This window comes from Apus apus, chromosome 4 (genome assembly GCF_020740795.1).
Source record: "Apus apus isolate bApuApu2 chromosome 4, bApuApu2.pri.cur, whole genome shotgun sequence".
Classification (NCBI taxonomy): domain Eukaryota; kingdom Metazoa; phylum Chordata; class Aves; order Apodiformes; family Apodidae; genus Apus; species Apus apus.
In genome coordinates, this window is record NC_067285.1 from 91383724 (window position 1) to 91438654 (window position 54931).

The 54931-nt window shown below is 40.5% G+C and overlaps 1 protein-coding gene across 1 annotated transcript; it reads left to right on the forward strand.

The window, feature by feature from the left end:
• Positions 1-7411: 7411 nt before the first annotated feature.
• Positions 7412-52549, forward strand: SMIM14 (small integral membrane protein 14). Its single transcript, XM_051618755.1, has 5 exons — positions 7412-7621; positions 22382-22492; positions 41100-41148; positions 48662-48810; positions 49411-52549. The coding sequence occupies exons 2-5, from the start codon at positions 22418-22420 to the stop codon at positions 49441-49443; spliced, it is 306 nt and encodes a 101-aa protein (XP_051474715.1). The 5' UTR covers positions 7412-7621; positions 22382-22417; the 3' UTR covers positions 49444-52549.
• The last annotated feature ends 2382 nt before the right edge of the window (positions 52550-54931 follow it).

Below are 54931 nucleotides of genomic sequence, written 5' to 3' on the forward strand. Positions count from 1 at the left end.
TTTAGACTGTATTTTTCTTTCCCCAGTTAGAGGTTAGTCATGCTGGGAGATATTCGGTCATACTGTATGATTTCTCATGGGATTTTACAGATCCTAACTCTTAGTCATAGGAATGTTTTGACGTTACACTGTTGGTCCCTTCCCCAAACATACAGCACACATAAAAGATACTAACACCAAATATTGTGTATATGTAATGTCTTCCTGCACAGATACTTCTAGATGTCTTACTGTCCCTCTATTTTAATATCGCCCATCCCAAATAATTTTACTCACTCTGAAATTGTGGTGACAGTGCTCTGCAGATGAACCTCCTCCTGAGTTCCCTCTTGAGTGGCACAGTATCACAGCAGGGTTGAGGTTGGAAGGGACCTCTCAAGATTATCTAGTCCATCCCCCCTGTTAAAGCTGGGTCAGCCAGAGCAGGTTGTACAGAAGGACAGTATCCATTTGGGTTTTTAATATCTCCAAGGATGGAAACACCACCGCCTTTCTGGGCAACATATGCCAGTGTTCAACCGCCATCAGAATAAATAAATGTTTTCTCGTGTTCAGCTGGAATGTCATGCATCTCAGTTCGTGCCCAGTGTTTATGCCCTGTCACTAGCACCACTGAGAAGAAGCTGGCTCCCTCAGTAGTTTCTCTGCATATGAGTTGGACTTCTGCTATAATATGATGCTGGCTTAAAATCTTTCCATCTTTTTTCAATAATTACCTCTAGTTTAGAGACAACACCTATGTCCAATTTTTACTTTAATAGTTTAACACAAAGTAACCACAAGAACCCTTTTAAACACAGAGTAAATTCACACTCTTGAACAATGAAATGTTTTCTCTTAATCTGTGCAGTGTTTTTGCAAAATTTTTAAACTCTGCAGTGTGAGCTGAATCCTACAGAATTCTCTTCTCCCCTCCCCACCTGACAGCATTATCAAGTTCTGTACATCCAAATTTTCTTTCATATACCAAACCACTAGTAGGGTTTACAGCTCTAGTTCAACAGGTTTGACATATTGCAGTAGCCATCCAGCTGCATCATACCACATTCTCATACAGCAAATGCACACAAGCTAAACCCCTTACATTATGTTCACACAGATCTTGGCCAGCTAAGAAAGCAGTCATTTCTAGTTCATTTGTCAATACTCATGTTGTAAGATCCAAAATGAAAAGCATGGTTGAATGTGCTACAGAAACCAAAGTAACACTTACTAAGGTAACAGATATTCTCCAACAATTTGATTTAGTTGTCTGTAGTCCATACAGAAATGCTGCTGCGTTTTATGTGATAGAATACCGATGTCCAAGGACTGACTGGCAGAGTTACGCCTTTTGAGAAACCTCCTCAGTCATGCATGAAATGTTTTCTCTCTTTGTTCTCTCTTTACTCTTGGCAAGTAATGCCTTGGCTTTTTAATGGATGGTTACTCTTACATTTCAGTCATATACGCAGTGCTTGATACCAACTGCAAAACTCCATTTCAGACCAGACTAATTCCCAGTTCCTGACCAGAAAAGTTTGAATCTTTGCTGTGACTTAGATGTAGTGAAGTGTTCCAAAAAAATCCTTTGGGTTCTTATTTTCATTTCCTTCTCTCTCATTTTCTTCTGCACTAACATTCATCAAATCTACTGGCTTGCATTTTGTGTCTGTGGTTTGTCTATTAAATATGGCTTCTTCTATTAGATGTTCACTTGGAAAATGAGCAGGGATTCATTTATATTTTAAGTCTGTGAGAACTGTAACAGTTGAGGGCTCTGACTTATGTTCAGAGGCAGTTTCAGACTGCATGCTGAAGTGGCTCTGAACATAGAGAGAAGGTGACGTGTTTTTCCCGAGTGGCAGCAATTTTCAGATGAATATAGCAATGTTAGCTGCTGGTAAGTTTATGGCTGCAGATAGCTTATGGCTGTGATCTACAGTTGCTTAAGAAGCACTTCACACTGTTTCTCATCTTTTCTTTGCAGGAAAGCCACCACAATTGTGCAGTTGCTATTATGGTTTCTGCCCCAGAGGAAAAAACAATTTGTTGGTTCACTTAGACTGCATTTTTAGGGAGGGTTTCCCAAAGTATTTGCAAAATATGTTCCCAACACTGATTATGTAATTATCAATCAATCACAATGAAATTTAGTGGATCTTTGTCTCATTAACTTGTGTGGTTATTGAGAGCTTACTGTTCTAATTCTACAGATCCATTTCAACCTAGATCAGATGGTATATCTTTACCAGTCAGTGCTATCATTAACAATTTGGTGGTACAGATCTTATTCCTCCATTTGTAAGTGTTTTTTGCAAGGTTGATCTTGTAAGTGCCCCAGCTGGCCTTCTTGCATTTCATAGTTACAGTAAGTTACTAGTTGATATTCTAGTTAAGTGTAAAATAATGTGTGTCATCCCCTCAACTTCGTATTTACTTCCTTCATTTCCTAGTTTGGAAAACTGCATTGGGCAACAGTGATCTGGCAGCATTGCAGGAATCCTTGATGATAATTTCTCCTGGACTGTGGCTAAGTTATCTAAAAGTCTGTGTTGGTGCATTTGTGCTTCAGGAGCACAAAAGCCCTCCATAGATCCTCTGACAATTTCAGTGGAGTTTCTGCTTTCTTCTTTCCACCAAGCCACTTTTTTTTTTCTGAGTTCTGATGGCTTAGGTTATGGTTGGATGATCATTAAGCTTGTATCTGTGCATTGAGAGAAAATCTGGCAGTATAAACTTTGTCCAATGGTAATCACAAGACTAAATTTCTGTTAAATTAATTTAAGTACACAGTACAGTCTTTGTGCCAGCTAATTCACAGGCTTGCTGCCTAGTATCCCAAAGTACTTCAATTCTCCAGTGCTTTGTGAGATGCCAGCCCAGCTGAATTCTAGGAATGTTTGTGAACAACTTCTCTAAGGCTTTGGCTTCTTCCAAAATTAGAGCCCTCTTTCCAAAATCCCAACATTGCTGCCAAAAGGCCACTCCTACCTTGCTACTGCTAGGGTACTTTATCATCCTTTCCTTTCCACTTCCTGGATGCCATTTTCAGACCATGCTGCAGATGTCTTCCAATTGGCTGTTCAGTAACAAAATTTGCTGTAGAGTTTCATGTAGATTCCTTCTGGGAGTAGCATTATCTACTTATTATGCACTGCATACAAGTAAAGAGGGAGCAGACAGAAAAGGAGTTACATTAAGAGGATTTGCTTCTTGGTCATTTTTCAGATCTGATGAAACTGCATGAATTGCAGATGAAAAATTTTCACTCCGCAAAGTGTTTGGATGTGAGAGATAGAATGCCTAGTGGCATGAGTTATGCAACAAAGACGAGAACAACATCAGCATAAGAGAACTTTGTAACAGGAAAAGTAGTGTTCTTGGATATCTATTAAAAAGCTCATCCATTATTTGGCAGGTCAGATCATCAACATGACTCCTGCCTTTCCATTGCCTATCAGGGCAGAAAAGTTGAAACCTAGCACTAGGATATGGAATGTTACATCTGCCTGTTTCTTTACAAAGTCCCCAGTCAGCACTACTTTGAGATGACAGATGTAGAAAACGTTATGGTAAGTTCTGCTTAACTTCCCACCCTCCTCCATTGTATGGGGTTATTGGTGGAACATTATTATCTTCTGCCCTTCAAGCAGAATTGCTTTCATATTTTTAGCTTGGCAGTGGGCAGCACAATTCTTTTTAATGTGCCAAAATCCATTAATTTACTATTCTGTTCTTGTTACTAGAGGATCTTTAAGCATCCCATGCCGTTGTTCATAAAGTAGCCTAAGTCATCACTGTTTTCATCATAGTTTGTCAGAAAGGAGACTTCATAGACTGAGTCTGAAAACAACCTCCATATCAGGATCTCATTTTACTGCTGTATCATACGCTAAATTTGTGAGTGTAAGGGTAGCAGATGGCTGAAGCCTAGGAGTAGGAAGCTGAGATAGCATCAGTGCCTGCTATGGCTTGTTCATTTGCCCGTGGGAACCAGGAGGGCCAAATTCTGAGGGATGCTCTGGCAGGATGTTTTATGCAAATTACCTAGCGACTTTCTGCTTAAATATATGTACTTGCTGATCTGAAAGCATTTGTTCCTGGTCTTTACTTCTGCAGTTCCTATTGCCTGTCCCTCTTCCTTGCCTGTTCATACTCTTCAGTTTCATCAATGAGGATCACCCCTTCACTAGGCCCATCATCTTCCCATATTTCCCAGAATGCTAATGGAAACATATATCTTGAACAAAGAAAAATTATCAGAAAAGTAATTGCTATTTTGCTGCCAAAAAGGCAGTACAAATAAAGCAGAATACAATAATGAAAAATGAAACTTGGCTTTTTGCTGAGACCAGTTATGTAAAATGATTTACAGATATGTGAAACTTTGCAGTAATGGGAGGAAGGAACAAGGGTAGGGAGGGGCAGCTATTTGGGGTAAGCGCTTGCATCTCACCCAGAGGGCAGGTTGGCCAGCCAGTGTGGCTTGCAAGCCTCCTCAAGGGACAATTTCAAGAGATTACCAGACACAATGTAAGTTCCTGGGTGGGGTGATGAGATAAATGAGCCAGAAAGATGTGAGTTTTGAGGAGGCTGCATTTGACCCAAAGTAAGAGAGGAAGTTGTCACAGCTTTAGCTGTAAGTGCCATCATTGCATACTCCTTTCTTGTAGACTGCTCAGTCATCATCCCCATAAGCTCCTGCCTCTCCTTTACTCTTTGTAGGTTCTTATTATTTCTGACGAGGCATCTGAGACTGCCTGTCTATCTCACTTAGTCTTGCCCTTCCAATTCTAGGCTTGTACAAATTCAGTTCTCCAAGAAGCAATCACTATGAGGCTCTCTCCCCAACTGCAACAGTTGCCCCTAGTATGCTTGCCACTGCAGGCTGTTTGGCTTTACCCATAGGCAAGAAAATAGAAGTGTTGAATGTTCCTGCCTCTGCTAGACAAGGAAGAACCTTCCTCTCCGTTGTTGTGTGGCTGCCATTGTTCTCCTCTCTTATTTAAGCCAGGACTAGTATGGTAAGCTGTGTCTGGTTTTGGGATTTCAGGATCTCAAATACATTCTCTAGAACAATGATTAACCCTGGGTGCTAGGTGTGGGAGAGAGATAGGCAAGCTGCTTAATGGTGGTGGGAAGCTGTCTCTGCTTGTTTCTAGGATTGCTTATTCCCTGATGAAGGGTTAGGAGGATGGATGAGGGATTGGTGAGAGGAAGAATAAAGACCCCATTGTTTTCAATAACTTTGTGTTTGGCCAGGCAGCCAAAGTACACTTCAAGCCAGGTGTTTCTTTATGCTGTTAATGTTCATGATTCCTGTTGCACTCTATAAACTCCTGAACAAAGTTGCCAATAAATTTGTTCTTCTAGGAAACACTGTAGGGACATAGTTTTGTACCTCCAAATTAAAGATTAATTTTAGCATTCTTAGTGCCTTACCAGAGGTTCTGTTCTCTTGGTTGAGGAAGACAGGATGACCTGAGCTCTGCATCGTTTCACTTTTTTATGTGGTGGCTTGGTTTCGTGTCAGTGCCTTGATTCACTTTTCAGTATTGCCACTGTTTAGTTGGCAACAGAAAGGGCTGAAACATGAGAAAGGAGAGGGAAGAACCACAGCAAGTCAGGTCTGTGTAGCATGGCTGGGCAAAGGTAGCCTGCCTGCTGCCTCTTGGGAAGCAGAACGTTATTTTTAGGGCTAGCCCTAAATAGGGGTGTGCAGAGTTAGCCTACCAGGGAGAGGTGGCTCTGCAGACCAACGATGGCTGGATGTGCAATACTGCCAACTGGCAATTCACCTGAGGCTTTGCCAAGTGACATAGGCTTTACACCCAAGGCTTTTAGAAAAAAAACTGTAGCCATGAAAGGAGGCTTGGAAACCCCACTCACACCTTGAATACCATCTTCAGTTTTGGGCCCCTCACCAGAAGAAAGGCACTAGGGCGCTGGAGCATATCCAAAGAAAGGCAACAAAGCTGGTGAAGGGTCTAGAGCAGAAGTCTTACAAGGAGTGGCTGAGGGAACTGGGGTTGGGTAGCCTGGGGAAATGGAAGCTGAGGAAAGACCTTATTGCTCTCTACAACTAACTAGTTGAAATAAGGTTGCAGCAAGGTGAGTGTCAGTCTCTTCTCCCAAGTAACAAGTGGTAGGACAAGAGGAAATGGCCTCAAGTTGTGCCAAGGGAGGTTTGGATTGGATATTGGGAAAAATTTCTTCACCAAAAGGGTTGTCAAGCATTGTAACAGGCTGCCCAGGGAAGTGGTGGAGTCACCATCCCTGGAGTTATTTAAAATATGTGTAGACGTGGTGCTTAGGGACATGGTTTAATGGTGGACTTGACAGTGCTAGGTTAATGGTTGGACTTAATGATCTTAAGGGTCTTTTCCAGCCTAAACAATCCTACAATTGTACGACAACAGCTAAGAGTCATGGAACAGCCAAGGTTGTTCCCATATGTCACCCATATCAGACTGCCTGAGGCACTTCTACCATGAGGACGTACTGACTTGTGGAACTCACAAATTCCACCCAGCTTTCCCTTCTCACTGTAATTGCAGCATCTTCCTTGTGTTCTGGCTTGGAGGAGGTCAGACACCCTTGGGAATACTAGAGGACAAGATTTTCCTCCCTGTGTAATCCCATTGCACTGTGGCATGGTATCAGTGTCATCAGGGCAGGATGTGGTCCATCTTTTTGCATGACTCCCCAGCTCCTTGGCTAGGCAGAAGTTAACCCAACCGCCTGATGTGAGAAGCCATGCTCTGAAATTTTCCCTAACTTCATTCCACAGCATCTAAATGTATATTTTGAGGGATGTTTTAATTGCAGGGAAGCCTCCTGAGTCATGAGCTCCTAAATTAGCCTTAGGTTTCTAGATGAGAAACTACACAGTGAATTCCCGCACACTGGGGAGGAGGCGGCTGGCGGCCAGAGCGGCTATTTCTGGCGGGGCTGCGGCAGACCCACCCGCACACCGCGCCCCGCAGCACCTGCTTCCCTTGCGCCTTTTCAGCCCTAACTTGCTGAGGTTTTATTTTAAGGCCCAAGTGTTGCTTGAAAATTACACCTCCGGGCTACCGCGGCCGCCCACCCCTCTCTCTTCCCCTAGTCTGCCTCAGCCGGGCAGGGAAGGTCGGGCCGCGGCTGCCCGGCCAGGAGCCCGGCGACGGCTCCACCAGCGCCCGGGATCCGGGGCCGGGCCGGCAGCCCCGCGGCCAGGCTGCCGGCGGGCCGGGCGGCAGCCCCGCTGCCAGGCTCCGGGGCCGGGCGGCAGCCCCGCGGCCAGGCTGCCGGCGGGCCGGGCCGGCAGCCCCGCGGCCAGGCTCCGGGGCGCCGGGCTGGCAGCCCCGCGGCCAGGCTGCCGGCGGGCCGGGCCGCGGCGCGGAGGGGCGTGCTCGGGGGCGGGAGCCGCGCGGCGCCGCCCCGGCCCCGCTGCCGCCGGGCGCCGGCAGATCCGGGTCTCCTGGCGCGGGCTGACGTGTGAGCCGGCCCGAACCAGCGGGCCCGAGCCGCGGGGCCGCCCTGCCAGCCCGGCCGCCCTGCCCTGCCCTGCCCTGCCCTGCCCGGCTCTGCCCCGCACCGGCCCCGCCGCGCAGCCCGCCGCAGCCCCTCCGCGCCCCGCCGCGGCGGACACAGCACGGTGAGCGGGGGCTGCGGGCGGCGCGGCGGGAAGGGCAGGGCAGGGCAGGGCAGGGCGCGGGCCGGCAGCGGGCAGGCAGAGCCGGGCGGGTCGCCGCGGACACCTCCGTCTGTCCGTCTGTCCGCTGGTCGCGGAGCGGCTCGGGGGGCGGCCGGTGGGGGCTGCAGGGGTAACTTCCAGCCTGTGGAAGCGCGGAGAGGTCCCCGCTGCCGGGCGGGCGCCTCGGCGGTGCCCGGGAAGGTAAACAGCGGGAGCGCCGGAGCCGTTCCGCTCGCCTGCAGGCAGAGCTGCTCTTGTTGGAAGCCGTGAAACGTCCACTCGTCTTTACAGCTGGTCTGATTTGGGTTTTCCTGGTAGTTGCGGTTTTTAGCGCCTAGTGGCACTCTTCCGTCGATTTTTTTTTTTTTAATTAAAGGATCTCAATCCGATACTTAGAGCCAAAGGGATTTAGTTTTCTTCCTTTATAGAAGCTGGAAGCGGCATGCTGACACCAGGGTGCGTGCACCCGGGCTGCTCCCAGCTTTTTGGAAAACGTCTGGAACTGAAGTGGGGGAAACACACGGCAGTTTCTTGTGAAAGAGACTCTCAGGAAAAGGACAGCGTCATCCTGCCATTAATTTAGTGAGGATGGGGTTCCTGCTAGAAACTCTTCATGTGGGTGCTCCAGGATTTTATTCGTTGCAGCTTACAGTGGGGCGGGGTATATTGGCCTTGGAGACCACGAAGTATCGTTCATGGTCATTCCTCTGCAGCTGTCAGCGTGCCTGCTTCCCAGATGTCCTGCCCTGCAGCTCATCCACTGCCTTCCTGGCAGTTCTGAGGCCTCGGCTCACCCCCTGCTGCTAGGTGAATGTGGCACATCACCTACATAAAAACTTTTGTTCCCTGGCAAACACCTGTTTGCCTAGTCAGTTTTTAGGGTTGTCTTTTAGATCATAGATTTGTTGTTGTAGGGACTGTTTATGTTGTATATGGACTTTATGTCTGTCTTTCTCTATATACGTAAGTCCTAAAAACCACCTCCAGTTTTTAGAGGTGAGGCCATCTAACCTTTTTGGTCTTAATAGCTTATTATGTTAATATTATTAGTGTGCCTACTGGGGAAGGTACATACCTGTAGTGAGCATTAGTGGGTTAAGTCTTAGAAGTCTTTACATACTCAGCTATTACAGTGCTATCCACCTTTATGAATTACTGTTACTTTTCAAAAGCAGACGTCAGCTCAAAAAAACCCAAACAAAATAAGAAAAAAGAAGAAATCAATCTTACTTTTGGTTTCTTCCCATATAAAGCGAGAGAGAATAAATTCTTCATAATTCTACATAATTGTGACCTGTCAAGATGAAAGAAATAAAGCTGTTCTTGTTAATTAGTGATTTTAAAAAGTGATTCTGTCTCTGACATCGTGGCTTGGAGTGTTAGAAGCAGTTGGCAAAACAAAAGTGATTGTAGTTTGAACCGTACATTAGTGAGTCCAACGCTTTGATTCCTTTTGCCCTACTTTGTAAAATACAAGTTTTAAAATTTTTGTCTAACTCCAGAGTGTTACAGAGTTCCATATTTTAAGTGACTTATGATAATTTTGTTGTTCAGCCTGGAGAAGAGAATGCTCTGGCAGACCTTACAGTGGCCTTCCAGTACCTGAAGGGGGCCTACAGGAAAGCTGTTGGGGGGACTTTTTATAAAAAGGGCATGTAGGGATAGGACAAGGAGTAATGGCTTTAAACTGGAAGAGAGTGGATTTGGGTTAGACATTGGGAAAAAATTATTCGCTGTGAGGGTGGTGCAACGTTAGACCAGGTTGCCGAGGGAAGCTGTGGATGCCCCATCCCTGGAAGTGTTCAAGGCCAGGTTGGATGGGACTTTGAGCAACCTGATCTAGTGGGAGGTATCCCTGCTTGTGCAGGGGGGTTGGAACTAGGTGATCTGTAAAGCCCTCTCCAACCCAAGCCGTTCTATGGTTTTGTATAAGGTGCTAAACAAAGGCAAAGCTGCACTGTATGTGTTATTTGTCATTCCACAAAATATTGTTGCATGTGCTTCCCTGGCAGGCAGGGACATCACTGACCCACTCAGGACCATAAGCCAGGAGGGTCTGCTTTAGAACTGTGATGGTGGCAGCAGCCATTCTGTAGCTCTGGGTGGATTTTATTTTAGCCTAGCTGGATATTATTTTGCCAACTATAGAGGTAAATACAGTGAACAAGTTCTGTTGAAATTTCTTATACTGTGCACATTGTAATGGTTTTGCAGCACCTTACCTAAGACACAGTGGAGTCTGTTAAGTCCAACGTGCATGGCCCAGTTACATGGACAATATTCTCCAGTCCTGGTTCTTCTCTCTTTTTTAAAGGAAATAAAGAAGTAGTCTACATAAAAACAGTTTGTAAATGCATTTTGGTACCTGCTTTTGAAAGGTCGGTATTTGGTTTTAGAGAAAGTTAGCTTCTAACTGACTTCTTCTTTTGTTATTAATTTATCACTTTCTGCTTTCATGTATTTAGACGTCAGAATTACTGATGTGTTAATGTGATTTGCATAACAGATATGGAATAAAACCAAGTCTGTGTTCGTGTTTCAGAATTTTCCCTCCTAGATATTTTAGGTACCTGACATCCATTCTTAAAGACCAAATTTTGTCTCTGCTGAAGCTTGTCATAGCAAAATTTGGCCTAACAACATCATGAGACTTTGCAGGGCTAGTACATTAAAAGTAGCAAGATCCTCTTTCTCTTCTTATAAGTGCATATGAATAGGGAAGGTGTGCAGTAACCTGACAATACCAATTATCAGATTCTTACTCTGTATGTTTTGAACATTTATTAATTACTCATTGCAACTAATACAAAAATGTTTTGGCAGATGCATTTGTACATAGAAATTGATGTCATCTGCCCACATGCTCCTTGGAAAGTACATCAGAGAGCCCATGAACCTGCTTTGCAGGGCTATTACATATATGCTATTATACTTGATGTTAAGCATGCTTTCCATTTTAACTTCCTAGGTTATGGATTCCATTTATTAATATGTTAAGATCTATCTAGTTGTTAATGTGGCACCTAATTTTGCAAGATGCTGAGTCCTCTGTAAGTACAGTGGAAGGTAAGAAAACTTTGTAAGGTTATACCACAGAGATGAATCTTGCAGTCCTTGTTAAAAAAAAAAAGGATTGTTTTCTCTGAGGAGCTCCTTCATCTTGCACACGTTGATGCACCAACAGCTAGCTTCCCCAGTTGCCGAGGAGCCTCATTTGCAGTAAGAGTCCTTAGCTTCTCATTATGAAGAAATATGGCCAGGGATACAAGAAGATTCTGTCTATGTTAGCTGTATTAGTCTTATTTCTGCTGGACTTCAGTAGTAATACAATGGAGAAGTATAGTCTTATACTCCTCTTTTATCCTTCTCTTTCCATCCCACCACCCATTCCATGGTATTGGCTGGGGCAAGAAAAAGGTGATGATTGATACGGCTTTCATGAAAGATTTGAAGATGCTCAGGGAGCAGCCTATGGATTGACTGAGTGGTTGTAGATATGCATGGTTATTAATTGAACAAATATGCTTCAGAGGCTTTAGTCAAAGTGTCTAGCTGGTATTTTTACAGATAATGGAACAAATTAGTCCCATTTGGGTGGGAACAGATGAAATTACACTTGATAAAAGTTTTTCTCATTAAGATTATTTCTGATTCTTCTACAACTTTGCATGCATTAAAACCCAGGGCTTTTTGAAGCTAAATATAATTTTATTCTTACTTTATAAAACTGTGAGACACATGTGAGATCCAAGGCATGAATCTCTCCTAGGAAAGAAAAGACTTATCAGAAAGAACAGACAAGCTGTACAAAAACGTAGCACCAGCCATTTATGTGCTATAAGTAGTTGCAATGCTTTATTTGTCGAATCTTTGTTGAATACAGATCACTAGTATTAGAGCTTTGGTCTTTTTTTTCATACATTCACATGTGTATGTTCATATATTTCCTGTTAGTTAATCATAAAAGCTTTATTTTTAGCAAGACAGTAATTTTAGATAACTTAGTTTGTGTCAGTTTTCATATATTAAAAAATTTAGGGGGAAAAAACAACTGTCTGAATGAAATTATATGAAGATGTCAAGAAAAGCTGGGGGTTAGCTATTAAAATAGTTGGACTAAATCAAGTGTGAAACAAAGCTTCTCGGTGTGAGCAGCCTTAGTTTAACAAGAATTCCCATGCAAGTGAATACAATGTCATTAGGGGCTCATCACTTTCATATCTGGGTGAGACTGATTAGATGGCACCTGTCATTAAGCACCCCTATTTGAAAACACTAGATAAAGCTTTTATTGGAGAGCTCCATGAAATACAGAAATGTTCTCACACGTAGACACTTCTTGAGCCACGGATGTTATCAGATGCTTCAGTTTCAAGTCAGTATGTAGAACAAAAGTGTCTAAAAATTAAAAGACCTTCTTTCCTGTGTGAAAACTGTGGAGCCTAAGGTGAGAAGCATATTGCAAACTAACTCTTGTGAAATAGTACCATAGATTTTCCTTCTGCAAATTAACGTAATAGATTTAAAAATCTGTTGCTAGTGGGTGCAGGGGAAGCTTGTATAATTTGCATAGCACTTTCCTTTTGATAAACTAGTCTGTGAGTCTGCTGAATTAGATGGATGTTATTCTCTGGTAACAACTGGGTCATCTTTTAGCTAAACATATGTAAATAGCCAAGCCCAGAAATCCTGTTACTTGCTACAGCTTCCCTCTGGTATAAGCACTGATTTAAAATATTCTAATTCATAAGCTGCAAATTATTTACTGCAGGTAAGTAGAAAACCTGATTCAACTTCCATTGATATCAAAGTCAGGCACCCGCCAGCTTCAGATAAAATTTGATCTGGCCTAAAGGGGTTAGGAGTAGGGCTGTCAGGGAATAGAGCTGCTTTCATCTGAAAATTGAAAATCCTGCTATCTTTCTCAGCATGCTGCTACCCTGCTAAATCTGTTTGCACAGTGGCAAGTTATTAGAAACATATGTCATCCCTGGAGAAAAAAATAATGAAAACATTCCAAAGAATTTCTGTATAGTTTTGTGTTTGTATGTGATTGGAGTAACATTAAGGAATATTGTATTTTTACAGTTCTAAGGATTTATTAAGGTATTTTGTAATCTAAACAATTGTACTCTTAATAAAGGAGTGTCAATAAACTTACTAGCTTATGGTTTAGGGCTGCACTTGCTGACTCAGTATGGTGGAAAAATTTTCATTTTTATTTATTTTGAAACCACATTTTTGTAAATGAGTGAATAAGAGAATATTTTAATGTTTATTTTTCTGAAGAGTTTAAACGTCTAAAAATCTCTGGATGGTTGACCTTCCAAAATAACTACTTCAAAATAATGAATTGTTGCAGACCACCTGAGCTGCAGGAACTGCCTGGGTGTGCTCATGATTAGCTGAGAGCAGCTCTGAAGTGTCTCAGCTAAACTGTTTTCTCTTGCAGACTAAGCAGTCACATTTGCTCACAGTTCCCCTGGGCTAAGAGCATGTGCGGGGACCATTGCCACAGCTCAGCTGCCATGCAGCGGCTTTGTGACACCACAGTAATTTGCTCCTGAGTTTGAATCCTGAGCCTCACTGAATGAGCTTTAAACTTGGATCTGGTCTCAATTTTCTTTGGTACGTTTTAACATATTAATCATAATCTTGATTCTCTAATCTTGAAACAAGAGCCGAGATGTTTTATGGATAGGTTACATAGTATGTTGTAGGAGCATATTCTTTTTTCATACTTAGTCTTTTAAAGTAAGTATTAGTTTTGTGTTATGAAGCACAAAAGTTAAGTGAAAAACAGGTCATGGGTGGGGTAACCAACAGCAAAGTCAGTTTCCCTGTTCTACTCCCATGGGGAGGCTGGTGCAAGATGCTCACCTCCACCATTTTCTGTCTGTGGGTACAGCTTGTTTCCCATCTTCTCTTTCATGTGTAGCCACTTGTTCAGCATCAGGCTTGCCAAAGCATTGCACAAGCCTGCAGCCCTGGTTGGCATGGCACAGCACAGGTGTCCTCTCCGTGCTGGTGCAGAAGTGCTCTCAGCAGGGGTTTTAGATTCAGGATGTCTTGCTTCTAGCGGTAGTGCATCACTTGTGCAGCTGCAGGGGTGCTCAATTTAGAAGATTGGCAATCATTGCTGTGGGGTGGGAAGAGGAATGTCAACACAAGCAGTGGGACATTCTGTAGTGCCAGAGACACTAACCAAAAGCAGGACAGTAAGCAAATTTGCCTAGGAGCTGGCTCTTCTTCCTACCACTCAAGCATAAAATCCTGTTAAAGTCAATGAGAGTTCCCGCCTTACTGAAGACCACAGGAGAGGGCTCCCAGTTTGCCGTCTAAACTGGTTGAAATGCAATGTGGCAGTTATTGTACCTAGGATTGCCTACCCTTTTGTATTAACATATGTCAAACAAAATTATTAAATAGCCATTAGTCATTCAGTGCAATATGAATAATTTTGTTGTCATAGACCATTGCTACAGTCTCCTAGACTAGAAATAAATGTTGAAGTAGAGCTGAAGCATTTACTTAACAGAAAGAGGGTATTATTACTGGATGATGTTCTGTGTCATTGACATCTTCGCTTAATTAGCTTTTATATTCCAAGTTATTTCTTTCAGAAAAATAACATTTTAACAAAAGAATGACCAAATGCTGACAGCTGGAGTCTGGCAATTACACTCTGTATCAAATACCAGTCAATGAATCTAAAATAGCTGAACTGCTTATTTGGTTTATGACTGGATATGCATAATTAGCTCATTTTCAAGTGTTTTACCCAGATTAAATGTTAAGCCACCTGCATGGGAATAAGTAAATAGCTTTTTTTTAATCTTGGTTGGTCTTTTTAACTCCCTTGGGGAATTCAGTTTTGGTCACTGACATCAGCCTTACAGCTTTAAAGCCTGAAGTCTTTCTCTCTTATGTTGTGGACTGGTCATGAAAAGTAGGGTGGGAGCAGTGTTGGAACCATTGGGGATTTTAATGTGTGGGTTCTTGTCCTCTGGGAGTTGTACTTGACACAGACAAGCCTAAATTAAACTGAAGGAAGCATCTGTGTCCTCTTCTGTAGTTCCCAGATACAGTATTCTGTGAAGAACTGATGCACCTCTGTAACCGTGGTTAGCCTTGTCCTTGTCTGTTTTTAAGGAGTTGTTTTAAATCAGCGTTTGTAAGAAGCACCAGATGGATGACACTAGAAAATTAATTAATCATTTAGTGACACTAGAAAATTAATTAATCATTTACTTACATACCAAATGATTTGTGAGACAGTAGCATAGTTACCCACTATTATTCCTTGAGCAGGACGTGGCTGGGTGAGTTCCCTTGTGGAGCTCCTACTGGTCTTGATGTCTCTTGAAACCAACAAGAACAGCACCAGTTGTATACACCTGTATGCATGGCTAAGCACTGACTTTTCCATGAAGAAAGGAACAGGCTTAGCTTAATCTGCATTGAAAAGTTCATCTTAGATCTTGTTAATTATCCTGAGAAAAGCTGCAGTGCAAAAATACACTTGCCAACTCATTAGACTACAGCTGGAAGTCCAGGGAGACGTGCTGATGCTTTCAAGTACAAAATCAGCTACATTCCTCCCCCCTCCCCTTGGAATTATAAGGAAAGTGTAAAGAGAATTGCTTTATACTCTGGAAGTATTACTATATCTAGGAACCCTCTTTTGCTATTGCACTGGCCATCAAAATCATTGCAGCTCTTTTCCCTAGAAAAGCCAAATGGGTGTTCTGAACTGGGACAATTAGTTGGAGAAAGCTGTAATTAGAGCCACACTTCACTGTGGCAGCATTTCTCCTGGCAGGACCCACATTTATATCCTGCTGGTTTGCTTGTGCTGCCCAGTCACCCAGCTGGTTTTCTTTTGTCCTGAAAACTCAATTAAATGCCCAGGAGGAGGCCTGGTAGAAAGAGATCATCAATAGTCCTCTAGAGATCGGTGACCTTGCAGAGCTACTAGATCCTGGTCTACTGAAGTCAATTGAAATGCTGGTATTTGTTTCAGTAAAAGCAGGATGGAGCTGTAAGCATGGAAGAGATGATGGGAGTGACGTTCTCTTGCATTATTAATAAAAGGGATTAAAAATTACCGTTATAAAACAGCCAAGTATGATGTTGCAGTGTTTCAGCTTAAGTTCTAAGAGGGAATATTTACTTGAACTATCTAAGTTACAATGATAGAGGAGAACAGATCTCTGGAATGTCCTCATTAGTGTAAGTTTGTATACAAGATATATTTTTGTTACAGAACCTATCTTTAGCCTTGTTTGAGCAAAGGAAGTTGCTTTGTAAAGGAAGTTTCCTTAGAAATCTTCAAGCGCCTTTTTTTTTTTTTTTTTTTTTTTCCCCCCAGTTCTATAACCCTCACAATTTAAAACTTGCATAAAAAATACAGACCACCTGCACTGGATACTTATGACAGGCCCTTGGCTTCTGGATTAATCTGGATTTAGTGTGATGTCCTCCTCTATTGCCTAAGGATCATGCATCCATTAACTTCAGGCAGAACAGCATTTATTTATTTTAAAGTACTGCTGATTTTTCTCTTTCTCCCTATTTCTCTAGTTCCTTTTGTGATGTTTCTTCCCTATTCAACTACAAATGCTTTTGTTTTCTTACAGTGCTCTGTAGTTTTATCTTGTGTTTACTTACTCCCTTCCTTTGCTTCTTTAGTGGCTCTGTTAACCTTTTCTGCCTTGTTCCTTCAAGGAACAACTTAATGCAGAAATCAATGGATAATATTCCTTGGCCTATCTTACTACTCACAAAGTTTAGCTATATAACTGAAATAATAGAAAGTTAAATTATAGACTACTGAGTTGGATGTAGGTAGTTCATCAAAAGACTAACAAAACATGCAGGATTCTGTGGGAGGGTGAATGTTCTTGAAGTACAAATATTACAGAAGATGGAAATGATCAGGAAAATATGTTATATAACAAATACAGAAAAGTCTGAGTTTGGCTGGGATTCACTGCGTTTCAGTGTTCAGGCTCCTTTTGGCTGGTTGGTCACTAGTCAGCAATACTGCCCTACTGAAGAAAACTTTATCTATTATTTTGCTGTATACCTGATTGATGTTGAATTGGGCTGTGTGACTAGGCAAGGTTGAGTCCAGTCCCTAGAAGAGGCAGGATTAGAAAAAGATTTTGAAGTAGCCACTTGTACCAAAGGCATTTTGAAATGCCCAGTAATGGGTCAGCTGAGGTGCCAGCAGCCCCTGGATGGTACCCAGGGGGACAAAGTGGCCAAGGAGAAGAAGAAAGAGGTCTGTAAAAGCAATGATCAGGAGCTTTATGAGGAGGTGATCACAGCAGTCTATTCTTGCTTGAACTGAAGCAAATTTCCAGGCCCTGGGCTAGTGGGTACTATGGGTTGGGACAGGACTTGGTGTGCAGGATAGCAAGGGTGTTATGCTATGCAAGGCCCATGTACAGGGTGTTTCAGGTGCTAGAAGAGAATACTTGGAGGTAATTTGGAGATGGATAAGATTATATGGAAGAACCAAACTTGAGGTGTGCTGTGAAGAAAATAATTACAGAAAGGTTCAGATATTGTAAGAAAACATGGATACTAAGATGGCATAAGTGCAGGTAAAAAGGCAAGTGAACAAATCCTGGATCATTTAGGAGATAGTGGAAGAGTGTAGGAGAGAAGGTTTCTGCCTCTGGATAGTAAGATAAAAATGAAGGTTTTATCTTTCGGGCAGTTAATTGTTCATGCTTTGTGTATGGTGTTTGCTGTTTTAGCCCTTTACCATTTTTCAGATTGCCTACAGAGGCATAAAAGTAATTTGCTTTCTTTCTACATTTTTCTTTTAAATTTTATACATATTTTCATTTGTTCTGCCACACTTCTCTCAAACTGAACTTGGAAGAGAAATTTAACTTTATGGCTTGTTGACAATTGTGCTTTGAGTTATTGAAGTTGGCTAAGAAACAGTAACAAGGAGCTGAATAGGATTTTGTTTCTCTTTTAAGTGATATGGAAAGATTCTGTTAGTCGTCTGATGTACTGTAAGGTATTTTGCTCCTAAGGATTTCTTACTTTCAATTTCCAAGAAAACAGCAACACAGCAAAAATAGTTCTAATCAGAGGAAATTTTCACTCATATGTGTTGTGTGTGATACTCTACATTTTAAAAGCGCCTGGATCCAGAAAAAATAAGTGTTAATGGATTTAGAGTTTAGATGTTGAACATCCCAGGTTTAGTTCATGACAAAACCTGCAGTGACTCTGATTTACGTGTCATATAGAGCAGTGTTTCTTTAATACTAGAATTAAAAGTATTTTTACACACTTCTTTATACTAAGGAGTAGAGATCACCAATATGTGTACTTTGACAGTCTTGCTAATTAGCATCATATTGGAGTCACATTGGAGGGCATCCAGCACATGGAAACTGAACAAAGCTGCTTGTTTAGGTTCATGCTAGAAAGGAAGTCAGTTTTGTAGTGATTAGGGTGGAGAGGGACAGAGCATAATGTCTGTCTCCCAGAGCTCACCAGCTGCATGCTATTTACCCAGGAGAGGTGTTGCTGAATTGGGAAATAATGTATCGTAATTATAATAATAATTAAATACAGAAGAGTCTCCAGGTACAAAAAAACAATCAGATTGTCACCATAAAGATTGCTTTTTTGATAGTAGGATATATAAAATATAATACACAGCTGCAGGGCTAGAATTGGGGAAGATAATTACTGTAAATTGTTTCTTCTTTTATTACTATAACTGAGAATGCTATTTTTTTAAATCATGAGAGACTAGAAATATTTTTCAATATGTGTTCATTACCTACAATGTCATATAGATACTCCGGTCAGAAGGTAATGGTGGGCTTTTATTTCTGTCTTAAGTAATCAGAAACTGTCCTCTACTTTGCTCCTGAGTTACAGGAATTCTGGCTCTGACCACAGTATTTTAATTTCAGTAATACTGCTTATGATTGCCTCTGTGGGCCTCTTTACACTGCAAAGGTCATATTGACTCTGATGGCACACTGTATTTGTCCACGTTTACTAATTCTCTCCTTTATTATGCTTTCTATCTGTTTTCTTAGTCGAGAGGCCATAATACATACCTTCCCAGTTGTTAGCAGTGACAGCTTTGGCATATTTACCACATATGTTTTCCAGCTGTTTGTAAACCCTGTGAATTAAATACTGTGCAAGCACTAATATGTCCAAACCAAAATACAATCATTTCAATTAGAGTAAAAATAACTCACTCAGAGTACTTGCAGGTACTTGACATCGTAGCCTTACCAATTGCTGTGGTCTTACCAGTTACTCTAGAAATGCCAAGAAAAACATGGTAGCAATAAACAGGAAAACATAGAGAAAAGTTAGTAAAATAAGACTGTATGCTTTTTTTTCCTCTCTCTCTCCACATCATGAGGAATAGAACAGAGCACATCCTCCCTTTTTCTGTAACAGATTGTGTGTAGAAAACTATTTGCAAAAGGTGGAGAGCTGCTGTGACTCAGAGCCAGGAGGGCAGAGCTGGGCAGAGCAAGTTAGCTGGTGACGTGAGATCAGACAATTGCAAGTACTGGGAGGCAGGCAGGAGGCGTGTTGGGATTCTGGAACAGGATTTTGATATAAACAGGCTGCCTAAGAACACACAGTGGAGCCAAGGAATCCTGCTCCATGATATATAAAATACCAGTCTCTTATTACCAAATCTTACACAGGGTCACAAAACATTAATAAACTTAAGGATATGGTTACAAATCTTAGTCAATATTTAGTACTTTATGCATTTGAAGCATGTTACAGATAATACAATTGTTAAGCCAGTAATGTTTTAATGAGGAATGCTGACATGAGAGTGTCATTTTAAAAGTGAGAATCATCATATAGTATAGAGGGCTCTCTCTTCTTTATGTGTCAGCCACATATATCTGGTTGACATGGTTCTCTTACTTCATATAATCTGTTTCCTCCAGTTCCAGCAAAAAAAGAATTCCATAAAGGGGAATTAGTTACCTGTTTGGTTTTTTTTTGATTCTTTGGTTTGGTTTTTGGTTTTTGTGTTGTTGTTTTTTAAGTAATAATCTGAGTTTAGCATCTTTGTCAGGAGAAAATCTAGTGCTGTTCCCAAAATAGATGGTCCATCTTCAGTCCTTTGTCAATGAAACAGCTTCTTATAGGCTTGGAGGAAGGAAAGGTAAAGGATGATTCCTTTCAGTAACATGTGAACGTGAAAAACCTTGTAAGGGGTCTTTTGTTGAAAGCTTTGATTACATTTTACTTGGTGACGTCTTCTGCTTTATTTTAGCTCATTAAGGTAATTTGTCATGTACACTTTAGATGATTTGGTTAAATTCCTTCTAGCTCACATCCACTTAAATTTGTGTTATATGGCAGATTAATTTTCCCCATTTATTGTCTAATCTTTTTCGGTTGTGTGCTCTACAAAGAATGTTAGGCTGCTTTCATTGGTGATGACTCTTACCTGATATTTTGATTTCTTTTAGTCATATATAAGCACTCCTCTATTAATTGCTGTAACATTACTATGTGTTACTGATTCCTAAATTCTTTCAACTTACAAGTAAATACTGTTGTGCAACTTTGCTGGTTCAAAGACGTGCTTTTGGATGTCAGCATTATGTCCAGAGAAACCATTTTGCACCATTTAGCAATCACTGCTTGTACCTCTTCCTTGTGCTAAAATAGTTTTAGAACTATTTGGTTTGACATGGCATATCATCCAGGGAGCTCATGTGGTTTAAAAATTTCTTCCATTGCTGTCATGCAGTTCTAATGGTTGTGAGATAAGTTCACATAAGTTAGTGTAGTAGCTTTATAATTTACTCTCAAAAAGAAAAAGTAGGTCATCTGCTGTGATCTTCTGTACGTTGGAGAACATTATATCCAAACTTGAGTACTTCTGTACTTTACTCAGTAATCTGTATTTGGCTGAAGCACATCTGAATGCACTGAGAGATGGGAAATCTACCTCATCTTTGGCAGTTTCTTCACTGGTTGGTTACTCTAGTGGTGAATATGTATGCTTTGCTTCTCTTTTGAATTTGGTTGATTACAGCTGCCAGTCTTTGGTTCTTGATCACCTCTTTATTCATGAACTTCCCAATATTCAGGTTTATTTTTCTGTGCAAAGGTACTTGTACACTACATAATCAAGTAATCTCTCAGTCTTCTTATCAGTACATTGCCAGATTACTCTTTCTTAGTGTCTAAGCAAAAAGCTTTTTCTCAGTCCCTTCAATATATATATATTTTTTCCTTTTTTTCAGTTTTCAGCATTCTTTTTTAAAAGTGGAGACTCTAGCAGATTAAGGACACTGATGTTCAGACTCATCAGGAAGATACGGATTTCTCTTACCTTCTTTTACTATCTGTCTCACTTCACCATGACAGAGGATAATACAAAGATTGGTCGACATGGACAGAGGAAAGACTTCTGAAATGCATTTTCTTTTTTCTGTCTTTTTCTTCCCCCAGGAGGGAAGAACTATTGTGGTGATACATTCTGTTCAGTGAAGATACCTTACAGCCATATGGGTTACTCCTCTTTCTCCTAGTGAGGTTAAAACATGGAAATGTTTGTGTGATCAAGGCTGTTGGTTTTTATAGGTGATGACTGCAGAGGACATCTGTTGATTCAGTACACCATTATCAAATAGCTGGCACCTTCATAAATGACTTAGTTTAGGAAATGGAGAGGGTGTATCCGCTCTATGCTGCTGCATTTATTAAGCTTGCCAGTTACCTCACATTAGGGCTCCAGTGCGTGCAACACAAACACAGTCTGAATCCAGCTTTATTGATGCCAAGTTAACAAAAATATTTTTAAAGTACCATTACACAGAACTAATCTAATACATCATAAGAGTCCTCATTCAAGAGAATTCAATCCCTGTTTTGACAATGGATAGAAATGCCTTGCAATCTGGTACCCATTTTGACCATCAATCAAGTCACTGAGAAAGCTATTTGTAAATAGTGAAGAAAGGCTTGCATCCACTTGACATGTCTGATGTAAGTGGTTTTAAAGCAGGTGAATAACCTAGAATTCATTGTCCACCATGTCCACTACAGCTTCTTTGAACTTTGTGTATCGCTAAGTGAATGACCTACTTTCACCTAAATTAGTGTGTGTAACTCCATTTTTAAAGTGTTTCCAAGTATATCCACTTTTGCATCCCTGCTGCTTCCTTTCATTATACAATAAGGATGATTGTTTTTCCCTGTAGCAAAGAAGTTACCAGATTTTAAATTATTTTTCTTTATGTTGATCCAGAGGGAGAATGCCAGCAGTTTGTTAGGGGATTTAGGAGAACAAGTTCCCCTGAGTTTTCAAATTGTATTCATACACTGAAGAGTCCCACTGTGCAGATAAGCATCCCGAATTTAATCTTTATGGTTCCTGTTTGCTAGGATGTGTATCATAGTGGTATGTGGGAGAACCCAGGGGAGACACACAAATTCTTGCAAAAAAAATTATTTGTCTGTCTAAGGAAGCCTGTGTAAGACCCTGCTTTCAGCAACGTGAAAATGTAACTCCACATGCCAGACTCCTTCATTCATGCTGCCAAAGGAATAATAGGATTATCTTGCTTTGCTTTGCTTTTTCACCCTGGCATTAAATGAACTGAAACTTGATGTGTGAGTCTCTGAAAATAAGGTCAGTTGAAAAAGAGTTCATTGTCCTTTTATTCTTGTTCTTCTTAGGTGTTCACAGACAAGTCCAATTTTATCCAGAGAACCATGGCTGAAGGTGGATTTGACCCTTGTGAATGTATTTGCTCACATGAACATGCAATGAGAAGACTGATTAATCTGGTAAGGATACCATGAGGATATTTGGAAGGGTGGTTATTCAGACATTACTTCACTCTTGCAGATTTGCAGTTACTGATGCTTTTGATTCTGCTTATTCAGTTGCATGTACAGTTAGAAACTGTGTATCTGACTTTCTGATGAGCTTTTGAATAGTTAACACAAATGCTTTTTTCCCAAGGCTGCATTTTGACAGCATCGACAGTGTTTCTTTGAAATGTTTATTTGTAACCCTTTTTTAGTCTGCACAAGGCCAAAGATACTACCCTGCAAACTTTGAGTTCAAAGTAGTCACATGTCAAGTTCCACATACTCTTATGGCAAGATAACAATGTCAGAATTTTTAAAAGTAGGCTTTAAGAAATTCTGAAGTTGAGACTGCAGCGATTTTGAGTTCCAAATTCTGTTTCTTGCTATGTCATTGCTATGGTTAAGCAGCCAAGAAAGTGATATTACATTGCTGTAACTATGACCTGTAAAATAAAAATTATTCTTTGCTTCTGTGTGAATCATAGTTTACTGTCAATTGAAGAAAAAACTACAAAGTGCTATTTTTTTTTCCTAATTATGTTTTTTTCTGAAATAACACTAACAGTTGTGAACTGTGAGGAATTATATGAACTTAATTTCAACTCTAAATTTGGTTAAACTGTATTTTAAGATCACATTTGACATCGGCTTCATTTGAGGTACTTCCCCTTGTTGATATGCATACATTTGTTTTTATCCTATTTTCTTTCTTAGGGCCTAAATGAATGTCCTTTCAAGTTACTGAGTACATCAGCTGCTCAAGGCAGTATGTGTAAAGAGCATCCTCTCTAAGATCAGGCCCTTCTTCAAGAGGTTTCTTACCAGTATTTTAGAAAGGTTATCAGGCAAGTATGGCCTCCAGTAGCCTAGGATAAGAGTAGGGCTAATGTGTAATAAAACCACTTCCACATGCATACATCCACAAAAGAACAACCTTGTTTTAAGCAGCACTTTGTGAGAAGTATATGCAGCATGTTCTTGCAAGTGTGTGGTTTGCACTCATAGAATCCTGCTTCACCCTGAACATAAAATCCTGTGTCCACACTTTCTTGGCCTTGGTGTGCATTGTTACACTAGCTCATCTGGCATGGCAGGGGAAGAACCGAAAGCCAGGCAGATGCTGTACGTGTATGTGCTCTCAGGGAGCTTGGATGACCCCATTTTCCAGAATTACTCTGCTCAGAGTAAGCAGGGTTCACCACCCATGTCTGTAATGTGGCACTGCAGAACCTGTGCCATCATGTTCTTACATTGTGCCCCTGGGCCTGTGCACACATAATGCTTCCTCAAAAACACACAGGGAGCAATGGGAGCCAAAATCACAGAATCTTACCCCAGACCAGGCTCTCTTATTGGGTGGGCTACATCAGTGGCTGCAGCAGAAAGCAAAATTGTCCCCCACAAGGACAAGAGGAAATGATGAGCGCTTGTCATGTGTCTCACAAACCACAATACTCTTGGGCTAAGCATCAAAGCTGGAGTTGCCAAACAGCCTAGATCTATGTAGTGGTAAGCTGCACCAAAGTCCAAAATGACACCAGACAAATAAAGCATATTTGCATAGCCAATTCCATGTGCTTTATGGGCCTGATATAGTTTCCCTTTGGTGGTTCCCAAGTGTGGTGCAGCCGGTGCTCTCTTGAGTCTCAGAAATCATGAGATTTTGACTCAAGTTTCTTATTACTGAACAGGCAATAGGCTTGTCTGGGGAAGGGAGGTGCAAGAAGAGAAAGGGATGTGTGCCTATTTGCTGGTGTTATCAGAACTGTTTAGGGTGGGAGGGACTTCAGGACGTCATTAGGCTGACCTCCTGCTCAAAGCAGAGTCAACAGTGAATTCAGATCAGGTCATTCAGGGTTTTTATTCTAGCTGGCTCTTGAAAACAAGGATAGCAATTCCACAGCTTCTTCGGGCAACGTGCTCTGTATTTGACAGTCCTTGTAGTAGGGAGTTTTTTCCATCCACTATTTTAGTTTATTGTATTGTCCCCTCTGCTGTACAGCAGTGTGAAGAGCCTGTCTCTGTCCTTGGTAACTGGGGGTCTGCTGTTAGATCCACCAAAAACCATCTCTTCTCTGGGCTAAACAAGCCCAGTTCCCTCAGCCTCTCCTTACAGGGCAAAGTGCACCAGCCCCTGGTGACCCTGTGCTGAATTCACTTCAGTCTGTTAATATGTCTTCTGTAGGGAAGCCCAAGACTGGATGCAGTATTCCAGATAGGGGTTTAAAGTGCTGAGCAGAAGGGTGTAATCTCATCCTTTGGTCTACTTAGGCACTGTTTAAAGGTCAATTCTGTTGGCATAAGGGCGTAGAAAATTGAGGCTTCTGTGGAGAACAGTTGTCTGTTCTGTGAAGCCTTTATGTCAGGGCTCAGCCATCCTAGCTCATGCTTCCCAGTTAGAGGCACAATTTAAAAACTTTTCTGAGCTCTCCCTGCTACTCCCATATGGATGCTCCTACACGTGTTCTTTCCCAAGAAGGATTTTCCTCTTATCCTCAACATTACATTTGTGCCATATCCCACACTTGTGTTGACTCTGGACCTTCAGGCTTCTGGACACATGCTACAGTAGTGACAAAGAAACCCCCAGGACAAGGCTTCAGGAAGTTGGGAGGGAGAAAGGAGGATGTGTAATGGCTGCTCTTTCCTCCAAGGCTTGGCAGATGCAAATCTGAGAAACTATGGTTCAGACTTTCAACCTCCATTCTTCATTGGTTATCTTTTATCTTTTTGCTACAGTACACTGACAGGTAATAGTCAGCCAGTCCTCTTTACATTGTGGCTGGAGGATTCTAGGTATGAATGATGTAGGTGGGTTGTATCCAAAGTCAAAAAAAGTGCCACGTGTCTTAAGATTTTGTTCCCGGGCAGCTCCATGCTGTGTAAGGTGGGTGCAAGTGGATCATCTGGAGGCACACTAGTTCCCATGTTATGAATGTAAACAGAGCACATCATAGGTGCACCCTTTCTGGCAGTCACCAAGACCAGTCTAACAGTGTTCCTGTGTAGTTGCAGGAATGGAATTTTATTTGCTCAGTGTCCAGCTTCCAAAAAGACTGGACCAATTAGCACTTGAAACTGTGAGGAGTAAGGGGAGATGCCAGATTTCATCTATCCTAAAAAGCAAAGCAGATGCTCCTAAATATTTATAAGAGCAAATCACCAGCTGGGATAATTCAGCAGAATCTAGAAAAGTCTCAAAAGTCTCAGTCAGCAGCCAGACTATCCTCAAATAACCTGTTGCATTATTTTAACAGGAGACTTGTTAAACCTTCATTATTGTATCTGCAACTTTTACGCTTTAGTAAGAGTTTGCTTTCTAAGCTGCTGTTTTTTCACTCAATGTTACACAATATAAGCAAACAGGAGTTTTACTATTTGTTTTAAAAGGAACCCCTGAACATCAGTTCTCAAAGTTGCTGAACCCCGCAAGTCTCAATGGAGACTGGATGCCCACTATATCTAAAAGTTGGATCCTCAAAACCTTTACTCCAAAACCATTGTGATAGAAGAAAGCCACACAATCTGTAGAGAGGGAAAAAAAATATCCAAACATGCTGTATGCCCAGAATGGTTCCCTACAGCTACTCAACTGTTGATTTGTTTTAACCTAGGCAGGTGTAAAACACACCAGAGCGCACTTGAATGGGATTACAGCTGGGACTACTTATCAGGATTTTGGAGCAAAGTGTATAACAGGTGGTTGTAATTGTCTCCAGACCAAGCACTGTGAATCCAGAAGTTCATAGTTTAGCAGAATAACAATGTAATTATAAGAGATGCCCAAGTGTGGACATGTACTTTTAGGTTTCTTTAGTAATAACACTGTGCAAGAAACCCATGATTGATGTAGACTTTAATAACCTGCATTTGGGTTAAATTAAACTAGTTTTTACAGACTAATTTGTTTATACCTGTATAGAACAACATTGATAAGAATTAAGGCTTCTGCTAATGAAAAAGGCATGATGTAATCAGTTATGACCATTACATGTAGAGTAAAAAATACATATTTAAATATACAGGATTTCTATTAGAATTAACTGTATGGGAAATTTGAATTATGCTACTTATGCCATGGTCAGAAGGAGGTAAAAAAGTCTGACTCTACAATTTGAAGTTCTTATTTTAATTCCTAAAGTGTTAATTTTAATTTCTAATTTAATTTACTTTGAAATTCTTAGAAAATGTATTTGGTATTCAAAGCACAATTTGTGGATGAATACATATTTTTAATATATAGCATTATAGTTTAAATCCCTACTTGAAATGCGTATGTCAGTTCATCTTGTCATTACATTTAATGCTTATACAAAGAAAAAAAAAGCTATTGTCATTTAAACTCTTCTTCCTCTTTGCTATTATCAACACCACAGAAAATTGCAAACAAGAAAGCTGTTTGTTTTTTAAAAGCCTGATTCTTACTAAGCTACGTGGCTTGATTATTTTTCTGTCCATTTTGCTTGACTAAGCAGGGATTTGTTTGTTGAGTTTTTTTCTTAATTCGTAATACCATGGGGATTTTATGGACAGTGGACTGTACAACTCTAATGTGCATTTTACTATTAAAAGATTTTTGTGCTGCTTATTAGGTTAACTGGGTGATTTATATATACATGCTTAAGTGGCACTGAATTCTCTTATGCTGAATATGCTATCATTTTTCTGAAGTGGATTTTTCAGGGTTCTCCTTGGTGTCAAAATATGAAAATTTTGCACATGGTAAACTTCTGTAGTATGGCTACTCTAAATAATGTGCAAACATTATGATTTCCAGACATTCCTAGGAAACAGCAGAAATCTAAAGTCTTTGGCTGTGACTTCATAAATATAATTTCTAGCATGTAATACCCATGGCAACATCTGTTATGATTTGATGTTGTGTAACAATTTGGCTATTGTATGTTGGGCTCACTGTTTACTCTGGATATAGCAAATAATTGCTAACTTCCATAAGAGGAAGTAAGCATAGAAGAAAAATATCACAAGACTTCCCGTCCTCTGCAGATACACAAGAGTTGTCAGGAGACAATGACAGGTCTGTTAGCTTGTATGACTTTATCTTTTGTTCAGTCTACTCCATCTGCAAAACTTATTTGGACAAGAAGAGACAAAGTTCAAGAATGAAGAACAAGGAACAACATGAAGTACTTTAATGAGGGGTCAGACAAGGGACCAGTTGTTTGAAAGAACCACGGTGAAGATCCTTGTGTGGTATCCAGAGGACATGGTTCCTATCTTAGATGTGGCAGAAGATAGCACATCTCTGGATAGAACAATGTTATATTTAAAATTTTTGTTTCCCTATTTTTCACTTTGTAAAACGAAAATCTGATTGCACTATGTTACTTCTCCAGACTTTGATGCTCTCAGAGTAAGTTAGCACAAAGCTCACTTCAAGTCTAAAAACTAGACTGAAAACACAGTGTACGTGGTGGCAGAGGCTAATTACACATAGAGCATCTTCCATGAAGCTGAGACCTGTGTATGACTGCTTAGAGTGGCCAGAAATGTCAAAGCAAGCCAGTAAAACACATCACTTTGTATGATGTAAGCATCCTTTTTTTCCCCCCTTTGATACAGTATTTGTTTTAGAGGAAATGTGACTTTAGAATTCTTTCGTACTAGTTTCTATGAAAATGAGCAATATGTTCTTTAACCCAAAACATTTCTAGTTCTCTAACACACAAGGGCCCATTTTTATGAACTGCCAGCACTTCTACTGTAGGGATTTTATGGCCTTACAACCATTTGATTTGATGAGAATTACAACCTTATGTACCTTTCTGTAGCTAATTGCAAAGTAATGACCCATGTGTAGTTGTGTTGCTGTACCAGAAGGCTTGAATGTCTAAAAAACGCTGGGGAACACAAAGCAAATAATTTTTTATTTTAATCTCTCTTGTATTTTGAGGTGTCACTAGATTTTTTTATAGGAAAAGTTGCAAATCCTCAAACTAAATCAAGACAATTGGTTCAAACACTGTTTTGTCAACCAAGTTTCCACATAACTCACTTGGCCAGGTCATTTTAGAGCCTTACTATTATAAACTGGCATAGTCTGAAATAGTATCCAGCATAGCCATGAATCTTGGCTGAGGGAGACCTTGTGCAAACAGCACAGAATAAATACAGACAACTAAAATAGATCTGTGTTGTGTGCTGCAAATGGCTGAAAAGCTGTTGAGGTGTCAGCACAGCTAAACTGGACTTGCATAGTCCCTAAGGCAACCATCAAAAGTGGGTTACCCTACTGATATGGCATTCTACTGAAAGTACAGCAGAACTATGCTGGATACATATGTGATAATTTAAAGTCCTCTTCTAAATACAAAGGTTGCCCTGGAGACTTTTTACACGTTACATGTCATCTGCCTTGTAATTATTTTTTAATACCAGCTGCTACTGCTTGTGGTCTGTAGCCCTTCTTAGCCAACCACCACGAAAGCAGCAAATTGCATTTTTCTCCCACTTGCACCTTTTTTCTAAACCTGTGCCTTCAGTTCCCAATTTCTTGGCACTCAAGCTGATTCAAAAAGGACCTTTCCCAACAGCTGAACCTTTGGTTGCTCATTAGGACAAAGAAGCTATCATCCTTCTGAGATGCATAGAAAAAGACTTGCTGTATGTCCGAAGTCACTGAGCCAAAAGGATAAAACACAAGGTTGGAGTGGCAGGGCACGAGGCTGTTTCCGATCACTCTTGCTCCACTGACATAATTTCCCCACCTTCAGTGGGTGCTCAAGGTGCTGTTGTGGCACAGATTAAGGCCCCAAAACTGTATCACAGAATCCATGCACTGCTAATGGTCTTTAAGCAACAAACTAGTTGTAGATCAAGCAGTTTAAATGGACAGTATTTTCTAGACAGATAAGTGGATATTTTTTTTTTAATGAAAAAGAGACAAGTAGTCCACTAGGGTCCATGTCACTTGGAGACTATTTTTTCCTACAAGGAGTTAAGTATCAGGACTTAACTAAAAGTTGAAGGTGCCTGTCATTCTTTGCTTTTCTAATTCCCAAGCTTTGTGGTGTGCTGGAAGCTGCTGCTTCTTAACCAGTATATATTAAAAAACAACAACAATAAAAACAGATCTCAGTCACATCTCATGACTGCTTCAAAGCATGCATAGTGTGACAGTCCTACAAGCACTGTAGAAAATTATGCTTTGAAAATTATGACAGCTTGATATTCCTGAAGTAATTATTAGCTATAAACTGTATTAGGAATGGCTGAACTGTGTTCGATGACAAGAGCTGTGTTGCAGCCTTCTCTTTTGAGGACAAAGGAGAAAATTGCGCCTTTTCTTTCAGACCACATGTGGATGTAATCAACACTCGGAGCAAACTGTACTTACCTGTTGGAACTCCTAGTTCTAAGCCTTTTCCTCAAGGCTGTCCAGGTGGGAGTACCCTTTTCATTTGCTAACATGTATCATTTTGCAGAAGATACTCAACTTAAGGGTGACTTTATAGTACTTATGGGTGACTTCAATCACCCTGATATTTGTTGGAAAGTCCACAGCAAAGCAGGTTCAGTCCAAAAGGTTCTTGCAGTACATTGGTGGTAATTTTCTAATGCAGGTAGTGGAGGAACCAACGAGGAGAGGAGCACTGCTAAACCTTACATTAATGAATAAAGAAAGTCGGGTTGGGGACATTAAGCCTTGGCGACAGTGACCATGACATGGTAGAATTTAATATTTTACAAGGAAGAAGCAGGGCAATAAGTAGGATTACAACCCTGGACTTCTGTAGGGCTAACTTTGGACTCTTCAAAGATCTAGTTGCAGGAATCCCATGGGCTAAAACTCTGGAAGCAAAGGGAGTCCCGGAAAGCTGGTCAGTTTTTAAATACCAGTTCCTCCAAGCCCAAGATAGGTGCATTCCTTTGAGTAGAAAATCAGGCAGAGGTGGTAAATGACCTGCATGGATAAGCAGGATCTTCTGAAGAAAGTCTCATGGAAGAAAGAAATGTTCAGTTCATGGAAGAACGGACTTGTCACTTGGGAGAACTATAGGGACATTGTTAGGGTATGTAGGAAAACAGCACGAAAGGCCAAAGCCCTCTTAGAACTTAAACTGGCAAAGGAAGTAAAGGAGAACAAAAAGAGCTTCTTCAAATTTATCAGTAGTAAAAGGAAGAATAAGGAAAATACAGGCTCACTGCTGAATGAGGTGGGAGCCCTGGTAACAGAGGACGCAGAGAAGGCAGAGTTGCCGAATGCCTTCTGTGCTTCAGTCTTTACTAAGACCAGCCCTTATGAGCTTCAGATCCTGGATATAGGAGAGGAAGCCTGGAGGAGGGAAGACTCTCCATTAGTCAATGAAGGGTGGGTCAGAGATCAGTTATGTAAATTGAATGTGCACAAGTCCATGGGCCCTGATGAGATGCACCCAAGAGTGTTATTGCCCTACCACTCTCCATCATTTTTGAAAGATCATTGCAAACAGGAGAGGTGCCAGAGGACTGGAGGAAGGCCAGTGTCACTCCAGTCTTCAAAAAGGGCAAGAAGGAAGATCCAGGAAATATATACCAGTCAGCCTCACCTCCATTCCTGGAAAAATGATGGAGCGGCTCATTTTGGAGGTCATCTCTAAGGACATGGAAGAGAAGAAGGTTATCAGGAGTAGTCAGCATGGATTTACCAAGGGAAAATCATGCTTGACTAGTCCGGTAGCCTTCTATGATGTTGTGATTGAGTGGATAGATGCAGGGAGACCAGTGAATGTTGTCTTCCTTGACCTTAGTAAGGCTTTTGATACAGTCTCCCATAATATCCTTGTGAGCAAGCTCAGAATATGTGAGATAAAAGAGTGGTTAATGAGATGGATTAAGAACTGGCTACACAAAAGAGCCTAAAGAATGGTGGTCAGTGGTGCAGAGTCCAGCTGGAGACCTGTAACTAGTGGAGTCCCTCAGGGATCAGTGCTGGGTCCAGTCCTGTTCAACATCTTTATCAATGACCTTGATGATGGGACAGAGTGTCGTAGTAAGTTTGCTGATGACACGAAGCTGGGAGGATTGGCTGGTTCACCTGAAGGCCGTGCAGCCATTCTGCAAGATTTGGACAGGCTGGTTAGCTGAGCAAAGAGGAACCTAATGAGATTCAACAAGAGCAAGTGCAGAGTCCTGCACATGGGAAGGAACAACAAAATGCACAAGTACAGGCTAGGAGGTGATCTGTTAAGAGAGCAGCTCCATGGAGAAGGACCTTGGAGTCCTGGTAGACAACAAGTTCTCCATGGGACAACAATGTGCCCTTGTGGCCAAGAAGGCCAATGGTATCTTGGGGTCCATTAAGAGGAGTGTCTCCAGCAGATCAAGGGAGGTTCTCCTCCCCCTCTACTTGGCCCTGGTGAGACCTCACTTGGAGTATTGTGTCCAGTTCTGGACTCCCCAGTTCAAGAAGAACAGGGATCTACTTGAGAGAGTCCAACAGAGGCTACAAGGATGATTAAGGAACTGGAACACCTGCCTTGCAAGGAAAGGCTGAGAGACCTGAGGCTTTTCAGTCTAGAGAGGAGAAGGCTGAGGGGTGATCTAATTAATGTCTATAAATACATGAGGGCTGGGCATCAAGAAGGCAGGGACAAGCTCTTTTCACTTGTGCCCTGTGATAGGACAAGGGGCAATGGACTCAAACTTGAGCATAGGAGGTTCCACCTTAACATGAGGAAGAACTTTACTGTGAGGGTTACGGAGCACTGGAACAGGCTCCCCAGGGAGGTTGTGGAGTCTCCTCTGGAGACTTTCAAGACCCATCTGGATGCCTTTTTGAGTGATCTGCCCTAGTTTTTTGCTCCTGCTCCAGCAGAGGGGTTGGACTCCATGAACTTCAGAGGTCCCTTCCAACCCCTAATATTCTGTGATTCTGTGAACTCTTTGGTGAAAAAAGATATGTTTGCTAATGCCTTCTTGGGAGACCTGTCTATGTTGTTTATGAATGTTTTCAAGTGCTTCTGTAGTAATATTGTGTAGGATTGTATCTTGTCATTTGTTGTCTAGTATTTAATGTACTCACAGGTGCTGTGAGCTCCTTGTAATGATTCTGACTATCGCACTACTTCATCTTTGCAGTCAACATGTTTTTACCTAGGGTAAGTCATGTTTGACTAACCTCATAGCCTTCTATGAGGAAATTACTAGGTGGATAGATGATGGTAGAGCGGTGGATGTGGTCTATCTTGATTTCAGTAAAGCATTTGACACCGTCTCCCACAGCATCCTTGTAGATAAGTTGATCAAGTATGGGTTTGATGATCAGGCAGTGAGGTGGATCAAGAACTAGTTGAAAGGAAGAAGTCAGAGAGTTGTAGTCAATGGGGCAGAATCTAGTTGGAGGCCTGTGACTAGTGGAGTCCCTCAGGGGTTGGTACTGGGACCGATGTTGTTCAACATCTTCATCAACGACCTGGATGAGGGTACAGAATGTACCCTCAGCAAGTTTGCTGATGACACCAAGCTGGGAGGAGTGGCTGACACACCAGAAGGCTGTGCTGCCATTCAGAGAGACTTAGACAGGCTGGAGACTTGGGCGGGGAAAAACCTGATGAAGTTTAACAAGGGCAAGTGTAGAGTTTTGCATTTGGGGAAGAAAAATGTCATGTACCAGTACAGGTTGGGGGCTGACCTGCTGGAGAGCAGTGTAGGTGAAAGGGACCTGGGGGTCATGGTAGACAGGAGGATGACCATGAGCCAGCAATGTGCCCTTGTGGCTGAGAAGGCCAATGGCATCCTGGGGTGCATTAGAAAGGGTGTGGTTAGTAGGTCAAGAGAGGTTCTCCTCCCCCTCTATTCTGCATTGGTGAGGCCGCATCTGGAGTATTGTGTCCAGTTCTGGGCCCCTCAGTTCAAGAAGGACAGGGAAGTGCTTGAAAGAGTCCAGCGCAGAGCCACAAAGATGATGAAGGGAGTGGAACATCTCCCTGATGAGGAAAGGCTGAGGGAGCTGGGTCTCTTTAGTTTGGAGAAAAGGAGACTGAGGGGTGACCTCATCAATGTTTACAAATACGTAAGGGTGAGTGTCAAGAAGATGGAGTTAAGCTTTTTTCAGTGATGACCAGTGATAGGACAAGGAGTAATGGATACAAATTGGAGCATAGGAGGTTTAAGGTGAATATCAGAAAAAATTTTTTTACTGTGAGAGTGACAGAGCACTGGAACAGGCTGCCCAGAGAGGTTGTGGAGTCTCCTTCTCTGGAGACATTCAAAACCCACCTGGACGCCTTCCTGTGTGATGTACTCTAGGTGACCCTGCTCTGGCGGGGGGGTTGGACTAGATGATCTTTCGAGGTCCCTTCCAACCCCTATGATTCTGTGATTCTATGATTCTATGATTCTGTCTTCCTGTCCTGACTCTCCCTGATCTGGTAATTCATTCTGCTTTACACTCATTAAAAGTAGGATGCCAGTGACATCCTAGGTCCTTAAGGCCAGCAAAATTATAAAATTAAGTACCAATAAAAGTAATTAAATTATAGGAAAGTGAGGGAAGTGTGGAAAAGGGGGATCTATATGATGCCAAGGCTAAACAGCAATTCTAGGACAAATGAGAAAATAAAGGGAAGAATGAGTTCTTGCCTGAATTAGGGTTCCTATTTGCACAGTGGTCTCTCTGACTTGTTTATCTGCTGCAACTTCTTCCATAAAATTTCATGTCTTTCAGTATGAAAGTTAATGTTCTCCCTCTGTCATAACTGGTTTGTAATCTAGTATTATTGTTCTAAAAGGTACCAGCAATCCTTCACTCTCATTTGCCATGGGAGAGAAAATAACTTGTCACCTCACAGGACCAAGCTCCCTATTTTTAATGCAACCTGTTATTCTGTCCTTATATGCAAAATCATATATTTTATTTTCATTCTGCTCATAGAAAATGTAGGATTGAGCAAGGCAGTGTTCAGTTTTCACTTGTTTGTTCCTCTAAGAGGATAGTTTAAAAGACAATTTAATTCCATCAGTATGTCCTTCTTTCCCCCCTTATTTTTCTTACTTCTTGTGGCCAGCTTGTAGCAGAATAATGCATGTAGGTGTCATTTTTTGCATCTTTAAATCTGAACTCTACAGATAATGCTACAATTCAATTTGCAGCCTGGCTTGTATTTAGGACTGGCCTATCCTACTATAGCAATTTATTTATCATTCTGTTTACTAAATCATTTGTATACTTTGAACAGAACAGATGTGGCTGCCAAGAAAGCTTAAACAGTAATTTAATTACCCAGAAGCATGAGAATGTAATCAGGAGTATGCCATAGTGTTGTCATCTTCTGGCATCATTGGAGAGAAAAACCAGAGCTTACAACTGGTCTAAATTGCAAAAAAGTATTTTCACAAGGGATGATATTTTGCCCTTGCTATCACAAAAAAATTTATGTCAACAGTCTATAATTCCATTTTAAATTTACTTTTATTCATGGTATAAATGACTGTATCAAGTTAGTTATCTGTCCTTGCTTTCCGTGTTATCTCCTTTTCTCCTCATTGCCAACATTATCCGTTTCTGTTCTCTTATCTTTGTGCCTAATTTATCTGTTTCTTTCACACATTTCTCTGGGCTTTCTTCCATCACAATTTTTTTGTAGGGAGGTCTTTTCCTGACCAGGCGCATGAACTTGCTAATCTTTCATTAATGTCTTTTCTGAGGATTTATTTCTGCTTTGAGCTGCCTCAAAAGTTACTCTAAAAGGCAATTATTTTAATTATCCCTACATAAAGAATGTATTTTCATCTCATCTGCCATTCACACTAGACTTCATCGATCATTGCGCTGTTCCTGCCACTAGTCCTTTTCTTCTTGTTTTTCTACCTCTTTATTACAACATTTCTGGAGCTGGAAAGTGCTTTCGGACAGGGATATCCCATTACTTCTTCTGAAAAATGCCAAACTAGTGAGCTGTCTGATCATTGCTATCTTCCTGATATATGTATGCTTTGTGTTTGTTATTTGTTTCTTGGCGGGTTTTTTTAGCTATTAAATAATACACTTAAGTGTTCATACTGGGTAGGAACTCTTAATCTTTTTTTCAGGCAAGATGCTACTGACTTTAATTAAAAAGAGCAGAAATTGCAGGACCAGCCCCAGGATTTGTGAGATTGTTGAACTCTGGGGTAGCAAATTCTGAAAACTCATTTGAAGAGTTTCAGAGAAGTCCCCTGAAGAGGAAGCAAGAGCATTGACGCAAGAGCAAGTTACTGTGAAGGCAGTCAGAAGTCTGAATTTCCTTCTCCACGGTAGCTATCTGTGATGAGTGGTAAATGCAAAGTAGCTTAACGTCTTTCATGGGAAGACTGAAATTATCCCAGTGGCTGAGGTCACTGTATTGGAAAAACAAGTTCTCTGTTTAGCTAGATGAAGCTGTTCCACTGGGCTTGCTATTTCCCTTGGACTTCAGTGATTTTGTGGAGCATCTAACATGCAGTAGAGGTTCACACCTTGTTTTCACCACACAGTGGCATGTTTGTGTGCCTGTAGTGGGTTTCCATGAAAAATTAGAGACTTTACTTACTCTAGTGACTTCACAAAAAAGTTTCCTGAGTCTGATAGCAATGTGACTGTTCACATTTTGTTCATAGCTGGGGATTGTGAAAAATGGTGGCTCTCACTGCTAAAAACTGTGCAGACTCTATCAGAACATGGCATCTGGTGTAAGAGTAGCAGCAGGACACAGTCACATTTCAGGTATGCTTGATGGGTGGATCCTGTTGATCCACAAGATGGCATATTAAAACTGAACTTTACATATAGTATCAAAGGAGTGGGAGCTAAATACTGTTGTGCTGGTGTGAACTGGGGCTAAAAACTGTGTCTTGGAAAAAGAAAAAAAGAAAAAAAGAAGGAAAGGAAGAACTATTTCAGATTTGATCTGGAAACACATTTTAAATGTGCTTTCTTTATTTTTGCAATGCAAAATTTGAGTGTCATGGGGAAAGAGTGAGGTAAAGCCCTTTTCTGTCTTACCACTAGAATTAACTTGGTTTCTTTTTTTCTTGGCATTGTTTTGTGTTTACATTTGAAATAATGGCAGTAAAAGGATGCTGATTTGCTGTAATTCAGCCACTGGTGCCTCCCAGTTCCCAGAACTTAGGAGAAGCTTCATAGAAACCAAATATTCATATTGACCAAAAGTTCTTATGTTGTGGGGATTATTAATTTAAATTATTTTGACTTATGCTGTTCAAGATTTTAAACGTACTTGGAGGGAATTAAAGCTCACAGCTGTGTTTAAAATAATGTGCATCTGTAGTTAGTATTATTACTTACATTGCCTGCAAGTTTGCTCTGTATTAAAACTGAAAATTTTTTAGCCTTTTTACCTCCCTTTCAGTTTTTGTTCTGTTTACAGTTTGTGTTGAATTCACTTTGGACGATGAAAGATAAATTAGTTCATTTTTTGGCTCACGTGCTCTAAGCCATTTATTCTATTTGGATGACAAAATGCACAGAGAATGTTAAAATTCAGATATAATCCTCGTTATTTAAATAATAGTTTAAAATATTTTTATTTATTCATATATTTAAATAATATTATTTACTTAAATAATAATTTCTATAAATATTTAGTTTTGTAACATTTTTAACTCTATTCTTCTTTTGCTGAATAAGCCCTAGTATTTTGTTTCACTCACCTGATTTCTGTGTTCTTTTTAAGGGCTTGTTCCAGAATAGACTGAAAAACATGAAAGGTTGTTGCTGACTTTAGCAGGTGTCAGATCAGGCAGTCGACTATTAATCTACTGAATTAACATTTTTGACAACACAATCTCTGAAAGATGAATAAACCCAAACACACCATTAGTAATACTGCTTTTTCATAGAATCTAGAACTATTCAGATTGGAAAAGTCCCTTGGGATCACCGAGTCCAACCATCATCCCTACTCTACAAAGTTCTCCCCTAAACCCTAAACCATATCCACCAACACCACATCCAAACGACCCTTAAACACATCCAGGGATGGTGACTCAGCCACCTCCCTGGGCAGCCTATTCCAGTGTCTAACCACTATCTCTGTGAAGAAATTTTTCCTAATGTCCAGTCTAAACCTCCCCTGTTGCAGCTTGAAGCCATTCCCTCTTGTTCTGTCACTGATTACTTACGAAAAGAGACCAGCACCAACCTCTCTACAGTGACCTTTCAGGTAGTTGTAGAGACTGATGAGGTCTCCCCTCATCCTCACTGTATTTCTAGTACAAGCCAGGATGCCATTGGCTTTCTTGGCCACCTGGGCACACTGCTGGCTCATATTCAGCTGCTTGTCAATGAGAACCCCCAGGTCCTTTTCTGTCAGACACTTTCAAGCCACACTTCCCCAAGCCTGTAGTGTTGCCTGGGGTTGTTGTGGCCCAAGTGCAGGACCCGGCACTTGGCCTTGTTGAAGCCCAGACCATTAACATTTGCCCAAGGATCTGATCTGTCCAAGTCTCTCTGTAGAGCCTCCCTATCCTCATGCAGATCAACACTCCCACCTAGCTTGGTGTCATCTGCAAACTTACTGATGATACACTCTATGTCCTTATCAAGATCATCAATAAAGATGTTAAACTTTTAAGTATGTAAGAGTTAACATATTCTAAGAATTACTTCTCTATTCAGATTTTTCTCATCTCATCAATTATGTTGAGTTCCCAGTCTGAAAAATTTACTATATTTGAAAAGTCTTTTTGAGGGTTTTGTTGAGAAGAAGGAAGGTCTGGTTTGACTTTTCACTATTATTCCACTTCCATCTTAACTCGCCCTTTACACTGCAACAGAAAATCCGAATACAAAGGACAGTTCCTAATAATTGCTCTTTTTTCAGTTACCTGATGATTGGAATGTCTCACATTGAATTTTTTTTTCTAACACTTGCTATGTCCCTTAAGGGACTAGTTATCAAGGGAGAGCTAACTGGTAGAAGGGGCATTTTTGTTTAGGCAAAAGGCATTACCTTTCCCAGCCATTCAACTTGCATAAGCTTTTCATACACGTACCAGAATTGTTTCTCATCTTTTGTCTAGTTGAGTGACCACAAGGGATCAGATTTGTATTGGGTTGCAAAGCTAGGAGGAACTAGTTCACCCAAGTGAATTGAGAAAAACCTATTTTTACTGCTGCTTGTTTTCCATGTTCTGCCATGTTTCATCCCAGGAGAATACACAAGCCTGCCACTGAGCTGTTCAAAATGTTCAAAACAGATTTGTAACCTGGCTTCCTGACTGTACAGAGTCCGCTCTCCTACAGCTTCTGCTTGTGAAGTACTCAGGTTTTGCACATGCTTGTAGTCAGGAGGGCAGTGAGCATGGGAAGATATTTGAGTGTGGTTTTTACTGTGTGATCTGTGGCTTCTTAAATCCTATTTGAGTCTATGGGTGGTCCTGTTCTGACCAAATCTTCTACAGCACAGGTAGTTTTCAGAAAACATTTTAATATTACCCAGAATAGTTAATAAATATTTCTAAGAAATAATTGTATTGCTGGATATGAATATAGCAGAGACTATGAGGTGTAATTTTTTTAGGTGGGATCTCTAAATCTGAATGATTATATGATTATATACTGTTTTCAATTTAGAGCAATTTAATCCAAATTCTTAAAAATACAGGTTTTTTATACTTTTCACTTGTAACTGTTTTACAACATGATTTGAGGTTTCAAATACTACCTTGTACAATTAGTTTCTAAATTCCCATGAAAAAAATGAATGTTTGTTGTCCAGGCTCTCTGGAGAGCACAGTCCTGTTATCAGACAGGTGGCTCTGTCCTTTGTAAAGGTTCCTCTGTACATTGTTCCTCCATACATAAGTAGACTTTTTTCCTTATCAGCAGGAAAGAGCATTTTTTCAGCAGAGATCTTTAGAGCAACTCTTAATGGTATTTTTCTTAAGACTGCTTGCTTGTAATATTTCTGTCATTGGTGTTTCCAGCATTACTTTTCATTCTAAGCTGTTGGAGCTTGTCCTGTTTTTTGAGAAGTCACCAAGCATGCATATAGGATAAAACTCAGTATCTGAGTGCACCCCCTGGGCACGCAAAATCTCAGGTATTTAATACTTTTTGTGTCTTGATCAAGTGGCCTGCTACATCAACGGGTATTTCCAGACAGTGTGGAGGCTTTTCATGAAGAAATGGTCAAGGGGACAGTGAAGGACATCGCATGGTGTGATCGTGGTCACCCCTGAAACCACTCTTCAGGAAAGGCCAACTGTAGCCATAACACCACACTGTTGTTGTTAAACAGGCGTCTCTGGTGGTTAACATGTTCATGTCAGTCAAAGCTGGAGCTTTTGGGGTTTTTTTGTAGCAGTGGAAGCCCACTTGGTAGGCAAGTCCAGGAAGAGAAAGCACCCACACCATTTTTTGAGATGGCTTTTATAGAAACATTAATTTCATGGTTTAAAAAAAGTTGTATTTGGACAGAGTGTAAGACTTAGAATGGGAGATAGCTGATCCTGCAGCTGGAACACCCCAAGGCAGTGTTGCCTATTTGGGCAGGCTGGATATGCTGTATGAGTCGTAGCCATCCAGGGGACAGAGGGGTAACTAGATGTGATGTGCTTGTTGATATGTACGATGTTTCTTAGCATGTGCCTTTCCATTCTGGGCATCATTCCATCTTGAAGAGTAGCTGCAAACTGTTTTTTACAGAGTAGAGACTATAAATTAATCTCCTTCCAGGATTAAACCCTTATACAAACAGAAGGTAAGTATGTCGCTGATCTCTTTAAAATGTGGGTATAGTGATACCCAGTTTTCCCAGATCAGAAACCTCTCCGTCAGATATTCCAAATTAGTGCTATTGTTGATGTAAAAAGTCCTCTTTGAGAATGACTTCCTAAGTTTCAAAGTAAAATGAACTTTACTTTTATATAAGAAGGGCAGGAAATATGCATAGTTTGATAGATTTATTTTTTTAATAAGGTAAATAGAAGTATTTTTTATTACCCTTGCTGCTGTTTTTAACTACAGAAATAGCTGAAAGGTTAAATCCATATTTCCAGTACTTCCTAATGAACTTATTTGTAGTCTCAGTAAATTTGCTAGCAGATCTTAATATATGAAGGAAAGAAAGAATGTGATCAATCTCAAATTACATTTTTTTCTTTGTCAAATTCATCAGTCATTGGAAATTATTATAATAAACTAAGGAGCTTAAACTTTTCCAAATGTCTTCCTCCTTCAGTTGCTCATCTGTTTCCTTGATGTGTTTTGCGTATTATGACTACATAGAGAAAATAATTTGTGCCAATACAAGGGGAAATTTGGGTTCTTCTCTTTCATTTGTTTATTTATGCTGATAGTAAACAGATAAGCCTGTTATGACAAGCAGTGTTGGGATTTGTGACACTACCATGACATAAAACCTGTGAAAAATCAAATACCCATTCTAACCAAAGCATTGTGACAGTTCTGTACTTTTTAAAAACTCTTATTATTAATCAGTGTAGTTTATGTAAGCAAGGGAAGAACCTATTTCCATATTACAGCATATTATATCCCATCCATTTAACCTCTCTGTGTCCCATAAAGAATAAAGATTTTGGTAGAAGCTGACCGAGTCTCATTGCTGAGTGTCATGCCTTTCTTTTTCTGTTTCAGCTAAGACAATCCCAGTCGTACTGCACAGACACAGAATGCCTTCAGGAATGTGAGTAACTGTTGATATCAGATGCATAGAAGTAAAATAAACACTAGTAATTAAAATACAGTTAGACTGGTCTTTAAAATGCAGCAGGTGATATAATGTTATAGGAACGTATTACACAAAATCAAATACTACAGTGCTAAACTTGTTATGTGGGGATGTATTCCTGTGTATTTGTGATGCAGATTAACATTTGTACATTTGAAGCATTGTATGGAAGTGGCAGTGGTGAGCAGGCTGGAGGTATCAATATACCAGCATGACCATCGATTGTGCCCCAAGCATTACTGAATCTTACCATGATCTGCAAATAGGATTACTTCCATTTTTCCCTAAGGAGAAAATTTGGAGGTGGCTTTATTAGTCCTCCTTAGTCATAGCAGCCTAACCAGTGAAGACTGGATATTCAGCACAGACCCCCACATATACACATGTTCATGGCTGGGGCTGAGTAACTTGCTATCAGTACAGCTTTATCAGCAATACTATCAGTACTGCTTTCCTGCTTTAGTGGGGGAGTTGGACTAGATGATCTCTAGAGGTCCCTTCCAACTCTGATGATTCTGTGATTCTCTACTGTGAACCCTCTACTCCGCTGTGAGGGACACGAGATTCCCCACCAGCTCTGACTGATAAGTTGTCATACACTGTGACTGCACTTCTGTTTGACTCGATGGCTGTGTAGTTAATGAAGAAGAGTACTGATGAGTACACTTCCTTGAAATTTGCTGTGAAATGCATAAAAAAACCCTCCCAAATGGGGAATGTATCTAGAACAGTCAGTCGTTACCAACATGGGCAGGGAAGCAGAGCTGCAGAGAGGTTATGCAGTAATGTAGGCTTGCCCTGAGGCTCTCTGTTTGCACTTTTCATGGTCTAGAGGGAACGTTGCCAAATGTTTATAAATAAAAATGAAGTGGATCTGTTTTTCCTGTATTGCTTTACCAATTGAGCATATGAATGGACCCAATTAGCCTGCATCAGCACTACTATAATGCTCGGAGGGAGCAGGGAGCACTTCATCAGTGTTCTTGGAAGAAGGAGCTACTGGTGCCTGTCTTGTACAGGTGTAGGAGCAGTGAAGTCAGGGTTTCCAGTATGGTGGGGAAAGAGCTTGCTTTCATTCACTCTCATGTTCCTTCCTCTTCACTCCCCAGTAAAACCTGTTTAGAGGTGGGCATCTAGCTTGGACTTGCACTGTACACTCCCATTGTGAAACAGTCCCAGAGTAATTTCTGTGTTGGGCTGAAGGAAAAAAGCTATCCCAGATATAACCCCTGAAAAAAAAAAAAAGTGGGATGCACATGTTCCATAACAGTGCTGCTGGCTTTACCCTTTCTTTATGGGCCTTCCAAGTTAGGCTGTGTGACTTCCAGCCCCCCTCCTCTCCTGAATGCACCTGTCATAGGGCAGACAATTCGATCTCCTACACCTTAGACATCAATATGTGGTTTGTTTGTTGTTGTTTTTTTTAAACCACAGGCATGTAGGAAAAGGAAAGAGGTAGGTGACAGGGGACATAATATATTCCATATTAGAATTAGGCACAGTCAGGCTGTGCAGCTTTCTGAACTTTAGCCCACAATCAAAACCAAGCGATCGTAAGTCATTCTTACTCAAGCCTTTGGAGTCTTGGCTCCTCGATATTTATGAAGCTCTTAGGCTGAAGACTGTGGAAATTCACAAGTTCTGTTATGTGTGGGCACAAAGCTTGTGGGATAGCTTTCATGCTAGTGAGCTATAGTGCAGTGGGGACGTGAATGTTGCAGCAAATAGCTTTCCATCCTGAAAGAGATCCAATAACTGTGCAGATGCAAGCAATTTGGCAGCAAGTGTTCCAAACCAGTGGTTTGTTTCAAAAACCAAAGCAAAAATTATAGACTAAATGCTCTCCTACTTTATTATATTGCCTTAAATTTAGTTTCAGCAAAGGTATTTTTCTGCTGATGCAGTGACACCAACTGCTGATTTGTCAGATTATTTTGTGATGCTTCTGTTACTCTGTGCTTAGGCCACCATGAGCTCTGTACGACTCCCAGCAGTCAAAGGCAAAAACAAACACATTGAGCCTGGAGAAGCTTCTAGAGATGTTTTCAGAGACAGATTAAAACATTTCTTGGCTAGTCTTCTGACCATTGCTTCATCCTGTTCTGATGAGCTATACTGTGATGAGGTTATGTTTGAGGTGGATCTCCTCTTCCTTAGATTCCACAGCTTCATTTCCTGTAACTTGCTGACTTTGATTCCTCATTTCAGGACTTTGATATGAAGAAGCTTGTTTCACTCCCACTTGTTTGCTCATTCCCTGTATTTGGTCTTCCTTCTGGAAGAGCAACTGGGAGTGTTGTCATACACAGATTCTTAAGTTGCAAGGTTGTGGAATAACTGATGAGATGTATGTGGTTTTGTTTTGGGAAGCATCAGGGCTGTGGTTCAGCCAGTGTCACAGCAGCATCATGTGTTATGCTATTGCTACCAGCTGGAAGCTATCAGAAACACCCTGCATTGGTTCTTCCTGAACACACTTTGTTTTTTCAACCCTTGATTTCAGGGGTTTTTTTTAGAACTTTGGAGCCAGATCAAAGTGGTATCACCAAGACTTCCTAGTTCACAATTTTGTTTTATTAGCTGTACATTTTTATTTATAGTCATTAGCACAAGATATTGTAGTGACTACCCTGCAGAGAGTTTACTGCCAGGGTCTCGATGAGTGCTTTTGGATTTGTACTCCTACATACAGCAGGATATGAGCACTGCTCCAGAGAGCATTTGGGCACTCTGCTTGATGGCTGTTCATCTGCTGACTCTCCATCCGAGTATCTGCTGCGATGGTAAAGCATGTATCAGAGGCTGATGACTGTTCCCTCCACTTCAGTGGGTGCCTTGGAGAAAAAAGGCTGCAAGTTTTGAATATGCAACACATCTAATATTCTGCTAGGATTGTTTATGCACAGCAAATCAGCAGCTCTTACAGTTTCCCTTGAAATGAGGAATAAGCCATAATTATTTTCTGAATTCTGTCTAATGCAAGTGGAGCAGGGAAGATTTCTCTGAAGTGTGTTGCAGTTGCAACATCAGCAGTTCATCCAGCCCAGGGAGGATCCCCAGCTGGTACTCAGCTGCTCTAATGACTCTTGGCCCTTCACAGTCAGCCTTCTATGTCAAAGGAAATGAGGTACCACTGCCTGAGTTTTTAATTCGTATTCTAGCAATTCCCAGATGTTGTGACCTCGATTTACCACATCCATATTTTCAAGGCTATTCTAAGTGCTCTACTAGCTTGTAGTATCGTCAGAGATGACTGTCTCAAATGTCGTCTGCTCTACTTCCAAATTACTATGTCTTTTTAAATGAATGCGTCTCTGTGATTCATCTTGAGTTGTACTCATTAGGGGAGTCACAGCAGCTTAGCCTAACAGCATGGTGTCTGCCAACTTTTCCCTCCCTTTTCTGGTAATTCCCTTCTTCCTTCTTCTGCTTAGGTCCTTTTCGGCTTTCTTCAGTTTCCTTGTCCTGCCTTTGAGAGTGCCAGCTTGCAGGGATTATTATCTGCTGAAGGTCCCACAGGCTCTTTATCTTCCCTGATGATTCATCTGTAGTACCCCTCTCTCTGAATGGTTTCCTACCTTTCTTTCACAGAACAGGCAAGGCTAAAAACACAGTGAAAAAGAGAAGGCAGAAGTCAGAGAGCATGATTTTGCTGTCCTGCATGCAGCTGTTAAACCGTAAAAAGCTGAAGATCCAAAAGATGATATTTCTACCCTAAGAGAGCAGACAAAAAGTACCACATGGAATATACTTTTACAGTAAAAGAAAAGCAGTCTTTTTCGTTAGAGTAAAACCTCACTCTGAATGAAAGCCCTTTCAGAGGAGAAAAAAGTTGATGTAAAGAGTATTGAACAAGGGCATTTATTAATTTCAGTGTTCTATTCTTGATATTTCAGTTGTACAACCAGGAGATGGTTGACCTTTAATGCTTAGAAATTATTTTTACCACTTGTCATTTTAGTAGTTTGTCTGCCTTCTAGTAGAACATTAAACAAGGTGGCCAACATCTGTCACAGAAGATTATTTCTTTCCTTCCAAGAGAATAGTAGTTTAATGTGGCCTAGTCTCTGTTTCTATAGGAAAAAGCAAGCCAAAGAACTGTATCTCTTATAAGGAGCAATGAGATAAGATTCACCATAGTCATTAGCTCCCAGAGGAGTTTATCCCACAGTCTCAGACCAGCCCCTCGTAAACCTTTCTCCAGGTCAGAAATGATTCAAACGGGATGTAAAAACATGCCAGGTAACCAAAGGGGCAAAACTGCTCACAGGCTTCATTCAGAAGTACATGAGCCCAGGTGACCAGATACTCTGAAAATACAGACCTTGGGCTGGATTTGGTGTTGTGTGGAAAGGCAGGCTAGAGACTGTAAGTTTCCTGTCACTCAGTGACACAGAAGTATGTACTGCTACATTCTGTACTAGTTGGTGTCTCCCAGACACTGGAGGCTAATAACCAGATCCATCCATCAAAATTAATGGTGGTGGGGAAATTAATCTGTGAGGTCAGAAAAGGACAATCTTCTAGTCATCTGGAAATATTAAAAAATACAATCCACAGGTCCTTTTATAGGATAGCCCTTTTTTCGTCAGGGAATCAAAAAAGCATTTCTAAATTACCTGCAAAGATATGAATTTTAGGTAAAGCACTGAGGTTGTGAACTCTTAAAAATAATTTTTTTTTCTTCTACCCAACAGCATAAATCCCATCCTACTTGGCTTCAGTTTCACTCAACTGTTCTATATCCATAAGATTTTTTTTTCTGATGATTTTGTGATCTCAGTGATGGTGGTCTTTGTAGCAAAAGATTGTTGTCTTCTACATATTATTGCTCCCAGTAGCTGAAACAGGTTCTTGTTTGTTCTCTTGGTTTGTGATGAAAAGCTTTGAAAAGTGTGATTCACCCCAGTTATGTGAGATTCTGCTTATCCTCCTCTCCTTATGTTAAGACATTAATGTAACATATTCTGAAATATCTCACATGCTTATTAAAACACATGGTCATTTGTGAGAGATAGGGCTTTAATGGCACTTGAATAGTGTAGACAGTGTTGTGTGTGTTCTATTATCTGGCATGAGTTGGGTAGGTGGTACAGGGCCAAGCTGTTGTCCTGCTTAACTTAGTTTAGAACATGTTTCAGCACACTTGCTTCCATCCAAACTGAATTACAATGCAGGCTAGATAGAAATTGTGTCTTGCACGAATGCCTGTGGTTTCCCTGTGGTTCCTTCTGCTCCCCATAGCATGAGCTGACCTAGCAGTATTTACATATGCCAACTTTTGTTTAACTATGGACCCTAAGTGCCCTATGGTTGAGCAAAAAGTGTAGAAGGCAGCTTGACTAGTTTCTGTTTCTCTGCATATTGTGAGGAATCCAGCCTAACAGGTGATCTGAATGTTCAGTGTTCTACTGAACATACATGTCAAAGCAGATACCTAAGGCTGTCTTATGTGCTGCTGAAAGTAGTCTCAGGGGGGCTATAAAGCCCCCAAATAAAGCACTTGTTCTTTTCATGCTGGATTATATGCTGCTTCACTGGATTGCATATATATAGGTGATCCAAGATTTAAAATACTGATATATCATGTTAACACCAATTACAAGTCTAAACTAATACTTGCACAATTCCATATGCTTTCTGAATCCATTATATCTTAATGTTTCATTAATTAGAGGCTGTAGCATTCTCATTTATTTTCTTTGCACTATACCTTGTCCTCATACACAGCCATTTATTCACTTAGATCTCCAGAAGAGCTGTCACTTGTATATACTTCCAGTCGTAAAATTCCTCTGCCTTAGCAAATTCTGTAGTTCTGAAATGTCTGTCTTTTGGACATTTAAAAGGCAAGAGCTGCATGGCAGTTTCATTTGCTCATACAAGATAAAGGTGTTGTTTGTGCTTTGACAAGCATGAACTTCCATAATACATGTTTTTTCTTCTTTGACATTTTGAGTGCATGTGATGTTGGTAAAGGACATCGGTCTGACAGCCCCAACTTGTGAAGTCTTATTCACAGAGCAGCAGTGTTGTGAATGGTGTAGCTTCACCTTCCCCACAGTGCCCCTCTGCTCTGTCTTAGCTGTGTTATGAAGAAACCACTTTCACAGAAGAGCCTGTGTTAAAAATACTACTCTGTAGGGCAGTGATGAGAATGGTTCTTTGGTATCAGCATTAACCTTCGAGGAAATAACTGACTTCAGCAGTTCACTGGATATCTAGCAAATGTTAAATAAGAGCAGCTTCCAGCTGGTACTGAATCCAGACTTGACTGAATGAGGTGATCCAGATGAGTTAACTGAAAAATCTGATGGATATGGGTATCTGTGGAATTTCCAGATGTTAAAGTTTTCAGCTTGAGTAATAAGATAGAGTAGCTCTTCTCTTTCTGAAGGTTATTCATTATACTTTTTATTAATTGCTCTGTATTAATTGATCTGATGGATCATTAATGAAGATGTTAGATCTTTAGATACTATTATAAATGGTACCATGTAAGTACCATAGGTAATTAATGATACATTGATTTACACTTCATTTGACACCATGAGTTACAGTTTGATTATTTGAAATTATGTTTAACAGGAGAAAAGCTGTTGTTTTCAAATATGCCAGTATTTGCAAGGATTTCTTGATCCAAAAAGACTAACCAGCCATTTCCAGTCTGAGGGAATTTTCTCAGCTTTATTTCCATGCTGTGATGTCTCAGCCATTCTGTATTGAAATTAGGTGTAAACTTTTCACTTTGTATTCATGGGCTTCAGTTTTCCATATATCTCCTCAGCATTTTTTCCTCTCCTGACACTTTTTCCTTGATGCTATCAGATGATGCTACCACATGATCTGGATGATCAGTCACAGAGATCTGGCATATTGACTCAGACACTTGTTCCAACAAACTCTCAATAAATAACTTACAGTAGCAAATAAGATTACAACCATTAATTTGCTCCCTTCTTACTAGAATTAGCATGTCCTCTGTATGGGGCCTAACAGTGGATCTAAGCGTTCATCTCTTTAGTCTTACTCTTTTATTTGTTGTAGGCAAAAAACAAACACCAACATACAGATGGGGGGTTTTCCCACAAATGTATTTTGCATCAAGTTTGATTTCTTAAAAAACAAGTTTGATTTCTTAAACATAAAGTGTGTGTTTATCATCTCCAGTTCATTAGGAGTTAATGTGAACTAAGAAATATTCATGAAATATTCTGAGAATGCCAGTGAAATCTTATGAAATATATCCTTTTTTTTCAAAGGGATAAGAAATGTGATTTAAAAACAGTATAACAGTAACCAAGAATTACTTGTCTCAAAGCCAAAAGGAAGGACAAATCAGATAACTCAATTGAAAAAATATTTCAGGGTTTTTTTTTCTGAGGCTTACATTGCATTTTTTATTTCATTTTGGGGAAAGAACTCTGCTGTCAATCTGTGTTACAACTTGAGTTTTCCTTGTCTATAGTGCCAGGACCAAATCCCTCTGGTGACAATGGCATCAGCTTTGCCATGATAATGATGGCCTGGGTGGTGATTGCGCTTGTCTTATTCTTACTGAGACCTAGTAATCTCAGAGGATCCAACACAGCCGGAAAGCCAACCAGCCCACATAATGTAAGTGTGTCTTAAAAGTGACCTGCAGAGAGACTCTACAATAGCTTACATGCATTTGGTTTTAATACTGACTATCTTATAGTCATTTTTTCCTACTCTTTTTTTCCCTGTGTACTTTTGGAACTCCATTAACGATGAAAATGAGTAAAGCCAAAGTGAAAGCACAAAGAATCACAAAGGCCAGCTGTGAGGCCTGCCATGGGATGGAGCAGGCACAGGAGACAGAGTGTGGGTCAAAATGTCCTCTCGACACCATCTGTCCCTGGTTGGAGCTGCCTCTTGCCTCCTTATGTACAAGGGGGGAATCACAACTTTTACAGAAGCCAGTAAACAAAATCACAGCATGAAACTTAGGAAGATGATCTTTATCCTAGATGTGGAATTACAGCAAAATGCTAATTGATGCAGGAAATGGTACTGTTCTTTTTATTCTCATTTACTCTGAATATTGAGAGAGATGCTGAAAGGTCTTAAAAGAAAGCACAGTGTAACTGTTCTGACTTCTTTTATTGCTAAATCCTCTTACATTAAAGCACTGTTTCTAATCCTGTACATGGGTTGTTTGGTTTTTTTATCCTTTTCCTCCTGCCTTCTTCCTAGGGACAAGAACCACCAGCCCCACCAGTGGACTAGAGTGTTCAGCATTGGAAAAGTTCAGCAGCTAAAACCTTGCACGACCAAATGAACGAAGAGACCAGATTACTCCTAGACTCCATTCAATACTGTTTTCTTTTCTCATTTATATAGAGCAGAATTACCATTCAGCAGTTATCTTCATGAACTGCTTTTAGTGACTTCGATTTTAAGTTAATTTGTGCTACCACAATTCCTAGCAGATTGTCATTTGAATAACGATAAGGCATTGCAGGAGTTTTTTTGGTTGTTACTGTTGCTGCAGACATTCCACTCGGTCTCCTTCTGTTACAAGGTTCCTAATTTCTTTGCAGTGATTTCTGATATGCATTGAAAGAAAAAGAAAAACCCTGTCCTATAATAGTGGAAGGTTTCTGGCCTTTCTTCAGATTAATCCGTATTTTTTCTTCAGTATGCTTTTGAGAGTTATATTATGATTGCAACTACTAGCTTAGTTATGTGGTGAAAAATTGATACTATTTTATATTTGCCCTGGATTCAGAGCAGCTTTTACTCTGGTCTTTGGACCTCTAAAATAGTTTTCAGGATTGTTGGCAAAAGCACGAATTGTCCATTAGAATTATACTCTGTGTGTGTGTGTGTGTGTGTGCAAAGAACTGAATGTGATAATTGCCACTATCAAAGCTTTGACATATATATTGAGAACTTTACACAAAAGATTATACTGCCAAAAAATAAATTAATTTAGTCTTGTTCATTATTAAAATACACATATTATTCAATATATTGTCCAAAAATTTATTGAAAAAATTATTTTGTTTATTTATAGACTTAATGAAAAGAGAAATACAGTGAGAAGAACTTAGTAGAATTTTCTGTTCTGGTATAGTCTTTTGATAACTGGTATCTTAACAAGTTTCTAGCCTTGATTGGACAGGATGAAATAATTCAAGTATGTTACCAAGGTTACCGACTTTTCATATTCAACAAATACTAGGTATTCAGTTTTTTTCACCTGTATGTTATCAACAATTCTTAACATTTCATCCTTATCTACTGATAATTGTAGACTAACAAACTTACAGGTGACTACATATGGCGTGTCTTGTCCCTCTAATATTTGTGTGTGTGGTGTGTTTGTGTGTGCGTGTGTGGCTGTGCACGTACCCGTGCACGTCTCCCGTTGTAGCAAACGGGAATGACTTTTTTTATGTACATTATTTTAAGAACATTTTAAAGATGTACAGAAAAGTAACACTGTATATTTTTCTTGATCAATTGGAAAAATCGATGAGAGTAATGTAAACAACGTTTTTATGTTACCAACATGAAGCTTCTTTCCATAAAGGTCAGTAGAACAGACATATGGGAATTCAAAGCCTTCCTCTACAAACCTTTCATTAAGACTTTAGTTACAGAGCTGAAGGGACTAACTGTTAAGATGCCTAAAGGTTTGTATTAATGGGTCCCAACAAAAATCTCACATCAGATCCAATGGTTGACAGGCGCAGGGTTTTCCTCCTCAGGGTAAATGGCAGGCCAGCCAAGCCTCCTTGTAAAGGTACATAGACCTGAAGAAAGGCTTCTGTAATATGATGTAACTTCCCTTTGAATTTCTGTGGAATAGCATGCTCCCAGGCATAGGAGCATGTGTAAAAAAAAAATTGTAAACAAAAAAGAAGATGATTGGGCCAGATGCTCTCAGAGATGTCAGTGCAGGTCCACGTGAAGCAGTGGAGCTGCAGCAGAGAAGCTGAATTTGTCCTGTGAGGTCTAATGGTGTACAGGCCACAATCACTGTGTAAAGATGTCACTGGGACAGGCAGTCTGACTGTGCTTGCTTTTTGCCTTCTGTGTACATTTAAGTTCAGGATACTGTTTTAAATAGAATAAGTAATACAGCACAATTTTGTTGAACCAACAAGAAAATAGGTATGATCTCCTACAATTACCTCTTCTCCAAGCTTTTTTTTGCCAGAATTCTTCAGTATTGGTTGCATAAAACAGGCTTCCAGTTGATTAAAAAGCCAACTGGAACAGGCTTCAGACAGAGCACTGCTCCTCATCGCATTGACTGGTGAGATTTACAGCAGATGCTCCTCACTTGTGAGGATCGGTCTCGCTTTATTTACATGTCTCTGTATGTATTTGTAAAACCCACCATGTGCACCCAGCTCTGACAGTCTAGGCAAGTGAACTTTTTGCTCAGTGTAATGTTGTGTTTGACATTTAAATGAACTGTCTTTGCTTTAAATTCATTTTAATTGTCCCAGTGATTTCATACATGTATGCGTTCCTCATGTAAATTGCTATTTTAAATTTTCTATGTAAAAGAAAAAAAAACACATTGGAAATATTTTATTGTAAAAGGTTTTATTGAAGAGCCAGGCCACTATCCCACATAAAAATGTAGGCCTTTTAGATTCAGATAATCTTTCCAAGATACAACCTTCAGATCACCACTCTTAATTAAAATTAATTAATTGTAGGACTGTATTTTGCCACTCTTATTCATGTTAAATGGTGCCTTACTCATGAAGTAGTTGCACTGACGTTTGTGGAACTACTCTGAGATAATGTACTAGTAGCAGCTTTAGTAAGGGTGGCAGAAATCTGGCCTTCAGTGATGTACTTTGTGATGAAAAAATTGTATCATGGTTACAGATGTTTATGGTAAATTTTGAGAAGTGTGGAAGAGATTAGAGGTATGTGGAGCTTCAGGATATGATTAATCCTGTAATGAGGGTTTTAGGCTCGGTTAGTGAGAGACTCAAGTTGCAGCAACTTGGGAAATACGGAGGGAAGTTTACAATTATACCTTAGTGTAGAATTTTGTTAAAACAATAGTATTTTTAGAGTCTGCTTAACACAATTATTATACTCTGAAATGAGAAATCATACGTATTCATGTATTGTCTGCAGATCACTTAGCCTTGTAATGTTCATGATTGAAAAAGGAAGAGTGATGATGTGGCGTACCTAATGTAAGTCGGTGGTTTAAAATGTCTGAATTATGCCAAACAAACAATAATCTGTGCCATTTGCAGTTTCCTAGTAATCTTTTACTGAGTACTTGGATTGGGATAAAGGGCTTGTACTATGCACTTTTTATTGACTTAACAAAATAAATAGCAATCATTAGTAACCTTTTGTCTTTCTTTCTTAGTCTTTATATAAGATGTACAACTGCACCAACCCGTACATTTCTAAGGTCTAATCTAAAAATCAGTATCAGTAAAAATAGCATGTAATCTGTGTACATTTTAAAACTTAAATTCCAACTTTTATAATGGGCACTTGCCTTTTGTATGTATCTCAAACAAGTCAGAACAAATTATAAATTGTTTCCAAGGTTTAAGATACTTTGATGACCAACATGGACGTCTCTGCCTTTTGCTCTGCAAAGCAGTTATGCAACATAGGAAGTCAGAAATACTACTGTAAGAAAAGTAATGAGAGAGGCCAATAAAGCCAATTATGTTACTTAATCGTACGTCAAATCCTACTACTTTTGAATTTGCAATCTATTTTCTAATCCCATTTCTTGGCAGTGTTGGACCCAGAGGTGCCCTGAGGAAGAAAGATGGTCCAGTGGATCCAAGGCAGCATGTATAAGTGGCAGAAACCTGCTGCTTCCTTACTGGTCCCACGCAGTGCAGCGCTCTTCTTCCTCCAGCAGCAGAGGATGAAATGCTGAGCGCTGCCTTGGCAGCAGTTCAGACACCAGGGTTGGGATTCCTGTGTTAATCCAGGGGAAAAAAAGGAGAATTCCAGGGGAGCAGTAGGGTTTAAAATAATACACAGCTATCCAGAGATAGTGGTAATAAGTACCAGAGAATCAGAAGAAAGTCTGAATTTATTTTTAGTAATAATAATTAAAAAAGTGATTTAATGACAAATGCTGTAGGCATTTCAGTCAATTTAGAAACTGCATGATCTTAATCAGAGATTCCATTATCATGAAGTGGGTTCCTTGCAAAAATGGGTGACTTACATTCTTTTCTCATTCTACATTTACTTGTTCAGTACCAGCCAACAGCCTACAGTGCAATTCACTGCAAAGACATGGACCTTGGGGTGGGGGAAGAAGCTGACCCACGGTGAACATCACTTGTAAAACAGGCCTAGGGAAGTAAGTAGATGGGAGTTTTGAAGATCATGGTGTAGTGAGACTGACTCGGTAGTGAGAGCTCATGAAGCTTCTGTTTGCTTTGCCTAGGCTTTCCTGGAAAAACTGGCGTGTTCAAACTTGAGACATCTGGCAAATTGCCAACGAAACAAGGCATTACTTGTTTTTACTTCAGGGTAAACACAGTGAACCCTGCACCTTCACCAGGCAGTTCTCTGGCTAACCACACTGACTCCACAAGGATCCCATACTGAGATTGCAAACCTCAAAAGGCTCTTTCACATGGAAACACACATATTTTATGGTACCATTTATAAAGGACCAGTGAATTACAGTATGTACTCACTTAAGTAGGCACAGATTCTTCTAGGGAAAGATCAGATCCTCCAGAGTAAAATATTAACACAGTCGAGTACAAAACAGAAACAATTATTCCAATTTCTTTTTTAAATACTTTTAACATCCATGGACAAAACTGCCATGTAAGAACAAGCCGATACTTCACTCACATCATTAACGAGGACATACACGTACTACCCACCTCATTTGGCAACATTTACCACAGAAATTTTAATCTGTTAAAAGGATAAGTGACTTTAGTATTGCAGATGCAGCAAAAAAAATCCCAGCTTCAGGGAGATGCAGTGTAAGTGAATGTGAATGCACCTAAGAAAAAAAAAGACAAGATTTTTTCTACTCCTTCTGCTCCCCAAGTTAGATCCAGTATACTGATAAAAAAATCACAGCTATACAAAAGGCAAGAGTAATACCTAAAATCTTTGGTACAACTAGGCAAGAGATTCCTGGGCAGCAAGTACCTGGATCAGAACAACTAAGAAGGCAAGACTGTATTTTACTGTTACCTACCCATGTTTCTGGCCAGATATCTTTGTTAACACCGTACTGCACTACATAAGGCAAGTTTTGTGTGTCCCGGTAAGTACAGCTAAAGGAACAAAAATTATTCACGTGCGTATTTGACCACCGAACTTGGGTTGCTTTATAAAACACCTTGAGGAGGAAGAGAGGAGCCGTTCAGCAAGGAAGCCCTCACCCCACCGCTGGCACCTCATCTCCCCAGCAGCGCTCGCGGGGCCCGGAGGAGCAGGGACCCCCGTGCCCCGCCCGCACCGGCCTCTGCGGCAGGAGGGTCTGGGGGCCCTTCCGCGGCTCTCCAGGGCCACGCTGCAACCCAGGGCCCTCTCCCAGAAACAGGCAAGGAAACCAGCCATCGGCTTAACCGCCCTCACGCAAGAAAAAAAAAAACAACAAACCCAAACAGAACAACGACCGAAAATAAAGCGAGGGGAACGAGGTGTAAAGACCCCCAAACCGACGCACGGCGGAAGGGGCGGCTGGGGACACGGTCCCGCGGGCGGCAGGCGCCGATGCCCCGCT

Coding starts and splice junctions, on each gene's coding strand:
- SMIM14 (XM_051618755.1), top strand. CDS start 22,418: ATGGCTGAAGGTGGATTTGACCCTTGTGAATGTATTTGCTCACATGAA. Junction 22,493..41,099: donor TGAGAAGACTGATTAATCTG/GTAAGGATACCA, acceptor TTTCTGTTTCAG/CTAAGACAATCCCAGTCGTA. Junction 48,811..49,410: donor AGCCAACCAGCCCACATAAT/GTAAGTGTGTCT, acceptor CCTTCTTCCTAG/GGACAAGAACCACCAGCCCC.